The following is a 58,195-nucleotide window of genomic DNA, read 5'->3' on the forward strand; positions in this document are numbered from 1 at the left end:
AGGTCTCCTGTTGCAAATCCAAAGGCAAAGGGAATTATTTGAAGCATGACCCTTTACATTAGTGATAGGCAATTGACTCTTTCTTACCTTGCTGCCATGTAGGGTATTGCATACGGTACACACCATATTGTCGAGCATTGCAATGCTTATGGTCACAAAGTAAGAAGCATTGCTTTTAATCTTCACGCATTTATTTTTCTGTAATGACATGTTTTATATTATGTTTAAATATATAACTGCATCTCATACTTTCAGTTGATTTGTACTATCACGAGATTGCTTTATAATGTAGTTGTTTATATTTTCAGCTATGTGTTTCTTAGTCAGTGGAATGATGGCTATACCTCCAGATGTAATTTGTTTTATCACTTCCTGTTCTTTCTTGTATATCTTCTTCCCTTGCAAGGGACATGCTACTTGCATGCTGTGGCCTTTCAAGAAACTGTGTTTGTTCAAGAACATGCAGATATTATTGGTACTTATCTTCATAATCTCTTTATACTGTTCATATCTTAAAATTTTTCCAACTGATTTTAAAATTATAGTACATTCTTTTGATCAATGGATAGCCTTTGTAAAGTTTCATTTCTGCCACTGCAATTTTTTCTCATTATTCTTTTCCCAGTTTGAAGTCTCAATGTTCACTAGTTATTAATTATTGTGAATATACGTTGCTAGGAAAGTCTTTCAATCTTGAATTGGTGGCTTGAATAGTTCATGAAACCTCAAATTGAACCTTGTATAGTTCATACCAATAAGTTTTTGATGTAGGACGGATTTAGGAAACCTGTTCTATGTTGATTTCTTGAAAAATAAAGGTTCAGATTGAATTTCATTTCTGATTTAGCAGAAATTTCGATATGAAATAAAGGAATAGAAAAGAAAAGACAAGAAAATTTCTAAGAGTCAAGACTTAGAAGGTTTAGGAGTCACACATAAAGAAAATTAAAACACACAATTCTAGACCAACAATTTGCAGGAAATATTTGTTAATAAACTTGGAAAACTCTTAATAGTAATTATTACAAGCGTAGATATGTATAGACTAAACTAATCCTACCACTACTAAATTAAGATAAACTTCTAATTCGCACTTAAAATAAAATAAAGACTTTTAAAATAAACTTTAACTATTATTCTAGCAAAACTGGAAATTACAGAAATTCTCCTTGCAAAGCTAGAAATTACGAAAATACCCTTTGGGTGTTGAAATTATAAAAATTGGAGCAAAACATTAAATCTCGTGATTCTTTGAATTTTATTTTCTTGATATCGGGTTCATAGTGAGTTCTGGGACTTAGGAGGTATGCAGTTGGGATTGCAATAAATTTTTCTTTTAGAACATGTATACAATTAAAGAAACATGCACTAAATTCGATTGTAAGACTATGATAGCTTGCTCGACTACTTTTGAGAATAATAGTTTTTCTATTATTTTTTCGGTGTTGTGTGCATGTTAACGGACTTAATGCTTACTTGTTCATGGTAGTGCAGTTGCCTTATTGTACTACCACGTGTATTAGGTCTGTTATTCTCGGTCTTTGTTGCCTTAAAATATCTTTGGTCTCAGTGAGGCCATGATGGCCCTGAATGCGGTCGGTCAGGGATGCATGAGCTCTTGTTTCTAAATCTTCAGTTCAATTCATAACGTTTATGACATATAATTAGGTACAAAACAATAAATGATTAGGGGAGAGGTTTTAAGCGAGTGCAAAACGTAATGCAGCTTTTCTTGTTCTGTTTTTGCTGGAATTCCTATTAGTCATTGTTTTCTCTTGGTTCGTCCCATTCTCTCCACCTTCCTCCACCTCTCTAAGAAAAAAAATGAAGAAAACAGATAAAAGGACTTTGAAGGAAGTATTACTTCAATGGCGTTGACCTCAATTATGCTACAAAATTTTATAGATCAGTTGTGAATAAATAAATCTAAAGGCCCTTGCTTAAGATCGGGGCTTGAAGTTGATGATAGAATTGGGCAACCCATGGCAGATTTTACCTCATTGCTCCTTCAAAGTTTTGGTGGTCTATATATTATAGAGAAGAAGTTGCAGAAACTGCCTAAATGAATTCTCACTTGCATTTTGTTTCTTATGCCATACTTTAGCATTGACTAGGTCTAGTCATTTGGTTGAAGGTTTGACTACATTAATAAACCACCTCTGCATAGCCTTAAACTACATTAATTTATTTTTCTGCTCAGCACTGCCTTTACTAGTAAAAAAAGATACTTCCTCACTTTCTTATAAACTTTGTCTTTACGGAGCATGAAAACGAAACCTAATTTGTTTTTATACTTCCTCACTTTCTTATAAACAAAAACAAATTAGGATATTATACTGCCTCTCTCTACCTGTACTAATTTAATTAAATATAATATCCTAATTTGTTTTTGTTTTGGCATGGAACAGTAACAGTAACATATATGGAGATGATGAAGTGAGAATTCATAAGTCATGATGTGGGTAACAACTCAATAGTTGGTGATGGCTACCATACATCCCTATATTCTCCTCATCCCCAAACACACGCTTAGAAAGAAAAAAGAAAAAAGCAGTACTCATCATCATTACTGTGAATAAACTTGTTCTTATGTGTCCCATCAATTAAAAGATGATCATAATAATTCAGTCAAAAGAAATCTGAAACATGTATTTATAAGAATGATCAGATTAAGATATATGTCTATTGGTAGGTAGGGTATGATAGAAATTTACATCTTGAATGTCTTGATCCGTCAAGTAACCAAACTTGAGCATGGTGGCGACCACATATCGCCACTCGATTTTCTTTGTGAACTTGTGAGTGGCACGCATTACGCTTAGCCCTCCGACCTTTATGCCGGACCAATATCACCTATAAACACGACCAACATATATATATGTCTATCCATAAGCCTGCTCCTTTGAGATCAATACATGACACTTTATACCCTGAATTCTCCATGGGGCACGATTTTGTACCGTACCGAGCTTCCTCCAATGATTCCATGCACCGGCCGCAGTGTGGTTTTGATCTTCTTCTGCGACTTCTTCATCATCTCTCATGTACTCACGCCTCTCCCATTTATGACCTTTTCTTCCCCACTTTAATGGAATTCTTCTTTAAAGAGTGAGGGTTACTTTGCATTTAGTATATATATATATATATATATATATATATAGTTGGAGTAGTCATAGATATAGTAATGATGTTTACCTTTTTATCTATAATCATTTTTGGAAGTTTAAAAGAGGAGTTTAGGTCACTGTAGGTTATTTCCCTACTCTACCTTATCCCATATAATACTATGTACTTGCATATATTTTTAGTGGGAAATTTGTATCAATGGTTCAAATCTTTTCTAACACTACAACACACCACAAGGCAACAATTTTGTATCACTTTTATGTAGCACTGCCCGAGTCTAGTCATTTGGTTGAAGTTTTTATTATACTTATAAACCACCTATGTATAGCCTTAAACTGCATTAATTTGTTTTTCTATTCAGCACTGCCTTTACTAGTCAATATTTTTTGAATTAGTAACAACTTGCTATTTTATTGTCAACGGTACATGGATTGGCTCTAGAAAATCAATAGGGAGTTGTATATTACTATATAAAATAAGGTGATGGAATTAGCAAAAGGTGCACAAAAAGCTTAGGCTAGAACTCCTCTTTGGAAGAGAGCAGAGCTCCTTCACAAGGCAGCTGCTATCCTGAAAGAGCACAAGGCTCCAATTGTTGAGTGCCTGGTGAAAGAAATTGCAAAACCAGCTAAAGATGCATTCTCTGAGGTATGCCTAACAATTTTTCCTATTGTTCTTAGTTTCTTTTTTGGTTTAATGAACTTTGTATAGTAATGAACCTGAAACCTTACAACACTATCTCTCCAGCTACAATACAACTGTCCTAAAGTTCATTGGTCAGTTTGTCCTGGTTTTAATTTTCATTAATAATAAAGAAGAAATGTTTGTCTTAGTATTTTAGTATTTTTGATCTCTTGAAGGTTGTGAGATTTGGAGATCTTATTTCTTACACAGCAGAAGAGGGAGTAAGAATCCTTGGAGAGGGCAAGTTCTTGGTTTCTGATAGTTTTTCTGGAAATGAGAGGACAAAGTACTGCCTCACTTCTGAGGTATACTTGCATTTTTATTATTTTTCTGTTATGGTCCTGCTTAAAAACGAATAAGAAAAACATTGAAATAAGGAATTACATCCCTTGTTTTAATGGTATGAATACATTCAAAAGGAAGCCAATACCGAATTAATTGGCTAATGATGTAAGCCTAACAGAACTTTCAAAATGACTAAGCAAAGGTAACCAAATGTACTCATGTCTAGTTCATATAGTAATGGCCACAATTTGTCTGCAAGTGCAACTGGGGTAACATTAACTATGGGATGTGCAAAATGGCCTACTTATCTCAGTTTTTATTTATAAGGAAAAAGAAAAGGAAAAAAGAAATGTGGATGCTACAGCTCATAGATGGAAACTAGATTTGTCTAAATATATCTGGTTGGACTACTCATGCGTGAGCCATTTTATAACAATTGGTAGCCTGAAGAATCAGGAGTGTAAAGAGAGATGAGACTTTTGCTTTTTGAATATGGACTTGTCTGACTAAAAGTTGGCTTCTACTTGCAAAACAGAAAAAGCAAGAGACACATGTAATAAAAAACAGAAGAAAAATTAAAAAAGGGTTAACCAAATATGGTATGCAATTTTATGACAAAATGAGATGAAAATTATAATAATTACAATAACTGAAATAAGGCATGTAGTAAATTAGTTCAGTGAGAGTATTGTTTTAGTTTCTCATTAATTTTTGGGCAAGATTGTTAATATAGTTTATGAATTGGAATTGTATTAAAAATTGCAGATCTCCCTTGGAGTGATACTAGCCATTCCACCCTTTAACTATTCTGTCAATCTTGCTGTCTCAAAGATTGGTCCTGCATTGATTGCTGGAAACTCACTTGTACTCAAGCCTCCTACTCAGGTAATTCATCAAGAACAAATTGATGTGCAGAGGATGCACGGCAAGAGGGCATCCGCATGTTCTCTCGGAAACAGCTCCTTTTTTATCAATTATCCTATAAAGTTCCCCATTTCTTTTTTTAATGCATAAATCGGATAATTTGATTTAATTTTAAGGTGTTGTCTCTTGCTTACATATGGTACATTGCTTTCACTTGGCTGGTTTTCCCAAAGGCCTCATCAGCTGTGTCACTGGTAAAGGCTCTGAGATTGGCAACTTCCTTATTATGTATCCTGGTGTTAACTGCACAATGTAATAACCTTCTCTTATTCCTCCTTTAAAATAGTTGTATCCTAAGTGCACCTAATTCGTATTCTTTCCTTCTCAGTTTCACCGGAGGAGACATAAGTATTGCAATTTCGAAGAAGGCAGGGATGATCCCACTTCAGATGGAGTTGGGAGGAAAAGATGCCTGCATTGTCCTAGAAGATGCTGATCTCGATTTGGTAGCAGCAAACATAATAAAAGGAGGCTTTTCATATAGTGGAGAAAGATGCACTGCGATTAAGGTTGTTCTAGTGATGGACTCAGTTGCTGATGCTTTGGTTGAGAAGGTGAAGGCTAGAGTTGCAAAACTAAGCGTCGGGCTGCTAGAGGATAACTGTGATATAATCCGAGTAGTTACAGAATCGTCAGCTAATTTCATTGAAGGACTAATCAAAGATGCCAAAGAGAATTGTATGGGAGGAGCCATTTGGTCCTGTTCTTCCTGTTATCAGAATCAACTCTATTGAAGAAGGAATCCACCATTGCAATGCTAGCAATTTTGGCCTCCAGGTATTATTGATATTATACCCTTTTCTTTTTCTCCATGTCAGATAGTAATATTTTCCAATGGAACACAGGGTTGTGTATTCACAAGAGACATCAACAAAGCTATCTTGATCAGTGATGCAATAGAGGCCAGGGAGCGGTCGGATCAACTCTGCGCTGACTCGTGGGCCGGATCATTTTCCTTTCCAGGTGAATAACTCAGGCTCCGAGTAGATTAGCTAAGTCTAAGTCTTAGCAATTTAGCTTTTTCCAAGGCGAATTATGTATAGAACTAAAAGAAAGAATTGTTGATGACAGGGTCTGAAGGATAGTGGAATAGGGTCATAAGGAATCACAAACAGCATCAACATGATGGTTAAGGTTAAGAGCACTGTTATTAACTTGCCGAGTCCTTACACCATGGGTCAGTATTTATTTGTCAGAGAATAAATAATCAAAACAAGTATTGTCTGTAGCTAATTAATTAGTAAGATTTTCAAACATATTTGGTCTTTAGAATTGTGTAACGAGTATTAAGAGTATAATAAATATAAAATTTGTAAACCAAAAACTTTATTCTAAATTTAATCACACAACTATTGAATGTCTCATATATATCATATATGCATTTGAATTTATTTGATATATCTTGCATCTAAATGTATCATTGATTTATAATTTTGAAATTGCAAAAATTATCAGAACCAGCTAAGCATAAACCACTATATCACACTGTTCACAAATAACAAACCAGCTAACATATGAATGTTCTCAACAACCAAACCATTACTCAGAAAATAAATTGCATCATCAAGCACCATGGTAATACCATTAGTAGAATAACTTTCCAACCTCTAAGTCAGAGAACCCACACTCCCATTGCAAACCGAAATCCTTCCCTAATAGCCAAAAGTTCAGCCATAGTTGCATAATCACTGATAGGTCAGAGCTTGCAGAAACTGCCATACGACCACCTACATGTACATGTATATGAGATTTGGCCTAAAGATTAAGTGCAGGTATCTCCTAATAGATATGATACAATGAACATGGTTTTGAACAACTAATCATATTGCTTATTAACATATATCAGTGCTTAGATCCCTTTGTGCTTCTTTGGTCCTATTTTCAGTAAACAAAATTTCAAGCACACAGACAAATAGAATATTAATTACTAAATTATTTGCTTAATCAAATATTTCATTTAAATAATGATAGGTCATGCTTTATTTTTTCTCATTTCCTTCAGGGTTTTGTGTCCTTTGATTATATTTTAAATGAGATTTTCTTTTATTTTTGTGGTTAGATAGGATTGAAATAGATGGAACTCAAACTTTACTTTTTTTTTCTTGGTTTTAAAATTTTACTATCATGCATGTAAGTTGCTAAACAGATAAAACTTTATGTATAAATTTAATTTAAATTTTATAAATTTTTTGAATAAACACATAGAAAGATAAAACAACCTAAAATTTTACTTAAATAAAATTTATAAAATTTAAATTAAATCTATATAAAAAATTTATTATGTACTTTCTAGGTAAGCTACATACTAAAACTTTTTCATATAAATTGCTAAAAGAAAATGAAACTCTATATGTAAAGTTAATCTAAATTTTTTATAAATTTTCATTGAATAATCAGCTAATTAGTCGAAATAGATGCAAGAACTAAATATAAGAATTTGGCGATAATATAAAAAAAGAGAGTTACTTTTCTAATTAAACAATAATTTACTACTGCTCGAATCAAAATTGATGAGAAAGCAATGGAAAAACAATTGTCGGGTTCTAGAATTTGATTTCATTGGATTCGATTAGCTAAGGTAATTCCTGATTCAATCAATGTAGGATAGAAAGTGCTCCCTACTGTTGGTGGAATCATACTAGTTGCCCATAATCACCAAAAGAATTTCCTTTGCCTGAAAGACTAAAATCTATTGTGGTATAGTTGACCCCTTCATCTTAGAGACTTCATCATGGCTGATCCAATATGGGAAAAATCTTGCATCCTTGGCAAATATTTCCACTGATATCTCATCTACTACTTCTTGGTTTGCCAATGTAATTTCCCACTTTTTGCCTATATGTTTTAATGATTTGGCTCGTTTCAAAGTCAAATTATATTTTTCCTTATCTCTCTAATTTTTTTCCTATGTATCACTCATTCAAATCTTATAAAATGGTATATTAATTGTATTTTATTACTAATTTATCAATATATAATACAGGAAAGAAAAAGTTTTAAAATCTCGTCAATTATACCATTTACTAAATATCTCAATTTATTATTAGTTGAATTGCAAACGTACAAGTTCTTAATAAAATTTTAATTATCTGAATTAAAAATACTTATGAGCTAAAATAATGATAATAGATCGAATAGATAGACAATTAATAATAAATAAGTTAAGTTATATTTAATCAAATTGTACATTAATTAGATTTTCATGAAATTTAATTTTATTATTAATAACTAATTTTTTGATTGAGAAATATTAATTACTACTATTAAATGATAAAATGCAATATTATATGGATATGGTGATAGAAATGAACCAAGTATAAAATAAGAAGAAATTAAAATAATCATAGAACTCTAGTGATTAAGGAATTAAAAATTTAAGCCGAATATAAAAAAATAAAAGTAGTCGAATTCAAAAAGATAAATGTACTTTCCAACTAAGTATACTCCTATGCTTTTAAATTTGTTATAAAATAAAAATATATATAATCTTTTAGAATAATTCTTATTTATAATTAACAAAGATTACTAAATATATATATTTTTTTATTTTTTATGTTTAAAAATATAATAGCTTCCAACTTTTTTCAGTTAGAGATTGAAATCTTTTATTTAGTTTTCACTAGAATGAATATTTTTAGCCAATTTCTTAGTAAATTTTTTTCTTTAACTTTAAACTTGTTATTTTTTGTAATTTTTCTAAATTAATTATATTATTTATAAATTTTATTTAGTTTTACTTGTTCTTATTTAAATAACAAAGACAAAAAGAAAAAAATAAAATTCTCATATTACATGTTCGAACGTATACTTTTTCTTTTTTCCCAACTCCCTAAATCAACCAAGTTAATATTATAATCTTCTAAAACCTATGGTTATATTTTGTTCATAAACGTTAGATTGATAGAATTGAACATAACGTACTGAAAGTATCATCGACTCCACAGGAGAGGCGGTGGTGGGTTTAGGTGAAGCAAAGAAAGTAGAAAAGAAAGTGGTAAAGTAAAAGATCCACACACTAACCTCTATGTTTGGTAAAAGGAAGCTGGGTCTTGCTACAAGGCCTCTCTCTCTCTCTCTATCTCTCTCTGTTTTTATTATAAATCTAAACTCAAACCGCGTCTGATAGTTGCATCATGTTGTTCGCTATTGATTAAATCCACTTTTCGACAATCAAAGCCAATTGGCCACAGCTTCTGACATGGAACCTTCCAGTGTAATTATTCTCTTTTCCTGTTTCATTTCTTATCCCTCTAAGGAACAATTGTACTATAAATACAAACTTTAAGAACCTTGCCAATCCATCACTTCACTTCTACATAAAGGAAAATAACTTCTCCTTCAGTACAGAACAAGCCCAGTGGCTTCTTTTCTTGCTTGCACGAGGGGTTCAACACTCTCATTCATCATCTCTCTTACAATTAGCTCATTGATTTTTGCATTTGCTGGTGACTTCAACCAAGACTTTGATATCACTTGGGGATATGGTCGTGCTAAGATACTCAACAATGGCCAGCTTCTTACCCTTAACCTTGACAAAGCTTCTGGCTCTGGATTTCAGTCAAAGAATGAGTATCTTTTTGGAAATATTGATATGCAGCTCAAGCTTATCCCTGGCAACTCTGCTGGCACTATCATTGCCTACTATGTAAGTTCTTAGCTTCCTCCTGATATGTGCAGCTACTGTATGGCTTCAGTTAGAAGTTTGTGTTCATTTGACTAATGAGATGTTTGAATTTGTAGTTATCCTCGAAAGGGTCCACATGGGATGAGATAGACTTTGAATTCTTGGGAAATCTAAGTGGTGATCCTTACATTCTTCACACTAACGTATTTAGCCAAGGCAAAGGTAACAGAGAGCAACAATTCTATCTATGGTTTAATGCAACTGTAGATTTCCACACCTATTCCATCCTTTGGAATCCTCAGCGTATCATGTAAGCAATTAAAGCAAACCTATCATTCCAAAATTTTGTAGTCTCATTTAGCATATTTATATAATGTATATTGAAGTTATTTTGTACCTGCATTTCAGCTTTTCTGTTGATGGGACTCCTATTAGGGAGTTTAAGAACATGGAGAGCATTAGTGTTCCATTCCCAAAGAATCAACCAATGAGGATTTACTCTAGTCTATGGAATGCTGATGAATGGGCTACAGGAGGTGGACTTGTCAAGACAGATTAGAGTCGAGCTCCATTTACTGCTTCCTATAGGAACTTCAATGCCAATGCTTGTATCTGGTATAATGGAGCATCTTCTTGTGGTAGAAATTCATCATCATCTGCAAGTAAAACAAATTCATGGCTTTCAGAGGAGCTTGATTCAATAAGTCAAGAGAAGTTGCAATGGGTGCAGAAGAATTATATGATATATAATTACTACACTAATATTAAGAGGTTCCCACAAGGACTCCCTCCAGAATGCAGCATGTCCTGGTTCAAACTTCACTTCTTAGAAGCTGTATTCTTTATTCGTTTTTTGATTTATCGTGTAATTGTGTCGACGAGTTATATCAATATTCTGTTAGTACATATTGAGAATTTTTGGAGCAAGAAATTAAATTATTTTGTTTCTAGTTAGAAATAAGCATAATATCGACTGCTCTTTTATTGATAAGCTGCATGATTAGGAATTTCAGAAAAGAAAGAAATAAACTTTTCAAAAAGCATAGTTTGCAGCAACTAATTAGTTTTCTTTTATAGTAAATATGGTTAATGCACTAATTTGTTAAAATTTCGTCTCTCTTGATTTAACTAAGATCTCGAACTTGATCCTTAGATATGCATCTAGATTAAAGTTAAAACTTTTGAATTAACATTTTACTATCTGTTAGTATTATGCCCGATACGCTTTAAAACTTTTGAGATCATGTTTTACTATATGCTAGTATTATGTCCGACACGCTTTAGATTATTTTAGATTACTAGATTAAAAAAAATATAAAAGTTTTAAACTCAAAAAATAATCCCCGCACTAAATAACTAGCCACTAGTACAAATCATGATAGTTCTTATAGCTACTTATTCGGAAATGTTTATTGTCACATTACATGGCAAACAAACAATAAAATCAATAAAATATTATAGAAAAAATTTTACGATGCACAACATTTTAAAAAGAAAAGTTTTATGATTAAAAAATACAAAAAAATAAATTTTTAAATTTTTAAAAAAAAAATTATGCGGCATTTTTCTAGAATTTTGTAAGAAAAAATACTAAAAGTGTACTTATAAGACATTCAAAGGAATTTTTTTTTAAATTTTGCATTATTATGACTTCAGTTTTTATTTTATATCCTTTTTGAATTTCGTTAGAAAAAAGATACTAAAAGTAAACCTACAAGATATCGAAAGATAAAGATACTAAAAGTATAACTATAAGATACTGGAATGATATTATTTTTAATTTGTATTATTATGAATTCAATTTTTATTTTAGATCATTTTATTTTTTTCATAATTTCGTTAGAGAAAATACTAAAAATATACCTAAAAGATACTGAATTTCTTTTATTTTAATTTATATTATTATAAATTTATTTTTTTAATCTCGCCCGAAAAAAATACTAAAAGTATACCTATAAGATACCAATAGAATATGATTTTAACTTACATAACCTATGAATAATGGATCTGTTATTTCAATATGTATAAAATATTTTATTAACCTAATTTTGTACGGCGATGAACTTGTTGTTTGAATATAATAAACATGTCCATGAGTTATATGAATAATGATCTGTTGTTTTAACATGTATAAAATATTTGATGAACTTCAAATGATACTTTGATGAACCTGTAGTTTGAAGATATGAATAATGAATCTGTTGTTTCGATATGTATAAAACATGTGATGAGCCTTAAGTGATAATTTGATGAAACTGCAGTTTGAAGATAATAAACATATTCATTATAATCTTTGAATAATGAATATGTTGTTTTAACATGTTAAAATATTTGATGAACCTAATGTTATACTGTAATGAACTTGTTATTTAAAGATAATGAACCTGTCCATTATAACCTATGAATACATATTTGTTTTTATGCATATATAGCATATTCATTAGTTAAAACTTACAGATTCATCTGTTAATTATATAAGGTTCATTATTAATAAAATCCATTTAATGAATTATTAGTTCTTATTTCTAGTAATTATTTTTTTGCAGGACAAAAATGGGTAGAAAAAATATCTCAGAGAAAAAAGTTCAGTAAGAAGAATCCACAATGGCATAAAAGATGACTATAACTGAGGAATCTGATAATGACAGCACAGATTGGGATGTTCCTCTAACTAATGTTATGAAGAACAAAACTACTGTTAGTGTTGGAAAAGAAAAGGGGCATGCTTAACAAAAGAAATCAAAGCAACTTGTTGCTACTGATGTGAGTAAAAATGTTAAGAAAAGAAAAGAAGTTACTACAACTCAACAAACTCAAGGGCAAAACAAGAGATATAAAACATGCTCAATAATTGACAAAGGAAAGAAAGTGGTTGCAGAAGAATCAGATGAGGACACTGATTCTACTTCTGAAGAACAATTACCAGAGGGGACATCTAAATCACAACCTAGAAAACTTAAAGAAAAGGAGGTTAGATCTATCATACTTACCAAGATGTCTCCCATCTGGTTTGTTCAACATGATCAAGAGACTATCACTGGAGCAACGTTAAGCAACTGAAGACATTGGCTTTGGCTTTGGCAGTCTTTTGAAATTAGTGTTATGTGAATGTCATGGACAGTTAAGTAGATACATTGTAGAGAATTTTGATTTCTGTAGATGTGCTTTAGTTTTAGAGAAAGAAGAACTTAAGCTGACTTAGAAGGATGTAGTTTCTATATTGGATATTCCTCGTGATTCTAAAGTCATTGTAGAAGCTAAATGGGACAATGACAACAATGAATATAATCAATTACTAAAAGAATAGATGAAAAGATGTGTTGTAACTTCTGGTAGTCCTATAACAAGAAGTATGGTTGAAGAAATAGTGAACAAAGGAGATCATGATGATGAATTCAAGAGAGAATTCACTGTTTTTTATTGTCTCTATTATGCTGAAGGGCCATCAGAGTAGAAAATGCAACTACAAGATTCTATTTTCTCTAATCAATATCAATAAAATTAAGAAGTTCAATTGGTGTCATTACACTTTAAAAAGTCTAGTACAATCCGTTCAAGACTGGAAAAAGAAATAAGTGTAACAATGATAAAAATCACAAAGTATAGCAGTCTTAAACAACCTCTTAGACATAGAAAAATTAATAATCTCACTCCTTTGTGATGATAAAATACCACTAGAAAAAAGTTTTTATTAAAAGCAAGACATCACTTCTCTCTAAACTTGTATAACTTCCATATCCAAGAATTATTATGATAATGATATTCTGTCAATAATCTGAAAAAACACATAGGTACATTAAAATATAAGTGTGAGTTCACTGAAATATAACTGAAGATTCATTAGAACATAATTACAGGTTTATTAGAATATAACTGCAGTTATATTGGAATATAACTTCAGGTCCATTGGAATGTAACTGTAGGTTCATTATAATATAACTGCAAGTTCATTGGAATGTAAATGCTGGTATATTGGAATATAACATCAGGTTCATTAAAATATAACTGCAGGTTCATTGGAATTTAACTGCAGGTATATTGAAATATAACTTCAGGTTCAGTAAAATATAACTGCAAGTTCATGAGAAAATAATTACAGGTTCATTAAAACAATTAGTAAAAAAAGTCAGGTTCATTTGAAATACCTGATCCAATAAAATTCAAACTGTTGCCTTTATATCAGTATACTTCATAACATAATTGAATAATTCTATAAATCTTTTTTGACTTCTTAAGCACTTGATGTTCTTCTTTGAGTTCTCTACTATGTGCCAAATATAAAGTATATGATGTGAGCTTGGGAATACCATATAAATTGCAACAACCATAATAACAGATTGATCTGTCATTATTTTTTATGGATGTTTACCTCCCATAGATCTTAAAAATATACTAAACAGCTATGCAAAGGACTCAATTCTATCATTTCATAGAAAACCACAACCAAACATCATATTCATGCAATGATGATTTATACTAACAAATAAGCCACAAATAATATCGTATCTATTAGTGCGACATATTGGTATCATGGACTAACAAATCTCCAAACATCTCATAATCTTGTCTCATTTAAACATCTCTTTAAAAGAAAAAAACTACATAATGTTGCATCAACATCAACCTCAAAATCAAAGAAAAAGTCCTTTTCATTTAACTGTCTTTTTCTAAATATCTCAATCAAAGCATTCGAATTGGTGCCACCAATTTCTTCATATTTTCTAATGCTAAATTATTATAAGCATCTTTAGCTGTAAAACCAATAAATGGTGATCCTCTATATTGATTTTCTTAGCAACCTAATACTATCAACAATAACAACTCCACTTTTCTTTAAATGCTTAAAATAACTCAACTGGTTTTTTATAACTCCTCTATGTGTACGAAGCAAATAAGTTCTACTTGATGGAGATAGCTCATGATTTTATTCTTTTTCATATTTTCTTATAGTCCAAACTCATTCTTCATCATTATCAAACTAAATAGAAGCTTTACAACCAAATCGAATATCAAGTTTCGAATAACACTTATTTATTTTCTTTTCTTTTCTTTTCTTTTTCTCTAGCCTTTGAGCAATAAAATCTTTTCATTGACATTTCTTTGTCATCAGCTCTATATCTTTGCTTACTCTTTCTAATACTAAAACCTACTATGAATGCATACTTATTGTGTAAATCATAAGCTTCACCAATAAATTTGACAGACAGTACAAGTAAATCCTTAACAGCTGTATTGTTATCATTATCAACTGTAAAAATAGAAAACATATTGAAACTCAGTTTAATATATAATAAACATATTTTATTTCAATAATAAACATGTACTATAAATATAATGAATCTAAATATTGTAAATAACGAACCTGTATTTCATATGTAATAAACTTATAGTGCAAACATAATAAACCTACAGTATAAACATAATGAACCTATAATGCAAGCATAATGAACCTCAATCTTGTACATAACGAACTTGTTCCTTTTCGATAATGAGATTGATATTATGAATATTATGAACCTATAGTTTCTAAACAATAATCATAATATTCTTTTAACAGTTGAACATTCAGCTGCATAATTATTTTATTGATTCAAAATTTTCATATTTTCATCCATTAAATCCTCTATCAATCAATTCTATTATAAAAAAATGAAAGAATAAAGAATTTCATATCATAAAAATCTATCAATGAGAAGAAAAGAAGAAAGAAATAAAGGAATGAAAGATGAAATTATGTTATAATGCACAAAAGAAGAAAGAAAAGAATGAAAAATAACAGAATTATAAACCTGAGAACACAAGATAAAGAAAAGAATCGATTCGAAAGTTTGAATGATAGAAAATAGAGAATGAAGTAGACAAAATAGCACCAAACAGTAAAGGAAAAAAGATCATTATTCTATTATAAATCGGCAAAAACAAGATGGGACGTTATTTTGAAAAAGAAAACCTCTAACACATGCCATTTAAATTTTGCCCCATCATTTGAATAAAAAGGCAGTGCTTTGGACACGAGTACACAATGCAAGGTGTACTCGGTCCCCGATATAACTTGCAATAAAGGACCAATTCAAAAGGCAGCAATAGCAATGGGGTTCAGGTAGGATAAAGATGGAGAGACATTTGGAAGATTTCTCCTTACGCTTCTTCCCACAGATGTCCCCATTCTCTATTTTACTACTTTTAATAAAATAATTTATGATAATTTTGAATAAATCTTATTACATTTAAATACATTTGTAAATATTAATATATCTTTTTATATAAAAATTAATATAATAATAAAATAAAAATAATTCATTTTTTTGAACTATAATTCATCTTTTTATACTTATATAAGAATACACTATATTAGAAATTAATTTGATTAAGGTAGGAGTAAATGAGTGAGAAAGTTTAGAGTCCAATTAATAAAATTGAGTTTGAATCCAATCAATACCAGAATGACTAGAACTAGCCACTTAGTTGGTTAGACCTTAATTCTTATAAATTCATCGTATTCTTATTCTTGAACGATATGTTAAATAACTTTTACTATTATAAATTATTTATATTTTTGTTCTTTAATAATGTGAGATCTCTAATACTCCCCTCATGTACAATTGGAATTTGACTTTAACGCTCCATTTTCACTTGAAATTGAAATCCTTAGTTCACTCTTATGAATTGTTTATATTTCGTATTCTTTAGTGACGTGGGAATTTAAAGTGAGAGAGTGTAGAACCCAACTAACTTGAAATTAAAATTCTTTATTTAATTAAGGTGGAAGTTAAATGAGTGAAAGAGGGGTCCTTATATCCTGGTCCTCAGACCATAATGTATTGTAGTTCGACTCAGGTATCACGCATGTGTCAAGAATATTGACTCGTATTTTTTAATAATTTATGTTTATTAAATTTATGCTAAATATTTACTACTTTTTGATCGTTGAACATGTATTGGTTGTTCATTGTTTTAACATTAAATATTCATTGTTTGCTAATTTATTTTATTGAATAGATATTTATACCATAATATAAATATTTGTAGTATAACTTTAACTTGATTTTTTTTATTTACTAACGGTAAGGACGATTTATGTTATGTCTTTAACAAACTAATGAATACTAGACCTATAAATGATAATTGTTTATGTCAATTACAAAAATATTTCAATGCGCACCAAAAAAAGTGAATTTAACTTTCATAAAAAATCAATATTATTTTTATCTGAGAACAATATTTTATAGTGATACGAAAAATATATATAAAGTTAAAATCACTAAATTTATAAAAAAAATAACGAATATGAAAAGCATATATGATGAACATCCTTCACCAAAATAATGAACATCTAAAAGTTGATGGAATAAAAAATAAATATCGTTATAATAAACAATAAATATTTGTGCATATTGATAATAAATATATGCCCATAAAAATGTAACACTTTTGGTTATTGAATTCTCAATTATATGTTGATGAAGTTCTTAATTTGTCAAGTGTATAAAAGAATAGTTTGGTTCAGTATCAGTATAATCTTTTGATATATGAACAATTTCTAAAATTATATTATATTAGTTTTAATAAGTAATTTATTTTATTAATTTTCAAAAGTATATTGATTTTTAATTTCTTCGGAGCATGACTATTAAAAAAATAAACAAATGTGTTAATAATTATGTTATTTTTTATTCTTTTTACATATATAATTTAAATATCTATATATATAAAAGTCTTTTATCATATGTTACTATTTTTTGACATATAAGATTTTTATTTTAACACGTGTACTTATTTTATATATAATTTTATAATTTTTATATTAATTTATTGATAATTTTATATTATTGTATAATAAAATCTTAAATATAAAAAACTAAGAAAGATATTACAAATATTTAATTTATTATTAAAATTTTAAATATTATAAATAATTGTAAAATATCAATTTATATATAACCTCAATTTATATTGAAGAATTAAAATAAATAAATTATATGTTGATTTTTAGTTACGTTTATGTTTAAATACTAATAATATAAACACCAACTTCTTTCAATATTAAACTTTAAATGAATAATTTAGTTAATATTTACAGTATTTGTAAGTATTTTATTAAGATAAAAAAATGTAAAACATTTAAAAAACTAAAAAAAATAACCACAAAATGTATATGTTTAACAAAAAATAGTAATATATACTTATATATGTTAGATATCTCAATCTTTTTCAAATAAAACAAAGCTTTCAACTTTTTTCAAATGAAGCATATTGCAAACTCAAAAGAAAAAATTGAACAATAAAAAATATACGTTCGTCAAATAGTAATATATTTTAGATATTTGAAATTTTTCAAAATGAAATAGAATGCAACTCAGAAAATGTATAATGACAAAAGGTAAATGTTTGCTAAAACATGGTATATGTTAGGTATTTATAAAGTATCTAAAACTAATCTTCACTTTACACATAAATTTATTTTGACCCTTATATACAACTCTTTTTCTCTCATCATTACTTTCTCTTTACTATAATTTTTTTTCATCTTGTCTTTTCTTTCTCCTCCTGCCATCTTAATCTTCCAAACTCTAACGAATCAACAACGCAAATATTCAAGCCTTACTCTTCTCTTGCTACCATCATTAGTTCATCCATTTGACGGCCTCCTTTGCCCAAATTTTACTAGAAAGTAAAATTCAAGGGAGGCCGGATTGTGAGAATGGTGATTTCGTATGGAAAGAATACCCTTCCAATATCAGAACAGAACAAAGAAGACTAACCTCTCTTTATTTTTAACTGGATAAATGCATAATTGGCCCCAACATTTTTATTATTTTCAACAATTTACCCTTGTACTTTTATTTGTCCATATTGAGTTTTTATACTTTTATTTTTATTGATATTAAACTTTTTTTAACGATAAGTTAGTGCGTATGTCACACGCTTCGTTAATGAGTGCAAATAACATTTTAAATTTTTTTATTAAGTTCTTTAAACATTTACCTTCATTTTTATTTTTTTTGACAATAAATCTTTATATTTTTATTTTTAGCAACAATAATTTTTTGAGACTTATTATTTAAAATTTAATTTATAATAAAGATATTATAATTTAATTTAATTTATTATTTTAATCAATAATACTTAAAGAATCAGTTAAATCATAAATCTATTAATAAAATATAAAAATGATAATGACCAATTAATTTACAGGATGGGAATAACAAATAGAAACGGTTGCTAATATCCTATAGGCTGAGGTGCAAAAGGATGAAACCACCTGATTTTATATTTGATTAGATAGTCAGTGAGACAATAACAAATATATATATATATATATAGTGTAAAAATTTAATTTAAGAACTAATTTTTTAACTTTAATGGTATTGTTATATTTTTAACAAGAATGGTACTAACTAATTTTTAACCATTATTTCACTCAATTTCTAATTGTATAATTTGTACCTAAATTTGGTGTATATACCATAACTAACAGAAAAGTAATACATATTATGAATATTTTTTACACTTTGGTATTGAATAATTGATATATATTCATTTATTTAAAATTAATAAATATGTATCAATTATTTATCAGTTTGGTATATAGGTGAGGGCAATATATCAAGTGTAGTAAAGGTATGATAAATTGGTTATATATTTTATCATCCATATTAGCTTATTGCTGATTAGAATGAAAGTGAGATAAATTAGTTCATATGGACAAATAAAAATCTTGACATCCTAAATTGACATATACTTCTTTGATCCCACGGCATGGAACGCCACGCTTTCTTATTGTTCCTGACCACAAGAGATTTTCTTTATGTACATGAGTATAATTTTGATGGGTTTGTTTTATTAATTCTCACTCACTAAATTGCAACCAATTATTAGACCAAGAAGAAAGGAAAAGAAATTGAAAACCAAATGTCAAAGAGTAAGCTTGATTTCACTTATAAATATTTCAGAACTAAGGCCTTTCCAAACCACATGCACACAACCTAGCACCCTCAAGTACAATATCATACTCAGCTCATTAGCAATGGCTTCCCTCCAAAACACCAACTTCGTGTTGGGCCTGATTAAGTCTTTAAGTTATAAATAATCTCCTAGTTTTTAGGAGTCTATTAGTTATTCTATTTTTATATTTTGTTTTTATCTTCTGTAATTAACTGCTAGTATCTTGTATAGAAGACCCAGTTTTCTTCTTATGGCTAATTAACTAAGTCAATTCTACATAATAAAGTATTGAAGTATTTTTACTTCTGTTTGTGTGTTAATATCAGTTTTGAGCTTAACAAATCTGGTATCAGAGCTGTCAAAGAAGACTGATTTGGGGTGAGGGAAACACGAGTGAATCAAGGAGAGAAATTTGAGTAAAATTGCAGAGGGAAACACGAGTGAATCAGGAAGAGTTATCAAGTAAGATGGTAGAATCAAGCAATTTTGCTCAGCCGTGCATTCCTAAATTTGATGGAGACTATGATCACTGGAGCCTGATCATGGAGAATCTTTTGAGATCAAAAGAATACTGGAGTGTGGTACGAACTGGGTTCGTCGAACTAGCAAGCGAAGAAACATTGTCTGATGCAAAAAGAAAGACCCTTGATGAAGCAGGATTGAAGGATCTAAAAGCAAAGAATTATCTCTTTAGCTCAATCGACAAGACCATTCTCAAGACAATTACTTTGAAGGAGACCTCCAAGCAATTGTGGGACTCAATGAAGATCAAATATCAAAGAAACGCAAGAGTGCAACGTGCCCAGCTGCAGACTTTATGAAGGAACTTTGAATTGCTTGACATGAAGAGTGGAGAATCTGTCTCAGACTATTTTGTAAGAGTAATGGTAGTGGCTAATGACATGAGGTACATGGAGAAGACATGCCAGACGTCAAGATCGTGGAGAAAATTCTATGCGCCTTAACTGAGAACTTCAATTACTTTGTTTGTTCAATTGAGGAGTCCAAAGATATTGATAGTCTCTCAGTTGATGCTCTACAAAGCTCATTGCTGGTTCATGAGCAGAAGTTTAAAAAACCTGTCAATGGTGGAGAAGAGCAGGTGTTGAAGGTTACTCATGAGGATCGTGGAAGCAGAGGCAGAGGAATGCAGGGTCGAGGAAAAGGGAGAGGCAGAGGAAGGCCACTGAACAAAGCGGTAATTGAGTGCTTTAAATGCCATCAACTTGGACATTTTTAATACGAATGTCCAGAATGGGATCGAAAGCCGAGATAGACGAGGAGGATGAGATGCTGCTCATGGCATTTATAGAGACAAATAATGCGAAGAAGGAAGAATTATGGTTTTTAGATTCAGGGTGCAGCAACCATTGTGCGGGAGAAAGCTATAGTTCTCAGATTTTGATGAAGATTTTCGTCACTCCGTGAAGCTAGGGAATAACTCTCAGATGAAAGTGATGGGGAAAGGGAACATACGTCTGAAAATAGATAGGGTAACTCATATTGTCACTGATGTCTATTTTGTGCCTGATTTGAGAAGTAATTTACTCAGTATAGGACAACTCCAAGAAAGAGGAGTTACTATCCTAATACAACATGGAATCTGCAAGTTGTTTCATCCAAAGAAGGGCTGATAATGCAAACATGGATGACAAAAAATCAAATGTTCATGTTAATTGCAAACAAATCAGAAGCAGCAATTGGAGAGTTAAAGTGCCTACAAACTACGACAGAAGATGAGTTCAGACTTTGGCATCGCAGGTATGGGCACTTGAGCTATAAAGGTTTAAGAACCTTGAAATATCAAAACATGGTGAGAAGGATGCCAATTTTAAAAGGCACAACAGCAGCAACATGCACCAGTTGTTTAATTGGGAAACAACATCGAGAAACTATCCCGAAAAGGAGTTTATGGCGTGCATCAAGAAGGCTACAATTGGTACATTCAGACTTATGTGGTCCGATAACCCCTGCCTCAAACAGTGATAAGAAATACATACTTACCTTTATTGACGACTATAGCAGAAAGGTATGGATCCATTTCTTATCAAACAAATCTGATACCTTCAATGTATTCAAGAAATTCAAGAGTCCAGTTGAGAGAGAGGCTGGAGAAACATTAGGTTGCTTGCGGACTGATAGAGGAGGAGAATTTACCTCAAATGAGTTCACAATATTTTGTGAGGAAACAGGCATAAGCAAGCAACTCATAGCATCATTCACACCACAGCAGAATGGAGTAGCTGAACGCAAAAATCGTACCATCATGAATATGGTGCGATGCATTCTGAATGACAAAGAAGTTCCTAAGAGGTTTTAGCCAGAAGTAGCTAGATGGGTAGTGCATGTGTTAAATAGGAGACCGACTTCTATGATAAAGGAGAATACACCTGAGGAAATATGGAGTAGAGTGCGACCAAATATAGACTACTTCAGAATGTTTGGCTGTTTGGCTCATGTGCACATTCCAGACCAGAGAAGGAAGAAGTTGGATGACAAGAGTGTTACTTGTGTATTAATTGGAGTAAGTAATGAGTCAAAAGCATATCGACTATGTAATCCAATTGTGCAAACAGTAGTGACGAGTTGTGATGTTATATTTGAGGAACAAGGAGGCTGGGTTTAGGAGAAAGCAATCGGAGAGACAAGTGATGACAGCTAATTTGGGAAAGATGTGATAAAGAGCCTGGTGCAACTAATCTAGAGCAAAGTGCAGCAGATCTAGAGCAAGAAGCACCAAGAGATGCTAATGAAGAACGAGAAAGAAACACCAGGGTTCGAAAACCACCCTCTTATTTACAAGACTACACAACTGGGGAGGGACTCTCGGAAGAAGAAGAAACCAGCAATCTAGTCATGTTTGCTAGTCTTGAGGATCCAACCACATTTAAAGAGGCTGAGGGAGATGAAAAATGGAGGAAAGCAATGGAATCTGAATTGGAAGCAATAGAAAGAAATAAAACATGGTGTCTTACATATTTACCTACAGGAGCAAAGAAAATTGGCGTCAGGTGGGTATACAAGACTAAATTAAATGAAAGAGATGAAGTAGACAAGCACAAAGCCCGGCTTGTAGCCAAGGGCTATGTGCAGCAACAAGGAGTGGACTACAACGAAGTATTCGCACCAGTAGCAAGATGGGATACAATACGCATGCTTTTAGCCTTGGATGCGCAGAAAGGATGGTGGATTTATCAGCTCGATGTAAAAAGTGCATTTTTACATGGTAAGCTATGTGAAGATGTCTATGTTGAGCAGCCACATGGGTACATTCGAAAGGGAGAGGAGAATAAAGTATATAAACTCAGCAAGGCTTTATACAGATTAAAGCAGGCGCCACGCGCATGGTATAGCAGAATTGAGGCATACTTCTCTAAGGAAGGATTTCTGAAGTGTGAATACGAGCATACGCTGTTTGTCAGAACAAGAGAAGGTAACAAAATTCTCATTGTCTCTTTATATGTAGACGACCTTATATTTATTGGGAATGATAATATTATGCTTGTAAAATTCAAATCGTCCATGAAAGAGGAGTTCGACATGACTGACTTGGGAAGAATGAAGTACTTTCTCGGTGTCGAAGTCATGCAAGAAGCTGAAGGGATTTTTATTAATCAAAAGAAGTATGCTGGGGAACTTTTGAAAAGGTTTAATCTGCACTGTGGCAATGCAGTAAAAACCCAATTATGCCGGGATCAAAACTTTCGAAGGAAGGTGAAAGAGCTAAAGTGGATGCAACGTTGTACAAACAACTGATTGGGAGTCTGATGTATATCACAGCTACAAGGCCAGATTTAATGTATGTCGTGTGTCTAATTAGCAAGTATATGGCAGACCCTACCGAGCAGCATATGCAGGCTGCAAAAAGAGTGCTACATTATCTGAAGGGTACCATGTCATTTGGTTTGTTCTACAAGAAGGGAATGGTTGAAGAGTTGACTGCCTATACAGACAGCGATTACGCAGGCGATGTGGATGATAGAAGGAGCACAAGTGGGTATGTATTTCTTTTGAATGGTGGAGTTGTATCATGGGCATCCAAGAAACAACCTGTTGTGACATTATCCACAACATAAGCTGAATTCATTGCAGCAGCCTTCTGTGCATGTCAGTGTGTTTGGATGAGAAGAATCTTGGAGAAATTCAGGTTGGAGCAGCCAATATGCAATACAATCATGTGTGATAACAATTCAGCAATCAAATTGTCAAAGAATCTTGTACTTCATGGCCGAAGCAAACACATTGACATCAGGTTTCATTTTCTGAGGGATCTTATAAAGGAAAGAGTTCTCAAGCTTGTTTATTGTGGCACAGAAGACCAAATTGCAGACATCATGACCAAGCCTTTACGGCTAGAAGCTTTTACAAAGTTGTGTGACAAGTTAGGAGTGTGCGAAAGGTTAAACTGATTGCTACTGCATTCAGTTTAGAAGAGGCATTGTTAGGCCTGATTAACTCTTTAAGTTATAAATAATCTCCTAGTTTTTAGGAGTCTATTAGTTGTTCTATTTTTATGGTTTATTTTTATCTTCCGCACTAACTGCTAGTATCTTGTATAGAAGACCTAGTCTTCTTCTTATGGCTAATTAACTAAGCCAATTCTGCATAATAAAATATCAAAGTATTGTCACTTCTGTTTGTGTGTTAATATTAGTTTTGAGCTTAACAGTTCGACAGCCAAATTCCTGCCGAGCTGCTCATTGCTCGCATTACGCAAATCCATGGTGCCATATCCAAGCTTGACTCATTAAGACCTTCCAAGCAAGTGAATGGCCTCTTCTCTCACCTTGTCAAATTATGTATCCTCCCTTCTTCTATAAACATCACTTGCCAGAAGAGGCCTAAGAAATGCGCAAAAGCCTCATTGTTCTCTGCGGTCGAGCTGAAGGTCTGTTGGAGATTGAATTCGCAACATTCTTGATCAAAATCCCTCAACCTTTAGCCAACGTTAACCTTTTTCCTTACTATGGCAACTATGTCAAGCTTGCTAACTTGGAATATAGCATTCTAAGGGAAAATGGAATCATTCAACCTAAGAAGGTGGCCTTTGTAGGATCAGGTCCAATGCCTTTGACCTCAACTGTACTGGCTACCCATCACTTGAGATCCACTCACTTCGACAATTTTGATATCGACGAGGCTGCTAATGATGTGGCTCGCAAGATTATGGATTCTGATAGTGATCTAGAGAAGAGAATGAAGTTTGAAACATGTGATGTAGTGGAAGTGAAAGAGAAGCTAAGAGAATATGACTGCATATTCTTGGTAGCTTTGGTTGGGATGAGCAAAGAAGAGAAAGTGAAGATTCTTGGACATGTAAGGAAGCATATGAAGGAAGGAGGGATTTTGCTGGTGACAAGTGCAAATGGTGCAAGAGCTTTTCTTTACCTAGACTTGGTTGGTTTTGATGTTCTCTCCATTTTCCACCCTACTAACGATGTGATCAACTCAGTTGTTCTTGCAAGGAAGCCGAGCTTCTGAGGTTCTTGATTTCTTTTGCAGAAATTGTGCGTTATTTTTTCCTTTTTCTCTTAATATTCCTCCCTGGTAGTTTATGTGGCAAACTATATGTTGTTTTTCATATTTTTTTAACGATTATTACTCATGTGCTTTTTACCCTTTGATAATAGATAATACTTTTATATATTCGTCATTCAAATTGTTTTAGATTCTTTTTTAATTTAATTTATATGGATCTCACTTAATTAAATATTTAATTATGAATTAAGAAATAGTGAATTGACTTAATTCAATATTTTGGGTCTCATAAAATTAATATTGATCTAACTAGTTAATATTTTAAAGAAGAATATTAAAAATAATATGTTTTAAGTTAATTTATTAGAATTATACAATTAATTTAACATCTTGTCAATTTTATTATCTAATCAATCATAGTTAAAAATAAATTAAAAATAATTGATACGCTGATTATAAATTTTTGAATTTATCTATAAATCATATCTATTATAAAAAGTAAACTCATTATATATTTATGATAATACTTCGTAAAACTTTTTATTACTTTTTATTCAATAAATGATAAATACTTAAATCTTTTATCTTTAAATAATGAGAAAATAACATATTTTAAATTTATCAATCATTTTAAACGTGTCGCTAATCCAACAATAGGGCATAATACACCTTGAACAGCCAACAAAAATCTATTTGTTTTTCAGTTTTGGAAGTTAAATGAGTTAAATTGAGGGTGTCATCTTTATATTTACATAATGATTAGCTATGTTTTCATGGTTAGGGTATATTATAACTTTAAATCCGGTCCATGTAGATATGTGGTTCAATGGGTCAATTTAAGTATGTACGCAATATGCATTAGATGTTGATAAGTGTGTAATATTGACGTGCATTTAAAATTTTTTTTTATTAAATTGGTACTAAATACTCATTAACTTATGTTCATTAAACATGTACCGAGTATTTATTATTTAAACATTAAATGTTTATTATTTGTTAATTTAATTTTATTGAGAAGATATATATACTATAATATAAAAATTTATTATATAATTTTAGCTTGTTGTTTTTTTTGTTTACTAACTGTAATGATGATTTATGTTATGTTTATAGTATATATGTATGTTTGAATAAATTAATGAATATAATTTTTATTAATGATGACTATCCATCAACAAAGTAATGAATATAATGTTTATAAATGATGCATGTTTATATCAATCACAAAAAATTTTCAATATATATCTAAAAGCTAATCGAAACTTTCATAATTAATAAACATTATATATACAGATCATAAATATTGAAGTACTAGATAATGAACATTAACTAATATTAAAATTGATAAATAATACATGAAACAAAATGAATATGAATATTAATCGAATTTTAAATTCACAGATAATGAGTATTTAAACACGATGAAAATTAATTATTATAATATATTACATCTAATGAACATTATACATATAGAAAATGAACATTTTAGTATATGTACAAAAAAATTAATAATATGTACTAGGTTTAATGAAAACTTTTAATATGTGTTACTATATTCTGACACATATGATTTTCATTTTGATACGTGTATTCATTATTAACACTTGAAATTTAAATTTATGTATAATTAGTTATTTATCCATGTATTTACGACAGTTATAAATCAAGTTGGTAGACATACTTTATTAATTTATAAAATTTTAAAAATAATAGCAAACTAACTATTTTTAAATGTCCTTAATTTCTTAAAATTTTAAAAATATGTTAATGCAATATTATAAAAATATTTATTAATTAATTTTAATATTATATAAATTAATATATTAATATAATTGATATTACTATTTTTAAAATTAAAAATTTATTATATAATTAAAAAATAATTTATTATTGAATATGATATTAAAAATATAATTTATGATGCTATATTTTAAAATTAAAATTATTATCTAATCACAAAACTAATTTATTAATGAATATAATATTAAAATATAATTATTATGCTATTTCTTATAATAGAATTAGTATTATTATTTGATTAAAAAACTATTTATTAGTTAATATAGCATTAAAATATAATTAATATGTTGTTTCTTAGGATTAGAGTTAGTTTTTAATTAGAAATATAATTTATGAATCAATAAATTAATAGAAAAATTATAAAATTACACATAAGTTTGAATCATATATGTCAAAAGTAAGTATACGTATCAAAATAAAAATTTTATATGTCAAAAATTAAGTACACATATAAAAACTTAAATCTTAAAATTAATATATATATATATATATATATATATATACACACATAAATTTCATAGTTTTATCTATTAATTTAATAATAATTCTTATATTTTTATAATAATTAATATAAGAACAATCAAGAAAGACATTAAATATTTAATTATTATTATTTTTTAAATATTATAAATAATTATAAAATATAAAAATACTATTTAACTTTATAAATTAAATATATATTTACTATTTATAATTAAAATAAGTACGACAGTCATACAATAAATGGATAAAGGGCTAGTTTTCATAAATCTACAAAAAAGTTTATTCAACATTATTTTCAATATCATTTAAATTTCTTAAATCATTTTATCATAATTTAAAAAATAAAAATTTCATGTATCAATAAATAAATATACATGTTAAAATAAAAATCTTCAAAATAGTGACACATTAAAATATTTATCTCAAAATTTTATATATATATATATAATCCAAATTATAGATTTAGAAAGAATCAAACTAAATTGAATTAAAATGAAACGTGAAACGTGGATAGACAATTATTTCTTATAAATATATAAAAATTTATTAAATATATAATTTTTTATATAATATTAATTTTTATAAATTTATTTTGTTATAATTAAAATAAATTAAAAAGCGAGAACAAAAATCTAACATGTATAAGAAAAGAAGAGGGTCCCCGCACATGTATAATGGTTCCCTAATCGATCCTCACAGCCTGCGAGAAATCATCAAAGCATATTATGAATGACATTAAATAATATTTAATTTATTATTATTTTAAAGAATTTTATAATTATAAAATATCAAAAATCATATTTAATTTGATTTATAACTAAATTTATATTATTATTTAAAATTAAAATAACTACGATAATCGTACAAGATACAGGCAAAAAATTAATTTTTATAAATATAAACAAATTACTAATATATAATTTTTAATACAATATTAATTCTATAGTTTATTTTATCATAATAAGAAAATAATAAAAAAGCAGAAAATGTCGTCCTCGCAAATATGACCTGCCTCCGGACCACATAGTAATCTGGGATGCATGTTATAAGAATAATGTAATTTAGAGAAAGAGAAAGAGAGAGAAATTAGAGTAAAACTAATTCAGTTAACTCTTCAAATTGAACATATTAGATTAAACTCTTTTTTATTTAAGAAAAGAAAAGAAAATAGATTTTGTAAAGAAAGATAGACAAAAAAAGAGAAAAGAAATAAAAAAGAGAAATTAAGATAATTATATCATAAATAATGACTTTTTATTCGTTAATAAAGTACTCTATATCTGCAAATAGAAAGATTTAAGTGAAAAAGAAATTAAGTTTTGGACTAAAGCCAAAAAGGTTTATTTGGCGTCAGTGACCAAATTGAACCTTAATCTAAAACGATTTTAATTTGTATTATTTGGGTACTTCAATTTTTGTATCACCAGGAAAGCCTTATGGTAAGCTCCTATCGGATAGAATAGATTCTCTTTTTTAATTTTGCGTTGTTAGATCATCTCTGCGAGTACTTTTTACTTTAAAAATTATTTTTTATTTAATAAAAATATCTTTATTTATATTTAAATATAAAAAATAAAAATTATTTTTTGAACTTAATAATTTCTTATTTTTATTTTTATTTTACTTTATTCAAAAAATATTAATATTTTAATTCTCTTTTCTTCTTAAGAAAGTTTTTTAAAAAAAGTTAGAAATAGTAAACTATCAATTAATAAAATATAGACCTAATAGTAATTAAAATTCAAATCCTTGCGTGTTAGTTTGATTTTGGCCCAAACTTTTAAAAATGTTAAAATAGGCCGAGTTTGCGATACTGAAGTGCAATTTTAGCCTACCTCCTCTCCTGGTCAAAATTAAACTGATCTGGCAGCTGAGTCGACATCCATGTGGGCATGTGATTAGTGTAGGCTTATCGAGCCCACGTCAACATCAGACCAATTTGAGTTAGCTTGTTTACTAGAGTTATGAATAAAAAAATAAAAAGAACTTAAACCTAATTTACTCAATTCTTCTCTCTATGTAGTCTCTCAGTCATTCTCTTTTTCAAAAGTTGCAAATTTTCAATTTTCTAAGCAATTGCAAATTTTTCTTCTCAATAAAAGTAATTCTTTCTCTCTCTCGTCTTTGATCGTTGTTATAACCAAAGGGAAGGGATAGCAACAGATTTATGTAGCTAAGGTCTTATTTAGGTAAGAGGTTTTCTAGTTAGGGTTTTTGGCTTATTAGTTGTACAAGGGTAACAGAAAGTTGGATGCCATGGATTCTACTAGTTTAGCCTTAGTGACTTCATCTAGAAGTGGAGTGAGATATTGTTTCAAGCACAATATTGAGTTATGATATTATACTTCAACAACCAGAAAAACCCTTAATAGAAGGGTTCTTTTTGAGAGGAAAGGAACTTGTAACATGCTTTAATGATATTATCTAAAAGGTTCTTTTATGGATAAAATAGTTTTTGAGATGATTTACAAGCAAACCAATGCTAATGAAGAGCTATTATTAAAGAAAAAGAATGTTAAAGCAATGTTTATGTCATTTGAAGGAAGAAAAACTAATGCTTAGTCAACAGATAAGCAATTTATAGAGGGACATCATTTATAAAGATGCAAGGGATACAAAATTTATAATTGTAATGTGTTTTGTTGTTGTAGCTTTAATTGTGTGTATGCAAGCTATGCCATTGAAGCAAAAACAAGTGTTGTACTTGCTTTGGATGTATTTGTGTTGAACATAATTGAATATTAGAGGATTTTTGCTTTCTTTTGATTTTGGATATGAATAAGCAATATGCTTATTGAATTTAATAGTTAGTATTACAAAAATAGAAAATGATATTGACACATAATTTGGAATCAAATTGATAGTTCAAATACTGAAAAAATGCTTTGTAAAATTTAATAGGCTGCCAGAATAGTCATTATTGGTATAGAATAGCCACAAAAAATATCTTAATTGACTACCAATCATCGAAAAAGACCATAAAAGACACAATATTATTTTGCTGATTGGCATAGAATAACGACAAAAAAAAACCTAATTGACTACCAATCACAAAAAATCCATAAAAGGCACCATAGTATTTTTCCTATTGGCATAGAATATCCACAAAAACATCCTAATTTACTACCAGTTACTGTAAAAAGACCATAAAAGGCACCATAGTATTTTGCCTATTAGCATAGAACAACCACAAAAAATAGCCTAATTGCTTCATTAGTATTTACCTTTCCTCTTCGACTTGGTTGCATTATTCACTAGTTTTAATGCAGTTGCTTGGGTGGATGTAGATTTGGAATTGATAGAACTCTATGGACTTTGAGTCCCTAATGGCTGAGAGGTGTTTGCTATCTGAGTTTGTTGAGACCTAGGATTAACATGCACCTTCTAACTACAAATTTAGTTGCTTGTAAACCATTTACAAAATTCACTCTAGATTCACCTAGCATCTGCACAGTTCAAAGACACATAATGAATCATTCATCGAAGCTAATAAATGTAAAACCAAAAAGGTTGTATAAAAATCACTAACTTGCAGTAAATATTCCTAGATTTTGCTTGTCTATTTGTATCTCTCCTAAAAGAAATGTGCTTATTATTTATTCTTCAAATAGTAAAGGTAGACTTAGTTTGCTTCTTGGCACTCTAAACACCCTATTTGCAATTTCTAAAAAACTTGGCTTCTAATCTTTTCTTACTTGAGCTAGGCCAAAGAATATCAAACCCATTACTTATGCCATATAGTTGAACAACATTCATTTAAGCAACAGACTCAAAATCATTCCAAACACAAATCCTATAGTCTTATGATCATATTTAGAATTGTACACTATATTTTTTTCTTCTTTCTATTTAGATTAATTTCCAAATCCCCTTTATCACTTGTATAAGGAGTTTCATAACCCTCCTCACTAAAATCAGAATATTCACTAACTACTTCACCATCATTCCTACCCCGATCTTCATTGATAGCTCGAAATTCCCTTGCACTTGTATCCACATCATGTCTGCTATGTTCTAATAAGTCATTTAACCCTAAACCATTACTATGATCAACTACAGTAGTCTTAAAAGCTTTTTTATTCTTCATTGCCAACATAAACTCCTCATCCTCTTTATCTGAATCATTCAACAAGCTAGCTTCATTATCACTTTCATCTTCAAACTTAATATGTGGATCCAATTCCACTTCAGTAGCATCCTTACCACCTTCATAAATATGCATTGCATGAGGTTCATCAATATGTACTTCAACAGGTTGCTCACTATCTACATTATTACTACATCCATCATTTGTCTCCTCATTATCCCCATCATCTCCTTATATTATAACAAGTATCAAACTCTTCCATACCAGTTTCTATAAAAACTTTTAAGAAACTAAAATCAGCCCCATCATCCCACATTATTTTCAATTCTGCATTATTCTTTACTAATGCTTGAAACTTTCAAGTAGAATTCTACACTTAAACTACCCAATCTTCTTAACTGTCCCAAACCCTAACTACTTTACACTAGCCACAACATCTACCCACTTCATATCCCCATAATCCCTCCAACCACTAGGTATAATATGACCACCTATGTACTTAGTTACATGACCATCGCTAAATTTACCTTCCACCACAGCTCAACAGAAAACCTGCATACACAGTCACAATGCTAAATACGTACTGCCAATTCCAAAATCATAATTAAAAATTTCTCTAATTATATGTTGAGACTTCAATTAATACAAATATGCAATAAGTTAAAACGAGCATGTTTTCCAATAACAACCATTTTTAAATCAAATTCCTAACTAAATTCCAATTTTGAATTTCATAACTTAAATACTTAAATAATAGCAAAAATTAGCACTAACAATACATAATATACTAACTCTTTTTTCCTTTTTTGACTTTTACCCATCACGTTTATACCTTCTTTCTGTAGCTTTGGACCATTGACAACTTCTAACTTCTTTGTTATTTTGCAAAACGATGAGCTTCACTTGATTCCTCTAAATAAAATTACCCTCCAACAATATTATTGATGATTTCAATGAATAGAGAGTACAGAAATAGAGAAACTAAATTAGGTTTATATTGAATGAGAAAACATTGATAGATAATAGTAAGATTTTTAAAGAATATGAGATCTAGGATTTTTTACATTAGATATTCTAACATTAGTTATTATTGTTTCTCCATTCACCTAAGGTTAAAAGACTAACTCAAGTTGGTTAGTCTTTTACATGATGTGGCATCAAATAATAAATAAAATAAATATATAATGCCATGTCAATTGCCAGGTCAGTTTAATTCTGACAAGGAGAGGAAGTAGGCTAAAATTGCACTCGGTGTTTTGGGCCTACTTTGACAATTTTAAAAGTTTGGGACAAAGCCACACTAACATGCAAAGGTTTGAATTTTAATTACGATCATGCCTAAAATGTATAGGAACTTGTAACATATTAATTATAATAAGAATAAATAATGAATTTAACTCTCCTATTGTAAAGAGCCAAATCTACTTTATTTTTTATTAAAAAAAAAAGAGTCAAATCTCCAAAAGACTCTCAATATAAGATAAACTCTTTATTATAAAGAGCTATTCAACAAAATAAGATTCTAACACACTCTCTAATTTTTAAATATAAAGTAAAGAGTCAATTTGACTCTACATTTGGAGGGAGAGCCAAATTCACTCTTTATTATTATTGTAATTAATCCATTATAAGTTCCTAAACACTTCATTTCAAAAAAAAAAAGTACCTATACACTTTATTAATTAATATCTATTTTTTCATTAAAAATAAATTTTCTTTTCTTCTCTAAGAAAAAGAAAAATTTAAACATTAATACTTGTTGGATAAAGCAAAATAAAGATAAAAATAAAGAAAGCATTAACTCAAAAAAAAATTATATTCTTTATAAGTAAAAATTCTCTTATTAAACAAAATATGCTCTTTAAAATAAAGAGCACCATTAAACATAGTTTCTTTAATAAAGAGTATCTTAAGAAATATTTAAATATAGAGAGAAATATCTTATGTAAATCCAATACACTCTTTATATTTTATTCTTTAGCTTGCTTTTTTTTACTTTCATAACTATTAATAGTTTTAATTTATCATTCTTTTTTTATCTTTTACTAATAGAAAATAAGAATTATAAATATTAATTAAATCAAATATATAGAAATTTGTAGTGCATTTATTAAATATAAAACACATAATAAAGTTTATCTCTCCTTATGTAAAGAGTGGAATTAACTATCTATTTTATATTTAAATAATAAAGAGAATATTATAATATTATTTTATGATATGACTCTTTAAAATAAAGAGTTTAACATATATATAGAGTGTATTAGAGATGTTCATATATGCCGCTTGATAAAAGAGAATTTCATTAGTGTTCTAATCGCACTAAAACTAAAATTAGAAATTAGGATGTAAAAGAACTTACATAATAGGCAGTGACAGTGCCAGCAGAGTTTCTAGGAACAAGTTTGATTTGCATATCAATCTTTCCAAAAAGATACTCATTCTTGGACTGAAATCTTGAGCCTGAAGCTTTATCAAGGGTAAGAAGTTCACCATTGCTGAGTATCTTAGCACGACCATCTCCCCATGTAATATCAAAATCATTATAGAAATTGCTGGCAGAAGCAGCCATCAAAGAGGCCAGAAGAAGTAGTACATAATTTGAAGAAGCCATTCGATATTTGTTGTATTTCAGTTAGTTTTGGAAAGCTGAGAAATGGATATCTGTGTGTATGTCTAGAAGAGTATGTACTGGTAGGAATATATAGTACGGGAAAACAAAAGAAAAGAAAAGAAAAGGAAAAACAAAGGGAAAGGAAATTGCATGGGAAGACACAGTGGGCTAAGCTGTGCACAGGTGTTTGGATTTTGGAGGAATAAAAATATAGCTGTAAAATAGCACTAAACGAATCAAATTGTTTATACAAAATAAAAAAAAACAACGCGTTTTCTTTCTTTTCGCAATTACATTTCCCTATTGGTTTTGTTTCAAACTTTGAACGAGTGACATTGTCCCTCGGCCATCACTACCGCCAAATTTTTTGTTTGATCACTTTTGGCAATTAATTAATACTTTTATTAGCAGATTGCATGATGGTAATAATTATTTTAATTAAAATAATAATATTAAATTAATTGATAAATAAAATTTAATATAGGTTTTTTAAGATTTTATAAAAATAATAAATTAAATATTTTAAAATACATTTTCTAATTCTTTTAGTATTTTAAATTTTACTAGTTTCGAAATTCTTTTATATATGTAAATAATATAAAAATTAATTGGAGAATATGCATTAGTTGATTTTAGTATGATATAAATTAATACTATAAATATAATTAATATTACTGTTTTTTAGGATTATAGACTATCATATAACTAGAAAAAAATATTAGAAATATAATCAAAGTATTATTAAAATGTTTATATCTTATGAAAATTGCTTTAGATTACAAAAAAATTATAAAAAAATTAAGTATTTTTATAAAGCAGAAATTCATTTCGATTATAAAAAGATTCAATATTTTTTTATAAATTTATTAATATTTTTATGAAATTTTGACTTTCGTATAAGTAATAATATTTCCAGTTGTTGACAGCTCTATTTTAAAGTTTTTTTCTTCATTAATAGTTGGTTTGATTTTTTATTTAAACAATAGTTATCTTTATCAAAACTTATTAATAATAAATTACTTTAGATTGGTCTCATATAATTAAATTTTTATAATTTGTAATAGATAATTATTATTTTAAAATTGTAATTAATAGTTAAATAATTATGACATTTGAAATTAGAAACTTTTTATTAGTGGAATTTTAATTTTAATTTCTATTCTTAAAATAATTTTTACAAAAATCTTTAATAATAAATATAATTGAACTAAACAAAATTAATTATAACCATTTTATATCATTGAAAATAATATAATAAAGATAAAATATATTTAAAGATGGATTATACTTTCAATGGTCATTTAACATGCTAACAACAAAAACTAATAAAATTTTACCAAACAGTTTAATTTATCAGCTACCAGCTGCATTGATCGACTGAACCAAACAGACTCTTAGATTATATGTGTTCCAATTGGTCGTATGCCTACTCTTATGGTCATGAACAAAAATAAGAACCCCATGAAGTTTTATGGTAGTTAATTAAGATTTTAAAAGTATGAAGTTATCTCTATCTTCAATCTCCTAAGTTTAGTAATTCATGAACTAGCATTAGACTTCAACTATCGTTTCATCATTTAAAGCCTTAAACAAGTAAATACTTGGCCATAATATTTATAGGATAATAGATATCTAAACTACTAAGTCAAGATTCATCGATCCAAAAACTAAAATCACATTCAATTAATCATAGAAAATTAATGAGTTTTTGCCAAGTCCCTAAAACAAAGAAATCTAGCCACTTGTGACTTTATCCATAATAGTTGAATCGATAACAAAAAGGAAAGAGTTTATAGAGTTAAAAATCATAAGTACATAAGTGTCTAATATTAATTGATATTGCAAATCAAGGTGCCTTATAAGTTTAAGTTAAAGTTCAGGGGCAATAGGTTTTCTGATAGAAGTTGGAGTACTTATAGATATATTATGTCAATGATAGAATATACCCGAGAGTAACTTTCTCCCTTTTTAAATTTAAGAAGAGAGAATATAGTTCTTAAGTTATTTTAGAGAATGATGATAAATTAAAGCATCCCCAACATTACTCCATGTCTCCATATAAAATTATAAATAATTAACTTTCTATTTTAATTTGTCCCAAAATATGTGTATATTCTAATAATACTTTCAATTTTACTCTATATTTAAATTTTTATTAATAAAGTAAAAAATAATGAGAAATAAAAAGAGAAAGAATGTGGCTCTTAAAAAAAAAGTTAAAAAATGTATAAAAAATTAATATAATATATTTAAAAGTTACTTAAAAGTCATTTTCTCCCTCCTTAAATAAAAAAAAATATGGCTCTTAATTCATTTTAGGAAAGAATAATAAAACGGGAAGTCTCTTGGAAGCCTAATTTTTATATATACTGTCTATAACAGAGAATGAACATCACTTAAGTACTTGTTCGGATGCTTTGAAAGTCTGTTGGAAGTCCAATTTTTGCATATATTTCTTGTAATATAGAAATAGCATGATTTAAAAGCTGTTAGGATCCTCCTAAAAAAGTTAAAATAGTTTCTTCTAACATCTAAACTAACCGAGTTTCATACCATTATACAGTAAAATTATCAAAATTAGTTTTAAGAATTTAATTATTATATATATTTTTTAATTTCAAAAATGTAATTAAACGACTTTGATATTTAGAGATTTAATTGCATTCAATCTGAAAATTTAAATGCTTATATTTATACCTTCCCCAAAAAAATCACAGATGTAAAACTTCTTAAAATAACAACACCAAATTAAAAAAAAAAGACAAAACTCTTTAGGGTTTAGGAGTTTACATATCGAAAAATAAAAATAACAACACCGATTAATCGGGTTGGCATAATATATTTATTAAACTAGTGAATTAGTGATGTAAAACAAAAAGAAGCACATCTAATTTTGTCTAGGTTACCTTTTATTTTTTATTGATAATGGTTCAGGTTCGTTGTTTTGTAATGTCTAGTTGCCGCATCGGTGTCGGCGGCAGTGACCAACAGTTAAGAGACAACTAGCAATGCCAATAGAGAGCCAGTGAGCTAGCAACTCACTGCACTTTTTCCTTTCAAAATAATACTAATAGTAATAAATAAATAAATAAATAAATAATAATAAAACCACCTTCATGCAAATTGGCGAAAAAAGGCATTAGCTGTGTGCTCAAAGACAACTAATTTTCTCATTTTTTCAAGCCACACGAAACACAACACAACTGGCCCATTTCATTTAATTAGAAATTAGTTTTGGCTGTTCTTACTCTATTTCTCACCTTCCCGTGCCTTTCCTGCCCAAACATAAATACCAACCCCCATGCTTCTCTTCTCTCCACTTCAACAAGCTTCTTTCACTTACATTTCACTCTCTATACTAATTCAGTAGCCTGGATATGGCCTTTCCAAGAGTTGTATTAGTGCTCCTTATGCCTCTTCTTTTTGGCTCTTTCATGGTTTCCTTTACTGGTAATTTCTACAATGATTTTGACATTACATGGGGAGATGGGCGTTCTAAGATACTCAATAATGGAGAGCTTCTCACTCTCAGCCTTGACAAAGCCTTTGGCTTAGGATTTCAGTCCAGGAATAAGCATCTTTTTGGAAATATTCATATGCAAATCAAGCTTGTCCCTGGCAACTCTGCTGGCACTGTCGCTGCCTACTATGTAAGTTGTTCTTCATTCTACAAATGCTGCTTGGCTTAATTTTTGAAGTTCATTTTCATTTGATTAATGAAATGCTTGAATTTGTAATTGTCCTCAAAAGGGTCTACATGGGATGAGATAGACTTTGAGTTCTTGGGGAATTTGAGTGGTGACCCTTACATTCTTCACACTAATGTGTTTAGCTAAGGCAAAGGCAACAAAGAGCAACAATTCTATCTATGGTTCGATCCAACTGTAGATTTTCACACCTATTCGATCCTCTGGAATCCTCAGCGCATCATGTAAGCAATCAGTTTAACTAAGCAACTCTATCAATCCCAAGTCTCCTTCAGTCGATGTAATATTTATGTACTGACAAAACTCGTACCTCTATAGCAGCTTCTCTGTTGATGGCACTCCAATCAGAGTTATTTAGGTGGTATCCCGAGATTGAAGAGATTGAATTACTCCCCAGAAGACACGAAAGAAAAATATGAACTAGGTAAATAAAAAATGGAAAAGAGATGTTTCCAATTCATCAAAATCAGAAGCTTTTTCTACATCTACATAATCTACTAAAGTAGATTGGTATTTTTTCATATAATGAAAGTAGATCTTGGTCCATGGAGTCCCAAGAAGGTAAGAATTTCAACCTGTCCAATGCTTTTTCTGCCAAATACAATATACAAGTGGGACCTGCACTATGAGCAAAATGTGCGAAAAACCACTTCTTTTTTCTGGTTCTGAAACAACTTAGTCAAAATGGGAAACTATCAGGAAACCATGGATTTTTAGTTTTTGCCATTGGTTACTGGTCGAGCCACTGCAATGGAATGAGATAAGAATCTCTAGAGATCTTTCCTCTCCACTTACTCGATACAGGCTATCCCTCTGTAGAAGACTTCTTTCGAATCGCATAATTGTCAGACACTATGTTCCTCGATCTTCAAAGAAGACTGACTCCTCCTTCTACTTTAGGATAGGATCGTCATTGGTCCTTCTTTCACTAATGATCTCACCATTTTCTAGTAGTTCGCACGAACGCTAGAGGGACTATCCTTTCTATCGCTTGCGCTTGCTTTTCACTCTCAAGACAACGGTCTTTCTCTTCTATAAAGCGAAACAAAGTGCATGGCGCTAAAGTGAGACAATCGAAAGCATGGTGAAAGGAGCACTATCCAGGTGCGAAAAGCTCGATCTGGTTGTGTATCATACAATTGCTAGAGCAGAGAAGGATCAGGGAATAAATATGTCGATGAGGAAGAGTAATAACCGGTAAAGAGATAAAAATCCCAGGATTTAGAAATCTGCCTTCTGATCGGGTCACAGAGAAAGAGCTTGAATGCCTCATTGCTATTGCTTGAATTCATCAAAGATCTTGTTTGTGGTCTACAAAGGTAATGTTCTACGAGTATGCCGGCAATCATCAACAAAGTGCACTTCATGAAAGAAGGGCGAGCTACGATCAAGTAGAAATAGCATAGTAGACGAATAGGTCAATCGATGATAAGTGAACCTTCCCCAGACCCGCTATGGGGAATGCACCACATGAGCTTCTTTTTTTATATGATGTACTGGCACACTCTAATGGAAGAACCAAACAATGGAATGGGATGATCGATGGTACCATTTTCTTCCTTCTTGACTGACCGCATTAATCTTTTGTATGTGTGTAAGTTTTCCATACCCAATTATCTCACATGATCGAGACTCTCCTATCTCCATTTCTGGTCGCATATTAAATAAGGGTGGTGGCTTAGGGTAGGATATGCCTTCTAATCCAGATACTTGAGATCTAGCTATGTTTGCCTGCTAACCTATGCTACCTATTCTATTCTTAACACATTAGGGTAGGAATAATAGTAAGCTGAGCTGCCTATCTCGCTATGAGTGCTACCTAAGCACTGTGAAGGCATTCAGAGAAGAGTGGAAATAGTCCTAAGAGGGTTAGTTTCTCACTTAGACTTTCGACTCATTGTCAAAAGCTCCTTCTTGTGCGCTAATGCTGGAAGGATGGTTTTGGGTGGGAGAGAGACCACTGGAAGACTTACTCGTTTAGATAGAGATAACAGAGCTATACATAAAAAATACTGAACTCAATATTCCTAGCCCCAGGCGTTCACTAAATGCATTTTGCTTACAGTTATTAGGGAAGGGTTCTAGTAACGAGTAAAGAAAGATTTCTTCTATAGGTAAGCCACATTTCTCATATTCATTTCAGTGCTTTTGGTATACCATTTTTGAAAGCAGGGGCAAGTCAGGCATCATGCTTTCCCGGGAAGATCGTTTCAATTTACATAATACTTAAGCTTCTCGCGCATTTGTGCTTACTATGAAAGTGATCTTCATAATTAAGAGATGGGGCATTCTCTCTCCCTACTTAACTAAGAAGCAATAAGGACAAAGGGGCCGGAGGGTGCACAACCCATTCTTTGCTCTTTTCTTGAGCATTTCATACTAAGCTCTTTGATCCTGCCCTGCACCTCTCGAGGCATGAGCGATAGCTCATGACTAGTATATGGATCTCTCTATGCAGTGGTCAGCCTTCTAGAAGCTTCGCCAGAAGCGATTAGTCACTTCCTGAATGCCTCCTTCCTTGTCGCCAACAAACACTACTAGGAGACTAAGCAAGCTACCTTACTTGGATTCTATTCTATAAGCAGAGCGATTTGTCGAGTCTACAAAGCTTCTAGATCTATAATGACCAGTGAGTCAGAACATGTACGAATATAACCACGTGGAGCACCGGATCGGTCTATCGAAGAAAGAGATCATTGAGCCTATGTTGCCGAGCTAAGGTTTGGAACCCTATAGTTTTTTTAATATAATAAGAATAAGCTAAGGGAGCTGGGAATCGCAAGAATTGAGAAGTCCTCTATTGAATTGCATGGGATGGGAAAGACAGGTTCAGAAATGGACGGATTAGCAGGAGGAAGGGTGGGCCCTAAAATAAAGGTGTACGTACATAAATAAAGAGGCTGGTTATGGCCTTTACTTGCCACACCAACCCTACTTCCTATCTATCTTGACCGGGAAAAGGGGGGAAGGCCTTGCGGAAGCCCTGCTTGCCCTTCTCTATTTTGAGAAATCCCTTATATTTAGAATTCCAGGCTTTCTAGACTCATAACAGACGACTAAGAACAAGAAGAGGGTCAGTAGTCTCTACCATTGATTACAGGTAAACCTTCCCCGAGCTATAGTCCTCCTTTTCGATTCAAGACACAACTACCTGTAGCACAACCACTAGTATATGCAGTATGTGGGTGTCGGGTCTAGGTCTAGATGGAGGTTCTCGTTCTAATTCCAGTTCTAGTTCAGGTTATTGTTCGAGTGGAGAAGTAGAGAGGGCATCCCTTCTCTAAGTTGGTTAGATTGCTCGAACGAAGAAAGCTATCTTGTCTCGCAATGGCAGAAGCAAGAGATATCATTGCTAATCGAGAGAAAGGAAGAGTCATTAACCTCTTTCTCCCTATCGATGTTTGACCCGATTATGCTCCTTGGGCCTTAGCAGCTCATCCCATAACTTGCTTCCCTCGACTGCCTTCAGAGAAGAGTAGGGGGATTTCGAAGAATGAAATGAAATTCAAGAAAGGTGGTCAAGGTTGGAAAGAAGAAGAAGGCCTTTCAGCTTCAAGAAGGGAAGAGAGAAGACAAGATCCGATCTCCTTTTTTTAGCCTAGAATTAGATTCAATCAATGCAGGAAGTCGATTAGGCAGAGAGATTCTCATATCCGGGCCTATAGAGGTTAGCTGCCTTCTATATCTATATATGAAACCCCCAGTGGACAACAAACAAAGATGCCATACTAAGAAACCAGTTGCTAATCAATGACCGATGTAAATCAGCCTTACTAGCAGGAATGTTCATAACTGCTTATGGATAGAGGAAGTAGCAATAGGACGGATGATCTTTGATTCCATCTAACTGCTCTCTAGACTCGAAGTTTTGAAATATCACTTAGCTATAGACTGCTGGCACATTTCGTACCATCCTACTCCTTGTCTTAGTGTTCGATTACCCTTCCTCTCTCATTCGTGTGGGATGAGTTGTATATGAACTCTACTCTTTTTCTTTATAAGAATAGTACCATATGTTTCAGAGTTAACTGCTAAATAGCTTTCCTAGTACTTTACGGCTGGGAGTGAGCTTGATGAGAACCTCTGTAGTACAAGGAATCCTACTTCAACAAAGAATCTTAATTCCACTAAAGATCCTAATCCAACAAGGAGTCTTGATGACTTTAGGAGTTCAAGCAACAAAAAGAATCCTATTTCCACTAGAAATCCTAATTCAACTAGGAGTTCTACTAAGATTCAAAGTTCAAGTGAGATTAGGCTTAATCAAAACAATAGGCCTCAAGATACTTTTATCAACTTAATCCAACATATGGAGGCATGATCAAGACAAGATAAGCCCAAGATAATCAAGTCAAGCTATTTGGAGTCCAATACTTAAGAATGGACCGCTTTTCACATGTTACTTAAACCCAAATGTCATTTTTATCATATAGGGTTGGGTTGGATGAATTTTAGGAGTTATTTGTTTCCTTGTTGATTTAGGAATCTTGGCCATATCTTATCTCCTTTCTTTAAGAAGTTATTTGTTTCCTTGTTGATTTAGGAGTCTTGGTCGCATATCCTAGTCATTCTAGGATTAAGACTATTTTGTTTTAAACTCTATAAATAGAGTCTATGTATTTCAGCCAAAGAATATCATTATTAAATCAAAAGCTTTGCTTTGCTAAAAGGTTCCCTTGTTGTGTTTCTTGAATTTAAATTAATTTGTTTAGTTTAGATTCACTTCTACCTTAATTAATCCAACTAAAACTTCTTAGTTTTAGGATTAATTGAGCATTCATCTTATTATAACTAAGGGTCTTAGTTCGTTATAGCTAAGGTTGTTAGTTCTGCATTCTTGGCAATTATTCAAGTTTTCGACAAGCCTCTTTTTTTTTTTGTTTACCGCGCATGAAGAAGCTGGAATAACTCAGAAAGATAGTGGCGCCTAGCCATTGAGAGCGTCTGTTGTGTAGAGGAATAGTACGATCTTGCACTGTCCTCTTCGCATGACCTAGAAAGAAAAAAAGTATGTGCTACTATAAGGCCTCTAAACTCCTCCCTCAGGACACTGTTGCCTTGCCTATTGGGACGGGATAGCCCCAACTTCCACAGGTCCTTGGTTCGACCTCCTAATGAGAATTGAGGTCCTTGAGCGAGCGTCTCACCTTAAGACTTGCTTGCTCTGTATAGAGTGGCCCGTGGTTCTTGAGTGCCAGCCATAGAGAGGAATGCCATCCACTAGGGCACTATTGGCAACTAACCACTCGCTGTTTGGCTGGCTGCTTGGGCTCCGCGTTTCAAGTTTGTTATCCTAACCGTCTCCTCTGCTCTACCAGGAGTCTAGCCCCTTCTTTTATCTTATCTACTGCCTTGCTCCTTGGCTCCCTACAGCTCCAGCCGCTCGCTGTAATAGCTTGCTTCTTGGGTGGATCACACCCGGGGTGGTGTGGCTGAGCTAGAGTGGACTCAGCAGTCGGCCTATATTTCTGGGCACACGTGTAAAGTCATGATTAATTCCATAAATCTCACTGCACTAACCATAGTAAACTCCTTCTCGTTGTACCGAAATAGAGATATGATTTAAACGACCAGGTACAACATCACATTTGACACCTGAGGAAGGTACAACCCAATTAAGGTACATCAACAGATGTTACAATAATACTTAGATGAGTTTGGCTAGTACAACCACTCTATTGTCCACTTCTAATAAATGTGATTGACTAAATTCTAGATCATCTTTTGGAATCATGTAACTATCAAAAGTGAGTGACTGTTCATCAGAACTGTTGTAGTCGGAATACTCATAAGTTCGATACCATTCATGTCCAATAGCTTTGATAGTAATGGCTGGATCTACTATTACCTTGTCCATTGAGTATAATATAGCAAATGATGGTATAGCAATGAACATAGGGCTGATACTAGGAAATATGGTTCGAAGAATCTCGATAGTAGTTCCATGAACAATCCTTTGCAGGATTGGATTTTTTTGATAGTGGAAATGCCATAAAGCGCAAACCAAGAACCATAATATGAAAACCAAAATCAGAATGAGAAAGAAAAATATATCATGATGTAAGTCCATTATTCCTTGCATCATAAGGCTCACTACGTCTTGAGATCCTAAATGTCATGGTTCCGCTGCATCACAAGGAGCAACTGTGAGGAATAACCATTCTAGAACAATCATTTAGTTTGCTTCATTCTTTGACAGCTCTGCTCCCCCCCTCAAAAAAAAGAGAGAGACTAATTTTTGCTCTCCGAAAGACGAAAATCACTGGTTTGGGTTGCTCCAACCAAGAAAAACATAGGAGTCTTTAGGTATTGCTTGGGTCGAGTAAAGACTAGCTACCTAGAAAGATCCCTCACTGCACACTTTCTATATATCTGTCTTCATTATCGGCTGCATGATATTGGAGATAAAGCAATGGGAGGTTAAGTCAAAAGCATTTACCACGCACTCAATTTAATAATCAAGCAAACAAATAAGCAAGACAAATCTCTTTCTGTTTCTATACTACTTAATTACGAAATCAAGATTCAAGTACATAGAGGCAGGCAATAACCATTAGTAAGAAAAAATAAAAAAATATATTCATAAAAGCACTTTTTCTCTCCTACTTTGGTTAGTCTGCTTTGCTGCTCTTGAAGAGTTAGAAAAGGACAGACCATCCGGGGATCGACTTCGCGAGACCATTTTGGTTCACACTGGAGAACTCGTTTCTCGGGCTAGGCTCTTTGGGCAAAGGCTTCTCATCAACTATCTCTTACTATAAGAGCAGGAAAAAGACTTTTCTTTATATACACAATTATCAGTCAATAGTATATTATTGTCGAAGAATAGTATGCTAAATTAGAGAGTAGTATTAGGTAAGAAATAAGTAGTGCTTTCTTCTTTTAGAAGCATAGTCCTTACTTTCATCTGGTAAGTCAGCCCTAGGTCATTAAGCTATCTGTCGTGTCGTCCCTTCCTGCGATCAGTGGAGTTTGCCTTCCCAAAGATCAGTCAGTCTATGAGTAGACTAGGAGTAGTAGCCGTCATTATAGTAGCTTGTTTGTGTGAGGGCTATTTTGATAGGGAGTGCGACAAGCCACTAATGCCACAAACCGAGGGCTAAGCCACTTAATCCACTGATGCGACTTATTATTATTAGCAAGCTCAGGAGGATGATATCCAAATTGGTCGATCGATTCCTCAGAGGCTTTCAATTTTGGTCAGCTAAGGCACGTTCTCGTCAATTCACTTCTTTTTGATTGAAGGTAGTCTTGAAGTGGGTCAGTGAATCCCGTTATTGAGTAGAACCTGTGAGCCTCTCCTTTTCGCCCGACTGTCAAATGTCTTTTACCATTTAGTCTTTGTAAAATAAAGTAGGATCGAGTGGATAAAATATGTGAGGATAGCATCGAACAGTTAGTTAATCGGCTAGGCCTCGTAAAGGAAGGACTGTAATAGAGGGGAACAGATAGGACTTTCTTATTTATGCCCTTTTTTTGCTGACGCGTATTAGATTATAATGGAAGCATATAAGGGGGATGATTTTATACTTAACGAGTCTTTCCAGCTTTTTTCAATTTCTTTTCTTCACTAAGAAGGCCTACTCCTAGATTGGGTTTGAACCAATATAATATTAATATTTCCCTATTGGGGCGACTTTCCATTTAGTCGATTGTGATGGGTCTGTAATCCTCCTCATTATAGTCCTCCTAAAATCAATAGCATTTTGTCGAAATAAATCTTGTCTTTTCACCGCTTCATGGGTAGTCCTATGCATAGTTAGTACTATAGCCCCAATCATGGCTACTAATAAAATAAGACTAGGAACCAAAGACCAGACAAAACAGTAGGTAGTAAATTGACCAATGTTTCCAAATTATTCCAACTTCGTCCCTTTCTAGTATAAACTGTATATCTCAAAGAGGTCGTATTTCTTGGGTTGGTAGTAATGGAATTAGTTTCATTATCTAAAATGAAGAACATTTCCTACCAAAAGATCAGTTCAATAATACCACTCACTGGTAAATAGCGCAAGACTTCATCGTGAATCTCTGCTATTTGAATATGGAACATCATAACAACGAATAAGAATAAAATAGCTATAACTCCTATATAAACTACTAGAAAGATCATAGGTTGAATAAACAAACATCAATCTAATTATCATCCCCCAATCAATTCGGCTAAGGTTTGTTTTTATAAACTAAAACAAATCCTAGAAGACAACTTAAACATGAAAAGACTAAAATATCCCTTCACTAAAAAAAGTTCATTCTATTTTTAAGTTCATGGGCCATGGATTTCAGTCTTGATTTGACACTATTTCAACAGACATTACAGAATGGAGAACTCTCCCCGGACATTTTGAAGAGATGCCCCTTGTCATTAAACATGCTTTACTTCACAAAGGGAATGAGCTAAATCATACAGCTAATGAGGTGATTCCAGTCATCAACATGCAAAGACAATCCTCGAATCAAAGACGGCTGTTCACTTCTACTTCTTCAATACAGTCATCTCTAGCTAGACAACAATCTGAAGCTACGTCTTCAATGTCAATAAATCCAGCCTTTCAGGAACCATGGTCACAACTAAAAGAATCTCTTCTCCCAGCCTCACAGCTTTTGGCCCAAATGACACCTTTAAGGCCTTCTAGGCCTTGTCCAACTAGTAGGCCCAACCCACCAAGAAGAAGGCGTCGAAGCTATAGAGATAGTGACTCAGATGATTCTGATGACAACTACTCAGAGTGTGGGTCCACAAACAGACAAGACAAGTGATGTCATGATGCACTCCCAACAGCAAGATTCTATATTATGATCTCCATTATTAAAGTCGTTTGGCCTTAGATGTCATTATTAGGGTCTCCATTATTAAAGTCGTTTGGCCTTATATGTCATTATTAGGGTCTCCATTATTAAGTCGTTTGGAGTCTTGTAAGTCAGCATGTTTTGGAGTCTTGTAAGAAGGAATATATTCCTTCACATGTGTAATTAAGAGATAAGGATTGAGAGTCATGTAAGATAAGATTGCCAGATGGCAATCTCTTAGGGTTAGCGTGTATTTTGAGAGAGTTCCTCTTCTCCTATATAAAGGAGGATTCGTCTCTCTTGTAAGACAAGTTGTGCAAGGAATAAACACTTATCTTTCTTATCTTTCATGGCTTTCTAATTTCTCTCTACTCTTCTTCTCTATCCTATGGCAATGAATTAGCTGTTGCTACGATCTGTTTCTATTATAATCCAAAAGGGCTAACTCGACTAACTCGGCTATTCGAGTTTCAAAGAAGCAGAAAGACCCCCATGGCGAGGTGCCTCTTTGGTCTTAGCTTAAAGAAACTCTCTTGCCTTGAGTAAGGATATTCTCCTTGAGTTTACAGCATGAGGATTATAGCATGAACAGCTCTCGGCGTCATCGAGCATGATGACGCCGAGAGCTGTTCATGCTATAATCCTCATGAGCAGGATGACGCCGAGAGCTGTTCATGCTATAATCCTCAGAAATTGGTGGAAGGTCTGGCGGTTCTTGTTTTATTTGGAGAGCAGGACCAATAGTAAGAATAGATGTTTCTTCGTCTGAAGAATTTTCATCATTTGTGCTGTTGTCTGAGTACGGAATGGCAAATAGAGTCTAAAAAGACGCCATTTCTTCTTCTGAGAAAAGAGACTCAAGATCATGATCAGATAGATCTTCTGAACATGAATCTTTTAATTGATGAAGAAGAGCAACAGTTTGATTCGGCTTGTTAGGGCATTTCTTTGCATAGTGCCCTCTTTGGCCACAGATGTAGCATCGATCTGTTTTCCGCTTGTTTGTCGATTTCCTTTTGAACCAGCGTATCTTCCTTCCCTTTCTCTGCTTGTAATGAGAAGATTCCTTTGAATGAGAAGAAAAATGTTTTTTCTTCTTTGATTTGCAGTCACAGTGCTTCTCTTTGCATTTGATTTGGAGATAATCTCTGTTGCATAAGTTTCTTAGCAATGCTTCTCCTTTTGCAATTTTTTTGAAAAGTTTCTGCTGTTCACACATCTTGTCTAGAGTGGCCAGGGTAAATTGCCAGATTTCTCCAAGAGAAATATGAGTGATATCTCTATGAGTTTCTGTCATCATGCGTTGAATTTCAGGGTGCATTTCTTCAGGCTGACAAAAGTATATTTGAGATCATCACTATTAGGCCGTGAGTTCATAATAGAGTTTGGACATATGAACATAGTGAACTTCTAGATCTTTTCTTTTCATAGAACAGCATTTGCGATCAAAGTACTCTTGTTTTCTTTGTTTGAAAATTAAATTGTAGTCTCCTAGAAACTGTTGATGGATTTGTGCCAGAGCTTGAGTGATAGAACCAAGTTGAACAAATTGAAGCTGCTGGTATTCGGACAAGTGAGAGAACCATTCCGTAATGTGCCGTTGAACCTTGATGTGAATTCTGTTAAGACAGCTTGGAGACTAGCTTGAGGGTTTATCATTTGGAGATCAAGCCAAGCATTGAATTCTAAGATCTTGTTACGCCATTGTGATGGAGGCACAGTATCTAAAGAGAACCAGGGACCAGAACCTGGTTTTGGCGGGAAAGGATGTTCGGAGCAAGAGACTCTAATTCTTGATTTCTTCCTGTAATTTCGGGCTCTTGCGGTGTGTTCATCAACACATGGGGACCTTGTGTTCCAGATTCAAATTGTTGATACAGAGATATCAGTTCCTCGGTCGGAAGAGGAAGAGCTGAAGTGTTTGTAATTCAAACTGAGATAGATCCGAATCTGAAATATATGACCCGGGATTGAGGAGGGGTAGACTCCGTAAAGATAGGAGGGTTTTGCTGTATAGCCATCTGTGTTTTAATAGGTCCTTTATCCTTTGAAGGCTTGGATGGAAAGGATGAGGGAGTTGAAGGTGTCCTTTTTGCAGGTTTGGATGCCGGTTTGGATGCTCGAGGCACCAAGTCTGAGATAGTAGCATATTGTTTAACAGGCATAACCGTGGACATGAAAGGGTGTGGTGTAGAAATAGGAAAATTTAGTTGAGAAGAGGTAGATTGTTTAGAAGGGTAAAGATCTCTTTCTATTTCCCGGAGCTGCTCTTTCAGCCTCAAGATCTCTTTATCCTTTTGCCAGAATAAAGGTGATATGTGCCTCTCTCACAAGTAACTCTCTCAAAGACCTTTGTGGCACACACAATTTGTTTTTCCAAAAAAGAAAACCATCAAACTTATAGAACTTATCAAAATCCCCTTTCTCACATACCCCATAGACATTAGCAAAATCAAGATCATTAGAATAAAGATCTTTGATGTATTCAAATCCTAATAATTTTGCATCAAGTTTAGAGATCAAGGCATACCTTCTTGACAATGCATCGGCTACCGCATTTTCTTTCCCTTGCTTGTACTTAATGATGTACGGAAAGGATTCAATGAATTCCACCCATTTTGCATGTCTCTTGTTGAGCTTTCCTTGTCCTTTGAGATACTTCAAGGACTCATGGTCAGTGTGAATTATGAATTCATTGTAGCCAAGGTAATGCTGCCATGTCTTTAGAACCCTCACCAATGCATAGAACTCCTTGTCATATGTAGGGTAGTTTAGACTTGCTCCACTTAGCTTTTCGCTAAAGAATGCTATGGGCTTGCCTTCTTGCATCAAAATTCCTCCAATACCTATGCCACTTGCATCACACTCAATCTCAAAAGGTTTAGTAAAATTTGGCAAAGATAACAAGGGTGCAGAACTTAATTTTTCTTTTAGCAAGTTAAAAGCCTCATCTTGTTCAATTCCCCACTTAAAACCAACATTCTTTTTTATGCATTCAGTTAAAGGTGCAGCTATGGTAGAAAAATTCTTAATGAACCTTCTATAAAAGCTAGCTAAACCATGAAAGCTTCTTACATCACTTACACTTGTGGGTGTTGGCCATTCTCTAATTACTTTTACCTTCTCTTGATCAACATGAATATTCATTAGTGCAAAAACAATATTTCTTTAGATTAGCATACAACTTCTCTTCTCTAAGCACATTAAAAACACAAGTCAAATGTTGTACATGCTCATCTAAATTTTTGCTATAAACTAAGCTATCATCAAAATAGACAACAACAAATTTGCCTATGAATGCTCTTAAAACATGATTCATCAATCTCATGAAAGTGCTTGGTGCATTAGTTAAACCAAAAGGCATTACTAACCACTCATATAAACCATATTTAGTTTTAAAAGCTGTTTTCCATTCATCACCTTCTCTCATTCTAATTTGATGATAACCAGATTTTAAATCAATTTTTGAAAACAAATATGAACCATGCAATTCATCCAACATGTCATCTAGCCTAGGAATGGGATGTCTATACTTCATCGTGATTTTGTTAATGGCACGATAATCAACACACATCCTCCAAGTTCCATCTTTCTTAGGCACCAACAAGACGGGTACGGCACATGGACTCATGCTTTCACGAACATAACCCTTCTCCATACGCTCACTCACTTGCTTTTCGATTTCCTTGGTCTCCTCCAGATTACATCTATATGCTGGTCTATTTGGAATGCTTGCTCCAGGTATGAAATCAATTTGGTGCTCAATGCCTCTTTTAGGTGGCAAAACAATTGGAATTTCTTCTGAAAATAAATCTTCATAAACCTGTAAAAGATCAACAACAACACTAGGCAAACAATTGGTTATTTCGTTAGAAATATGCAAAATCTCCTTGTACATAAGTACAAGCATGTGTTGCCTCAAAAGCATAGCTTCCTTCACATCACTCATTTTTGCATAAACACTCATTTTTCTTTCATTTGAACCTTCCTTGTTTTCTCTCACCATGTATTTCCCATCTTGGTCAAGAGAATTGGAATTTTTAGGTTCACTCATCTCACATTTTTCTTTACTCTCAAAGGTTTCCCTTCCCAAAGAATTTCCCAATGAAGAACCCATTTCTTCATATTGTTGCTTGATGTGCATTTGGTCTTCAAAAATCTGTTTTGGAGTTAATGGTCCAAGGTTAAACCTTTTTCCATCCATAGTTAAAGTATACATATTTTTGAATCCATCATGACTAGCCCTTCTATCATATTGCCAAGGTGTCCCCAACAACATATGTCCGGCCAACATTGGCAACACATCACACAACACCTCATCCTTATATCTACCAATTTGAAAAGAAACTAAAACTTGCTTATTTACCTTTACAACTGTACTTTCATTAAACCATTGCAACTTGTATGGTCTTGGGTGCTTGGTAGTAGGCAACTTCAATTTCTCCACTAGCAAAGTGCTTGCTACATTGGTACAACTTTCACTATCCACAATCATGTTGCACAACTTGTTAGAAATCAAACAATGAGTATGAAACAAATTTTCCCTTTGCTCCCTATGGACATCATCATGTTTATTTTGCAAACTCAATGTTCTTTGAACAACAAGATTATCTCCCTTAGCACATTCAACATCACTACAATCTTCTAAAGAAGGCATATCATCATCATTATCCCCCTCACTCTCCGACTCAATATCACCATCCCTTAGAATCATAGCTTTCTTATTTGGACATTCCTTAGCAATGTGCCCATGACCCAAACACTTAAAACATTTGATTCCCCTAGTTTGGGTTGGTTGATTCTCACCCTTTCCCTTATTACCCAAGTCAATTTTAGGTTTAGTTTCTTCCACTTTTGACTTAGTAAAAGGTTTATCATCATTTTTCCCCCAAGAATTTTTCCAAGAAGAAGAAGAACCCATATTTGGTTTAGAATCATACCTCTTTCTTTTCAATTGCCTTTCCACTTTCATGGCCAAATTCACCATATCTTCAATCTCCACATAATGTTGTAAATCAACAACATCAACAATGTTTTTTTTAGCCCTCTCAAGAACCTTGCCATGGTAGCTTCACAATCTTCTACCACATTTGCTCTAATCATAGCCTTCTCCATTTCTTTGTGATACTCCTCCATACTCATGGATCCTTGATTTAGAGTTTGTAACCTTTGATGAAGCTCTCTATAGTAGTGGCTTGGAATAAACCTCTTTCTCATGATCTGCTTCATTTCCCTCCAAGACTCCACGGGTCTTTCTCCATTTCTACGTCTTTTCTTGCAAAATTGATCCCACCAAATAATTGCATAATCACTAAACTCAACAGCGGCAAGTTTTACCTTTTTCTCCTCCAAATAATTATGACATTCGAAGATCAGTTCCACTTTTCGCTCCTATTCAAGGTACACATCTGGATCATTTCTTCCTTGGAATGAAGGAATCTTCATTTTGATGCTTCTAAGGTTGCGATCAACATCATCATTTGGATGTCCTCTCCTAGCTTGTCTCCTAGGATTGATTTGTTGTCCCACCAAGGTGACTTGATAATCATCCAAAACATCCTCTCCTTCATAGTCCTCTTGGTCAATTGGTGGACGTCTCCTTCGTCTAGGCGCTCCTTGTAATTGGTTAAGGATGCCATCATGCCTCTCTAATTTTTCATTGACTCCCGCCATTATATTAAACATTCTTTCGAATTGTTGTTGCATAGCTTGAATCACATGATCATTTGTAGAAGAAGAACTTGTGTCTTTTGACATGATTGTAAAACCTAAAATTTTAACAAATGAAAATAGAAAGAGACAATCTCACAACACTCCCTCATGTGTTTCACTCAAAATTGAGGTATACCACTTGTGTTTACACTCAATTTTGGGCTTTTTTTTCTAATGATCTCACACTCTTGCCTTTTACCTCTCAAATTTGCCTTTTGATTTCTTAGATGAACTAAGTTTCTCAATCAAACAAAATTTCAAGAATGTAGTAATCAATGATAAATAAAAAAAAGGTAGGCTTACAAGAAAATAATAAGGTAGGCTTAAAGAAATGAGCAATTTGTAGCAAATAGGCTAATAGAAATGAAAAACAAAGATAGATCATCAAAGAACACAAAGAGACAGAATTATAAAGATAGATCTCAATAGAATATGAAGAGTCAATTTTTTTTATGTAATATGAGATCTAACACAAGAATATCAAAGATAACAATTTTTTTTTATGGACGAATTTCTTCTTTTTTTTTTTATATATGCAAAGAAAATCTTGAGATAAGAAGAATAAAGATAAAAAGAAATAATAACAAGAACAATAGGTGGTAAAAAGTGCAAAATATAAGATGAACACAAGATATTGAGAATTAAAAGATAGTTTTGGATACGCAAACCTCAATCTTGAATCAATGCTCTGATACCACTTATGATGGGAATTGTAGGTTTCATCAATTAACTCCCCAATAGCAAAAATACTATGATAAGTTAAATTAGAAGAAAACTAGAAATTACCAATTTAATCCACAAATTCGGATCGTTCAAAGATTGAAGTAAGAAGATGGATGCTACTTAACCCCTTTACCAACAAAGATAAAGATACTAAGATAGACTTTGAATTTCCTCTTATGCCACAAATAAGAAAGTTTGATAAATAATAAGAAAAGGAAGATTTAGATTTTGACACCACAAGCTAGAATAAAGCTTGATAAGTCACAAAGTTCAAGCAAGCAATTAAAGACAAAATTCCTCACAATAAAACTCAAACAAAGTTATAATTCGTATATCAAATTCAATCATCCCCAAAAGAAAGAAAAGGACTTGTTTATATAGAGTACAAGTTCATGCACACACTACTAAAATAGACTCACACACATAGGATTACTTTTACTCTTAAATGGCCTTAGTAACCACTACCCACACTAATAGCCATTACTTGGTATTAATTACCCCATTAACTTGTATATGGTGGCTCTTAATAACCACTACCCACATTGATAGCCATTACTTGGTATTAATTACCCTATTAACTTGTATATGGTGACTACATGTAACCCTAATTGTTATTAACATAAAAACAAGTTAAATATTATTCCTTGGGCCTCCATGGATGCCTTATTGGGTTGAAATTCTTGGGCTTTCCAAATGTCCCTAATTAAACCCAATATGGCTTGTTGAAGCTTCTTGGATTTGGACCTTAACTTGGATTCATATCAACTAACTATAGATGAATTAATAACTAAAATGAGACTCTTTTTACGTGGTCATCGAAAGCTGCACCCTGACGTTCTAAAAAAGACTAAAGAGGATATTAGGCTAGAAACAGCTTCCCTTTAGAAATGGATTCAAATTAATGCCTATCTAGATTACATTTCAAACAACTGAGATTCCTTGTTAAATTTAGGTCAAAGCCATGTTAAGAACCTCCAAGGATTAGAACCACGAACCCTAATGATTATGAACCCGTGAATTACTATCTTAGAAACCCAAGAACAAATTGAGTTTCAAAACCCAAGAACCGCTTAAATCAGATTGCAAGGTATGGTTGATCAAGATCAGAACCTAAAGAAAACTAAGTTCTTTAAACCCTAACCCTTAACACGCCACAAGGATAGATCAATTCCTTGATAAGTGGTTTATGCATTCAACAACAATTCAAGAATTCAAGCAAATATGCAAAGGAAACAACTACTATAATTTTATCAAAATTCGAATTTTCAAAACACAACTTAAGGGGCGTTTTTATAGCCACCTAACATAATAAACCCTAGTAAAACTATTAACCCTAGCTGCCACATAAGAAAAATAGGCAATAACATTGTTCTGAACTTAAAGAAGAGATTTCAGCCCAAATATTAGCCCACATTAGTCTTCATGTATTTGGACTTGCAAAACATTAAATAAAGCCCATTCAGATGTGTCTTTACTTGGGCCTATCCTAGCATGACCAATTGGGCTTCCTTGACTAGCCCGATCTTCCATATAGCCAATTAAGGCTTCTTGTAGCTTCTTGGACCTTGACCTTGTAATTGGGCCTTGTAGCATGCTCAATGGATCCTTAGCTTTATCTTTGGTTTTCTTGTTGTCCTCTCCATCAAGTCCATCTTTAAGCTTGGCCATGTCCATATCATTCCCTCCTTCTTTAGGATGATTCGTCCTCGAATCAAGTTCATCACCTACATCAAAAGGACTCAAATCAGCTACATTAAATGTACCACTCACATTATACTCACCTTTCAAATCAATCTTGTAGGCATTGTCATTGATCCTCTCAAGGACTTGAAATGGACCATCACCCCTCGGACTTAGTTTAGACTTTCTTTGATTTGGGAACCTTTCTTTGCGAAAATGCACCCAAACCCAATCTCCAGGTTGGAATACCATTGGAATTCGTCCTTTATTAACCCTCTCGGCCACTTTTGCATTTTGCTTCTCAATTCTCTCTTTAACTTGTTTGTTTTCATGATGCAAACAGAGTTTGGTAGTCGGACCGATAACTAACTGTTAGAAAGGAATAGATAGAAGAAAGTGTTAGAGAGGAATAAGCGAGTTTCAGAGTAGACCGAACCTCAGTTGACTGATGATTGGGTGAGACCACTTGCCTTCCTCTTCGAACTACCCTCTCAAACTCAGTTGAGCCACGCCGAGAGCTGTTCATGCTATAATCCTGATGCTGTAAACTCAAGGAGAATATCCTTACTCAAGGCAAGAGAGTTTCCTTAAGCTAAGACCAAAGAGGCACCTCGCCATGGGGGTCTTTCTGCTTCTTTGAAACTCGAATAGCCGAGTTAGCCCTTTTGGATTATAACAGAAACAGATCGTAGCAACAACTAATTCATTGCCATAGGATAGAGAAGAAGAACAGAGAGAAATTAGAAAGCCATGAAAGGTAAGAGAAGGATAAGTGTTTATTTCCCACCCAACTTCTTTTACAAGAGAGACGAACCCCCCTTTATATAGGAGAAGGGATAACGTCAAGATAATCTTACAAACCACTACCTCTTGCCACCTAGCAAGACTACTATGCTTAATGCATGCGTGCAAGCTACAGGAAAGGAATATATTCCTTTTCATAAAAAAGTAAAATATGTGACATAAAAAGCCAAAATATCTACTTTAAGTACAATAATATAGAGCATCTTTTTAGTGGAGCATCTTGCTTTTTGTGAGTGGCTTATCTGATCATCACCAAATACGCTTATTGGTGGGTCCATGTTCTGAGTAGTCTTCATCAGAGTCGTCTGACTCACTTATGCCATAATTATGACGCATGCGTCGTGATGGGCCAGGTGTGTCGGATGAATAGCATCGAGGAGATTTTCGAGATATTTTTTGAGACAATAATTGAGAATCTGATGGAGGAGGTTCTTCTGGTTGTGACCATGGCTCTAGGAAAGCTGGGTTTATCTCCATTGATGATGTGGCTTCATTTTGATGACTGGATGAGGTTGAAGGTGTTGAAGAAGTAGGAGAAATTAGTGGTCTTTGATCTGAGGGTCTCCTGTGCATGCTTATTACTGGAAATGCTTCATTAGTTGAATGATTGAGTTCATTTCCCTTATGAAGTAAAGCATGTTTGATAGTGAAAGGCATTTCTTCAAAGCGACCATGGAAGGTTTTCCAAGGAGTGATGGTTGTTGAGACAGTGTCCTCTTTATTGTGTTGCTGGTGAAGAAAGAGGATGGTGTGATAAGTTAAAGCCTTTGCATGATCTGTCATATTGAGGAGGCCTGCTTGATGAACTAATCTTCTGAGACGATGTTGCCATGCATGATGGTTTTCAAATAACAGAAAAAACTGCCAGGCAGGATGTGACTTATTTTCTTCCCTATGCAAAAACCATAAGGTCTGTAGTAATGGGAGTTCTACGGGAAGATGATATAGACATGTAAGATACCAAAGGTACCAGAATTGCTCAGATGTTGAGGGAAATGTCTCTGTTATGGTAGGAGAAAGTCTCCATGGAAATGAAGCAGCAAAGTCTTCTGGATGAGGCACAACATCTTTATAAAAGGCTAAGATGCGTCTGTAAATCCAAAGTTCGAATTCAGGAATAGACAGGTTGGCTGGTTGATCTGGGTGTGTGGTTCGATGGCTAAACTGAGCCATAAAGATAAAGAAAGAAGGACTAGGGAGGTTTGTGAAGGGCTTGGAGAGGCGAGATAAGAAATCCGGAATGAGGTTCTTGTTGCCTTGGATGTGTTGAACTTCAAAATCATACAGAGAGAACCAATTTTTTAGGCGGAGAAGCTGTTTATCAGGAATCTGACGACCTTTGAACTCCAGGATGCGAGGAAAATTGGAGTTGTCCATTCTGACAATGAAATGTCTCGAAGCAAGGAAGAACTCGCATTTTTGAATTGCATACTTAACCGCCAAAATCTCTTTTATGTTGGAATGATAGTGAAGCTCACTGTCTTTAAACTGCCCTGAAACATATTTGCATAATGACTCTTTTTTGTTTTGTTCTTGCAGAAGAAGGGCACCCCAAGCAAAGTCACTAGCATCAGTTTGCAGAATCAACTGTGCATCATCAGCAGGAATAGAGAGTGCAGGAGTCTTTTGGGCCAATTGTTTTAGCAGTTTAACCGCTTCAGTATGGGCTTGGGCCCATGGGCTAGCATTCTTTTTTAGTTGAGCAGTTAGAACCTTTGTATGGGCTGAGGCCTTTGGAATAAAATCTCGAATGTAATTGATTATGCCCAGAAATTGTTGAACTTGCTTTTTTGATAGATTCTCATCGGGAAAATGCCTCAGTTCTTGGGCCAAATGAGGGTCTGCTTCATATTGCCCATTCTTCAATTTCAGGCCAAGAAAATCCATTTCAGATTGCCCAATGTGTGATTTCTTTTCTGAAAGCATTATACCATATGAATGAACCAAGCTGTGAAAACGCTGAAGAAGATCTTCATGTTCCTTGACAGATTTAGAAAAGAGGAGAATATCATCTATATAGATGATACAAGTATCCAGAAGTGGCTCAAAAATTCGGATCATTGCCCTTTGAAAAATAGAAGGAGTCGTTTTAAGGCCAAAGGGCATGACGGTCCACTGATATTGTGCGTCTGGAGTACAGAAAGCAGTCTTATATATGTCATCAGGATGAATGCCTAACTGCCAAAACCCTGACTTTAAGTCAAACTTTGAGAAGAGAGTCGCTCCTTGAAGACGAACTAGTAGGGAAGAGATTTTCGGAATTGGGAACTTATCATCTGTAAGAAAATGATTTAAAGGCTTATAGTCAATCACAAGCCTTTTCTTTCCCCTTATCTTTTCTGTTCGTTTTTCCACATAGAATGCTTGACATGCCCAAGGAGACTGGGTTGGTTCAATTAAACCTTGCTGAAGCAGTTCTTGACATTCTTGTCTTGCCAAAGCTAAGTCAGAAGGAGACATTCCAGGATGACTAGCTTTTAATGTCTTCATTTAGCTTGAAAGGAAGGGTAATGAAGAAATTTGGATTTCTGTACAGAGGAGAAGGATGGTGGAAATTCAAGTGGGAGTCAGAGCAGCATGGCACAAATAATTCTCTTAAGTGTGCGAAATCAGATGGAACCTCTGTTATGGAGAATTGATTGGGACTTTGAGTATAAGGTTGAAACTGACGCTTATACTTAAGTCCTGTTGGCAAAATTTGAAGTTTCTCCGCAGCATGATAGGTGTCG

At 32.6% G+C, this 58,195-nt stretch overlaps 4 protein-coding genes and 3 pseudogenes across 5 annotated transcripts; 5 read left to right on the forward strand and 2 right to left on the reverse strand.

Annotated features, from left to right (window-relative positions):
* The first annotated feature begins 1,868 nt into the window (after positions 1–1,868).
* LOC8281458 lies at positions 1,869–10,598 on the forward strand (annotated as a pseudogene).
* Positions 2,916–6,222, forward strand: LOC8281464 (annotated as a pseudogene).
* Positions 10,599–20,179: 9,581 nt separating the features above from the next.
* LOC107261888 lies at positions 20,180–20,988 on the forward strand (annotated as a pseudogene).
* On the forward strand, positions 20,888–25,327 carry LOC8281459 (nicotianamine synthase-like). The gene is given in 3 exon segments (XM_048379514.1): positions 20,888–20,911; positions 24,258–24,414; positions 24,417–25,327. Coding segments are annotated over 3 exon segments (834 nt in total). The 3' UTR covers positions 25,070–25,327.
* Positions 25,328–27,590: 2,263 nt separating this feature from the next.
* Positions 27,591–34,291, reverse strand: LOC112536164 (probable xyloglucan endotransglucosylase/hydrolase protein 23). 2 transcript variants are annotated; one of them, XM_025158774.2, is made up of 2 exons: positions 33,799–34,249; positions 27,591–28,049 (listed from the first exon to the last, which is right to left on the reverse strand). In XM_025158774.2, exons 1-2 carry the CDS (start codon positions 34,048–34,050, stop codon positions 28,032–28,034), a joined length of 270 nt encoding a protein of 89 aa, XP_025014542.2. In that variant the 5' UTR covers positions 34,051–34,249; the 3' UTR covers positions 27,591–28,031. The 2 variants fall into 2 exon arrangements, 1 of the variants encoding a protein (XP_025014542.2); XR_007217265.1 differs by lacking the exon at positions 27,591–28,049 and adding an exon at positions 28,976–31,988 and having other exon boundaries at positions 33,799–34,291.
* Positions 34,292–37,427: 3,136 nt separating this feature from the next.
* On the forward strand, positions 37,428–37,886 carry LOC125371193 (probable xyloglucan endotransglucosylase/hydrolase protein 23). Its single transcript, XM_048379725.1, has 2 exons — positions 37,428–37,707; positions 37,801–37,886. The coding sequence occupies exons 1-2, from the start codon at positions 37,428–37,430 to the stop codon at positions 37,884–37,886; spliced, it is 366 nt and encodes a 121-aa protein (XP_048235682.1).
* A 546-nt stretch (positions 37,887–38,432) lies between these two features.
* Positions 38,433–43,947, reverse strand: LOC125371194 (cytochrome c oxidase subunit 2). Its single transcript, XM_048379726.1, is given in 4 exon segments — positions 38,433–38,609; positions 43,234–43,375; positions 43,377–43,422; positions 43,425–43,947. Coding segments are annotated over 4 exon segments (873 nt in total). The 5' UTR covers positions 43,933–43,947.
* Between the last annotated feature and the right edge of the window lie 14,248 nt (positions 43,948–58,195).

This window comes from Ricinus communis, chromosome 9 (genome assembly GCF_019578655.1).
Source record: "Ricinus communis isolate WT05 ecotype wild-type chromosome 9, ASM1957865v1, whole genome shotgun sequence".
Classification (NCBI taxonomy): Eukaryota; Viridiplantae; Streptophyta; class Magnoliopsida; order Malpighiales; family Euphorbiaceae; genus Ricinus; species Ricinus communis.

What these genes read in the sequence shown, in the direction of transcription:
- LOC112536164 (XM_025158774.2), bottom strand. Translation starts at nt 34,050, where the DNA reads ATGGCTTCTTCAAATTATGTACTACTTCTTCTGGCCTCTTTGATGGCT.
- LOC125371193 (XM_048379725.1), top strand. Translation starts at nt 37,428, where the DNA reads ATGGCCTTTCCAAGAGTTGTATTAGTGCTCCTTATGCCTCTTCTTTTT. An exon ending in CGCTGCCTACTATGTAAGTT is followed by an intron (nt 37,708 to 37,800) that starts GTTCTTCATTCT and finishes TGTCCTCAAAAG; the next exon opens with GGTCTACATGGGATGAGATA.